Here is a 51,876-nt window from a genome sequence, read left to right on the forward strand (position 1 = left end):
GAAAATTGATGATATCTTGAACAACATTCTTAATAGTTTTTCTTTTCCTTCCTTCATTATCCTGATCGTGAACTTACTGACATGCTTTAGCGTCTAAGGCTTATATTTGGAGATGAATACAATTTGCGTTCGCCCTGTAATCCTATATGTTGAATGGGCACTCTACGGCACCAGCTGTCTAGCAGGGTTGGTTTTTACTTTATGAATAGCAGGAAGTGTACTGATTGAAGACGAAAGGTTTAAAAAGAATTCTAAAGAAATTGAAGATGAGAATGCTTTTGATTGGCTCATCCAAAGAAATGGAACTTGAAAAGTGGATAATTGCGGGACTAGAATTTTCATGCTCTGGATGGAATATTCTCTCATACATAAGTTTCATTTTTGCTTTGGGGGGTACATTGCTTACGTATACTGTCCTTGTTCTGAAATAACGAGAATGAAAATTATGCACGTTAACATTTAAAATTGACTTAGAAACACTTGGATGTGATGTTGTATAGTGCATGAAATGTCCATATGGAAGATATAACTATAGAATTACTTTTGATCATATGTCTTAATCCCTATTGCCTTTATGTTTTTGTCCCTCGCCTATACAGTCAAATTTTACAAATTATCCAAAGTCAATCAAGTTCACTAGAGGAATTATTGGTTGTTGTAACTTGAAATTTTAGGCTTTTCAGAAATTCTACTTATGTTATAAAGAAATAAATTCTGGTAGTAAATATTCATTTTTATTTAAAAACATTTAAACATGTCACAATATATATGTACAGAAGAAAAGAATGAAATATCTACAAAACAGTGATATAAATATACAAAATGAGGAAAACAGAATAAAAAAAGACTCGCAGTTGAAAACTCAAATGAATACAGATATTATGAATATTTACATATTTATGGTATAATATGTTGTCTTTATTTAAATGTCTGATTTTAGAAAATAAATATTTTCAGTTAAATTTCTTAAAATATTTCTTTAAAAAGTAAAAAACTATTGATTATTATTTTTTAAGTTGAGTTGCTAATTACTGATTATTCTTAAACAGATTTAAATAAAACTTGCTTTGTTTTTGTTTCGGTTTCTGCCAACATTTTAATACCTAAACAAGTATAGTTTGTTTTTTTGCTTGTTGCTGAACTAATGTTGCCTATGTAAAGTCCACCATCAAGGAATGCTTCCATATTTCTTTTCACAATCAGAGTTAGCAATAGAAGGCAGCTTCTCACTTTGTAGATAAGGAATGCTCAAAAGTTTATCTGAATAGGTACTCTGTGCCCAAGACTGCCTCTCTGCTGAGCCCCATATGGTGAATATAATGGCACCCAAAAGATAAAATCCGGATGAAATATAATACACTATACTCCATTGTTCAACACTGGCATGCTAAAAAATAAAAATGACAAATCTGTAATAGTATAATTCATTCAATCTAAAAAGCAATAATATGAATATTTCTTATTTTTTATGGTTTTGTTTATTCTGCATTCTTTCGTGGATCTATTGTCGAATGCATACGGATTATTAACTTTAATAGTAATTCATCAGCTAATTTTTTTAACAGTCAGAGATAGGTTTATACTTCAATAAGAAAATTCTTTAAATGACCAAAAAAATTATACACTGACGGAAAATATCCCAACACCAATAAAAAAATTCAGATTTCGCTTTCTCGATGTAAATATGCTTTCGAAACTTTGCTATGCAAATAATCGCAAATAAAGTGTTCTCTCATATCACATCCATAGTAATTATTGAAGATATTTTAAAATCATGATGACTTGAAAATATATTGCTTTATATTTATATAGAGAGAATTATAGTATTAAGAAGAGAATGTGAGAATTATAGTGGCAGAAATCTGACATTAATCATCTGGGAAAAATAAAGTTTTACATTCAGTGAGATATCCTTTCTACTCTTTTGCTTGTGAAAAGACCAAATTTAGAGGCTGTTAGGTGGTCTTAAATCGAAAAATCGATTTTTTTGCAGTCTCATTACTATGATTTTTAACAAGCTAAATGATACAAATATAAAAATTCATACATATTACGAATCAGTAAAGAGGCTGGCAATGGTTTAAAGTAATTTAAAAAATATTCTCGTGCAAAATTTACTTACTGCATTATCAAGTAAAAATCCAGCTGCCATAGGTGAAATTATACCTGCTACACAACCAACAGTGTTGACAAACCCAAAAATTGATGCTGAAAAAAAGAAGAAAAAGAAAGAGGGAATCAAAACAACATCTCTAAGCATCTATACATAACATAAAATGAAGTATCCTGAAACCGTCTGTATATTGAAACCCTAAAAGCTTGAGAAATACTTAACTAATTTTGGAGATATTTATACCATTTTGTAGGGCATTTATTAGGGAAGGTTTTAGTATATTGAAGTCATATAAAAATAAAAAAAAGGAGTTTTATAATTGCGATTTTAAATATTTTCCTGCTACGATTCGCGCATGCGTACAGCAGTAGTATATGTGCTTTGCACTTATCCGCTCATGAGCGGAAATCTCAAACTTCGCATGTGCAAATAGCAAGAGCTGTGGTAATCGTATGCAATACATTTCTTTGTTTACGTCTGATTTTAAACAGCGATTCAAATCTCATTATCCCCAAAAGAAAGAATTTCAACCTTGGCCGGAGGACATCAAATGCCAAAACGCATCGTTTGTTGCGCGATAATGAAAATATAGAGGAAAGAAACGTTCGTTTAGCCGAATATCAGAGAAAAAAATGTCCGCACTTTCTTCAAAGGAGAGTCTTCTTCTGAGCAAATTAACCATCTCTCTTTAAATCGCACTGCAATTGAATTACCGAGACAGAATGAATCTTGCCTGTCTGCTGACAGAGAAAGACATATAAATTTGACGCACAGGAGAAGAAATGAAAGAACAAACGTTCCTGATATTTGGTCCGAAAAGGAGTACACCGCTCTGAATTTCGATCCATTTGTGGATTACAGAAATGATACTTCGGTTTCAATAGAAATAATGTCTACAGTCTGTCCATTTTGTTCAGCTGGTACTTTTCCTTTAGCCGGGCGCAAATGTCGCCAATTGTGAACCAAATGCGAATTTGGAGTAGTAAAATTTGGCGGAATTCTACATTATTTGGCGATTTTTTGCTTGCCCCCGGTTAACGGAAAAGTACAGTTCATCTTAGGAACAGCACTGATATGCAGTCATTTTCGCCAAAAAATAATTTATCGCCAAATTTTAGCGAAATGGTCGAATGTGGCGAGAACGGCAGCAATAGGGTAATGGTAGCAAAAGTGACACCGAAATACTGCCAACCTCGCAAGGCGCAAAATGACTGTATATCAAAGCTTAGTCCAGCTTTAAAATGGAAAGAGGAATCAAAAGGCATGCGTTATTTACAAGGGAAAATTGAAACCATTTTAACAGTCTAAATATGGAACATGATTGATATACAGTCTTTTTCTACCAAAAAGTTTGGTAAAAGTGAATTTTAGTGTGCACCCAGCTGCGCCAACAATGCCAAGTCGCCAATAAAGATGGCGGACAAAATAACAAATACTTCCGAGGAACAGTTACGGTTACCATTTCTCGCCATCTAATTAGGACTTTTTACTGATAAGTATTGTTTTTTTTTTCATACTGCCTGGTCCTTCTACAGATGCCGAAGTCATCTGTAGAAGACACCGGGCAGAATTTTTTAACTTAAAAAAAACATCCTACGGCTACGCTAGCAGCGGGAGCGGGAGCCTAGTAGCTTCGCTAGCACATTGAACATAAAGACTGTGTGGAAACAGAAACAGAACATAACCAAATTAAAAGAAAAAACGGAGAAATAAGCAATCGGAACATTCTCCATACAAAATTTCAAACATACTTTTCCGAACTTCATCAATTCGTAAAAAAAGTATATTCCACTTACCCTTCATCCATTCTGCTGGTTCGATATTAAACCATTCCCAATACAAAATTTCAAACAAGCATCCTTTCCTAACTTCATCAACTCGTAAAATATATATATATGCATATTTAACTCACCCTTCATCCATTCTACAGGTTCGAAATACTCCCGACATAACAAATTATGAAGGGAACCAACCGTTATAACACCAAAAGAATTACGAGAACTGCGAAGAATTCCATTGCAGCTGTCTTTTAAAGTGAGAATGCAGACGATTTTTTTAAAGCGCATACTGACAATTAAAAATTGCAAAAGAATAAATATTTTCTGTCCGTATTCACCTTAAAAAAAAGAAAGAAAATAACTTTTAATTATAAGCTTAACTTTCTTTATTTAATAAATTTTTATTATAATAAAGAACAAAATTAAAATCTTTAATCGATATTTTTTTAATATTTTTAATTTAACATTTTTCATAATGTCATTGTAGTTTATGTACAACTCAACCATTGCAAAAAGTAGTAAACAAAACAGCAGTACGGTTGCTATAAAAGGGATCAGATGGGTTGCAATATTGGCGACAAACAGCTGGTGCACACTAATCTTCACTTAGGCCAAAAGTTTATTGCTAAATTTTAGCGAAATGGCTGAATGTGGCGCGAACGACAGCAATGGCATTTCCAATCTAAAGGTTCCGAGGAACGCTGCAGCAAATTAACGGAAATATAAAAAAAAGTTTAAAAAATGCAGTAAAATGAAATGCACTCAAAAAAATTTAATCGAAAATAATGAAAGTAAGCAGAAGAAGTATGTGCAGCAGGAAAAAAAATCAAGGGAAATGAATAGGAAAGATCGAAATACAGTAGCGTACAGTAACATAAAAAAAATGGTGGCCATGTAACCCCAAACAAAAAAATTGCCTACCTCGCAAGGCGCCAAATGACTGTGCATCAAAGTTTAGCCCTAAATATTTCTGAATATGTGCTATAAAAATTGTTTTGTAGTTATTTTTGATGATTTCTATAAATATCTTTTTGATCCCGCATGACATTCCCATGTCATATCGAGGGGAAGCTAGACTTAAGTCGAAAGCAAATTTTTCGTTTAAGATGTTATGCCACGGGCAACGCTGTGCGGTACTGCTAGTATTTTATAAATTACTAATTACTAGTTCAGAGTTATTACGATTACTTACCAATTCAATAGTTATTAGAATTACTTTAACTATTTATAGAATTATAAAATCAATTAATCGTCAATCATTACTTTAAAAATATTTTTGCTGCTACTTTTTTCTCAAAAAGCAAACATAATCTTTTCCTTTACTTATAACTAGGCACCTTTGGCGACGAGCTGGTTCTCCAAAAATATAGGTTATCTTTATTTTTAAATGAATTGTTTAGATAAAACTTCATGTACATTATTCTGCCAAATTGCCTGTCATTAGAGTTCTATTATTTTAATTATAATAAAGATGAATGTGTGTTTGTTTGAGTGTGATAGCTCTCTAAAGGCGAGGCTGTTCGATCTAGAGGTATCAAACTTGGCGCATATGTACTTTGGAGAATAGAAACGTGTATTTCGGTGCAATTTTTTTAAAAAAATTAATTATAATTTTAAATAATTAAAAATTAAGGGAATTTTCGGGGCTTTCAGAGATTATTTCCGAAAATATTACAATACAAAAATGATATTAACATCATCTTAAAATAAATTAAGGGTATTTTCACTGGTGCCAGTTGTTTAACGAATAAATTAAATTTTTATCTCTAATAATTTTTTAAAAAATAAGCATTTTCCTCACAATTTATCTCCTTAAAAAATAAAAATAAAATTGAACCTGCAATCACGCTGACAAAAGCTCAAATTGAGAGATTAAATCAACTCTTACTGCAAATTAGACATAGAAAAGAATTCTCAGCGCATGGCTGTAATAAATGAAATAAAATTGAAGCATATTTTCTAGAATGTTATGTGGAAGGAAAAGATTTCTGTGAACTTTTAAGGTATCTATATTATTAATTCAATAATTTTATATTATTTAGGGCAAGCATGGTTGATATACATAATACATAGGATATCTCCTGTATTCGGGTCCCAACACTTAATTTCTAAATAGTTATTAGATACATACACATGATAAAACAATTGTGTAATTGAAGTAATGAGCACTTTTTTATACAGTTTGAGCTATGGATGTTTTATAATTTTTATATTTTGTACAGACCCTCGGATCTATGAGTCATATTTAGTAAAATATTCTTAAGACACTAACGTTTAAAAGAAAGGTCTACTTAACTGTGACTAAAACTGAGTGGATTATGAAAATTATAATAATATTATATTATAAAAATGTGTGACTTTAGACCACTTTATTGTCCAGATACGTCAATCAGAGCCTAGAGTTTCCCCGAGATTCATTAACCTAAAATTACGAAATTGTCTTAAAATAGTTATATTCAAAATTTCATAACTCGTGGCAGATTTGATCGCATATTCATAATTTTCATAATTTTTCAAAAGTACATTTATTAATTGAAACAAAATAAAATATTATTATACGCCATTTATCTTTTTGAAATCCTTTGAAAGTAAAATCCTTTGAAATCCTTTTGAAAGCAACACTAATGATGATGAACCAGAGAAATTTTTGTAGAAAAACATTGCTGCATAAATTGTAAATAAAAAAAAGGCATGATAGATAAAAAAAATCAGTAGTTTAAATTTTTCAATACAAATAAGTAGACTAATTGCACTGTTCAATTAATAATCTATATAGGGAGCAATAAAAGTTCTGATTACCTGAATGATGCGGCGCCATATCGGCTACAATCGAAACATGGCCTCCTCCGGCGAAACCGAGGAATGCCATTGCTAGAGTCAAAAGTGCTATCACAGAAATTCTATCACATCTCGCAACAGGTATAAGGCCAGTACACACGGCTGGGCCCACCAGTGCTGAAAACAAGATGACGATCATCGGTTTATAAAAGGTAGAAAAACTTTAATTCAAAATGACGCATTGGTAAATGTTAAAAATTCAGTACATGTCATATATGCCATTTATTAATTTTAATCTTTGGATCATAATTTTTTAACCACAAACCGCAAACTGGCTATTCCACTACACCGGAAGGCACACGGGAAAACTTGAATGACAAGACAGCCGTATCAGCAACACTGGCGGGAACTGTCGTTGAATTCTAAGGTCCATCACCGGTCACGGTACAACCCTTCTCTGAGGAAGTACGTCCCGTCATCGATGAGAGGAGTCAGACCTCTACCTTTTCGTGTACCCACATGGGTGGCAAGAACCAACCACCATGTCGGAAGATCTCATCCACAATTACGAGGTGCATCCCCAACCCCCACCTTGTGGGACATCATAATTTCTTAAAACGGACATCTTGAAAAAAAAAAAAAATGAAAATTCTTTTCATCATTTCATGGTTTTAAAAAATTAGGTGTTGTGTTGTGTTCTTGTGTTTTATTTGATTGGCAATAGAGTTGATAATGTAATATTGTTATCCATAAACAACGATATATAGGATGTATTAAAACTTTTGATACATATTTAAATACGAGATAGAATTTACCTAGATGAACACAGATCGATGTATAATGCACAATTCTAACTCGAGCGGTAAAGCGCTAAAAGGTAGTCCAGTTGAAGGCATCAAAATAAATAAATCAAATAAAGAATTTCTTTTATGACGTCGATTTTATCAAGAATACCGTTGCAAGAATTTCTACATCTTCGATAACCTTATGAGCTACGACTGGCGTTTTCTTCAATCTCTATGTCGACAACGGGAAGCCCGTATATATGTTGGCAGTTACATTGTTAAGAAATTTCAGAACATTTTCGCATGAAACGTGTCTCTTAACTCTTTAACTACGAATTTTTAAAAATCGCTTTCTTCTCATTTTTTACATAAGTGAAGAAAACAAATTCTGAACGAGAGAAACTAGTTCGAATTTTTTAAAAATGATTTTTAATCCGGAGGATGGGACATGGTGCTTAATCCCCCCTCCCCCAACATTGCTTTTATTAAGAAATATTTAAACTAATTTTAAAAAATTAGTGAGATGTACATTAGTAATCAAAATGTTAAATTCATCAATCGTCTATCATTCTGTATCTCCCATTCTTCTATTTTATTATTATAGGAAACATATTATATAGTTTCCAACATGGAGTTTAATCCCGTAATTTATTATCAGATCTTGTTTGTATTTTATCGTTCTTTATACCAAACGTTTAATGGAAGATGACTATAACATTATATGCAAAATGATTTAACGGTCTTCTCTAGCTGTAATAATAAAGCAAGCAGAATCTAGGTGTGGTTTGGCATTTTGTGGGACAGACATCTAGATCTAGATCTACGAAATATACTTAGGAAAGCAGAAGTGTCAATTGGAAGTAGTTTGTTTCAAAATTTTAACCCCTGTTGATTAAAAATATTTCATTAAATGCTTCGCTTAAAACTAAAGAATGAAGATCCTACTTATTTTAATAAATCATAACCAATGCTACTATGATAATAAGTAATTCAGAATATTATAACCTCACAATTAAAATACTTTTTCAAAGGAGTTGTGAATAAATATTTATTTATATATAAGGAATTCCATTGAAATGAAACTCGATCACTATTACCGCGAACATGCTGGTCAAGAGAGGCCATTAGAAAAGAATAATTTCAGAACTTTATAACAAAGTATTTTATTATTATTTGATTTGATTTTTGAAGGGGTAGTGCATCTTCCCCGCGATCTGGGCGTTCCGGGTTCGAATCCCGGTTCGGGTATGGTTGTTTTTCATCTGTGATCTATCTGGGAGGTGTGTGAATGTTCCCCCTTGTAAAAAGGGGTTGTGCAAACGAATGTGTATGTGTGTGTCATCTTCATATGAGCTAGAAGTCAGACTTCTGCCCTCGGGTGCTCAGGAGTCTTTACCCTCAGAAGCTACTGCACCCCCTTTCCGTGGTAACGCGGACACGACATCATCATCATTTGATTTTTGAACAGGATTCTTATGGCACTTTATAATAGTTTTCTTCAAATTTCCATACAAATTTCTACAAAACGTCGGCCGGCGTCCTGGCATAGGGGTAGCGCGTCTTCCCCGTGATCTGGGCGTCCCGGGTTCGAGTCCCGGTTTGGGCATGGTTGTTCTTCTGTTGTTCTATCTGTGAGATGTGTGAATGTGCCCTCCTGTAAAAAGGGGTTGTGCAAGCGAATGAATGATGCGTGAGTGGCAAAGTCGTACTCTTGGCCCTAGTTGGAGCTGCTATAAAAAATAAGAGACGTCCCCCACAGGCTTAAATCACTGTCTTCGTAACAGCGGGCTTGTCAGTGGCAAGTGCCATAAGAAACAAACAAACAAAACGTCGCAAATGATTTGGATAACTACAAAAAACAGGGTATTATATTTCAACGTTCATTAAAACTTACCTATAAATTCAAAACCCTTCCTCACTTTAGTCGAATTCATATGCTTAATTGTTCGCAGGTAATCTGACAGGTAACTGGATAAGAAAAGTGTGATACATATGCTTGCATAAACAAGAGAGTTGACAAGCCCATTCTGAAAAAAGAATATTGTATTTTTAAGCTGATATGTAAAAAATATGGCAGGATCTATTTCAGTACAGACAGGAAGGATCCTATATGCTTTCAAATATCAATTAAATTTCGACATAGTTAATGTGCTTGAATTTTTTCAGTTATAGAAATCAGATTTCTTGGCATATTTTCTACAGATAAATTCACTACCGGGATAAAAATTAGACAGCCTGTGTCTTAGACAAGTGTGCATGCTTTGACTTCTTACGAACTAAAGGGCAACACAGATGGAATATCATGTTACACAATATTGTGTGATATTATGTTGTATTTATTATACTATATTATACAACATTCCGAATTTTGTTTAATATTTTACAATATTGTATATATGGGATACTAGGGATTATATATTGAAAGCAGAACTGAAGTGGGCAAAGCATTAAAGAAAGGCAGATAGTACAAGATTTTTTTCAAGATTTGGACATAATTGAGATTTGGAAAAACTAAGACAAGAAATAGACACTACACTTGACATAAATAATTTCCGAGCATCATCGATGGCAACTATTTTTTCATATCAATTTCTTCAATAGCTAAAAACTGTGTTCACCCATAACAAAACAGCCTTTGTAGCATCAGTGCAGTTGCTGCGTAAAGTTTCAAAGAGATTAATTATATGTCACAAAAATGCCGACTTAACAAATTTCATCTATGAAGTATGTGCTAAGCATTGCTTCAAAATCAGTCCAAAGGTGATAACAATAAAAATTATTATCATTGACAGATTATATTGTGCATGGAATTTTTTTCTCATTCAAATTTCTTCAGAGCGGAGACGACATACTTAATTTTTCCTTATTAAAATCGAATTTATTTGGACAAAAAAGAGAGAAATAGCTTAGTTTTTATATCTAACTAGGGTAGTGAAAAAAAACCCAAAACTACGAATAAATCCATTGTTTTTTTAATCATCGTTTCTTTAATGTTAAAATATTATACTGTTGTTAAATTTAAAGAAAGAGCGTGCAACAGTTTCCTATTATTTAAATTAAATGCAAACAAAAAATTTCATCGAGATCATTTTTCGTTGAACTTAAGACTCATAATTTGTAATTTGATACGCGATATAAAAGTTCAGAAGAGCACCTAGATCGTTGAAGATATTGAGCAATATATTGAGAGAAAAAAATAAGTTCATTATGTATTAATTCATAATGATGAATGTGCTAATATCTGCAAGCAAATTTCATAACTGAAGTAGTGAGAACCCATAATCTCTGCTGAATTAAGCCAGGCACCATAATTTATGAGCATGGAAGAGAACAATTTGACAAGAATTGCATTTCGCTGTGTGGTAGCTTAAATTCTTGTAACCCACCCCGGTATTATTAGAAAGTGTGTTTTTCGTTTCAATAGATGCGTAGCTCAATTTAGATAAAATTTGGAACTGGTGCACTCTTTTAATCAATACTCCAATTTATTTTAAAATTGAATGATTAAAGTCGAAAAATTTTTTGACGAACCTTTTGAATTGGTACATGAAGTACTACTTCTAAATATGTTGGTAGTTTTGTCAATAAAGTGATGAAACCCCACGTAGAACAAAACGAAACGATTGCCACCGTCCATACCGGCATACTGGTGAGAGCTTTCTTCCATGGGACTGGTAGCTAAAGTGAAAAGAAAAAAACGACATTAAAAAGTAAACAGAATTCGATTATTTCTGCGAAGTATCTACAAACAATAGTTGTAAGGATTTTAGTGCTTCAGCCATTTGATCTGATGCATCACCATAAGCTTTGCACCATATATAATAAAATGATTTCATATTGATTATCTGCAGCTATATTTACCTTTTGTTCCTCCGCAAATTGAATTTGTCCCTTCTGAATATAATCGATTTCTATCCTCGATATTCTTGGATGTTCGGATGGCCTGTTGTATGCAAGGAAGAACCAGAAGAAGAACCACACAAATCCAACTATACCTGTTACAATTGTACGTTAAGCTTTACTGGAGACAGATTTAAAAATAATTAAGAGAAACTCAATAACTTATTAAATTAAATGTAAAAATAATTCAAAAATTTAAAAAAGAAAGAGACGCAGATTTGTTGAGGTAAAACTAGTCTTTAAAAAAAACGGCTTTAATCAGAAGTCACTTGAAGTGAGATCAGATTAGCTTGCGAAATAATGGTTGATCATTCAATCTTCTATGAAGTTCATCGGAACAAATATTAGATAACTCGAATTAAGTGGAGAGATGCAACACTGAGTGAATATTGTATCCTGAACCGGTGATCAGCACATAATATTCTAGTATCATAAAAATTCTAATCTAAAAACATCCTATCATATCAGATGATTATTTTATTTTAAATAATAAAATTTTTTCTGGATGAGAGGATTTAAAGTTTTTTTCAATGATGTCAATTTATGCTTAAATGATAAACTTTCAAACCACTTCAAAATTTCGAATCTACTACTTATCGTATATGCAACAATGAATACAATTTTTCTACTGATTGAAAAAAAAAGGTGTATTTTTTCCCTTCATATTCTTTTGATGATATAATTCAAGTTTATACATTAGAATTGAAATGAAATCTTATATTATTTTTCTACATGTTCAATTTATTTAATATAATATTTCGCGTAAGACAGATTTATTCATTTTCGTAAAAAGTGGGTAAAGTATAACAGACTTATTATTAGAATAAGTCTGTTATATTTTACCCACTTTCTCTCTCTCTCTCTCTCACACACACACACACACACAAACACATACGCACACACACACACACACACACGCACACAAACACACACCGCTTTGTTGGTTTCCTTTTAATAGAGTTAATTGTACAAGAATATAGTCTATGAGAGCTAAAAAAACTTATTGGATTTTTTTTTTTCATATTTCATGATCTTAATAGCTCAGAATTATTAAGTGGAAATTTAAGATTCATTTTAAGGACACCAATGTGTTCCTTCTTCGCATCATAACACCCAAAATCCTAAAATCATACTATTTTTTTTACTCAATAAGATTGCGTTAAATATAAACAACGTATAAAATGTTTACACATTGACTGACGCATTATGAACCTGTGCATTACAGATAATACGTAATTGTATAAAAGCATCTATCTTATTAGATGACTCTTTTCTACTATAGTTAAGAGATAGCAAAGACGGAGTCATCTAACTAAATAGATGGCCTGAATATCAGGTTTGAGTCGTGGCAGCCAATGTATTAATGGCATATTAAACGCATGGATATTAAACGAACATTTGTCAAATTATGACTAGTATGAGGTCAAATGATGATTCAATCACAACGTCACATGAATGAATTGCAATGAGCTAATATAATGATACTTACCAAGTATGTAGTAGACAGACGGCCAACCTCCCGCAAATCCATACTGGCAGAGGTAACCCGTCAGAGGCATGGTGAGGATAGTTCCAATGTTATCTCCGACCACACAAAGAGCTATGAGAGTGCTCCTCTCTTCCACCGGTGCCCAGTGGCCGAACAAGGCGAATGCTGTGGGCATGCAAACACCCTAATGATTTGGAGTATTTAGCGTTAGTCGGATAGAGCTCAATGGTTCAGGTCGTTTGTCACAACAGCACTGGATTAAAAAAAAATCAAAGATGATCTGGGGGCATGTATTGGGCTTTGGGTGGGATTAATAGCGTTCAATCCGCATTGAAAAGTAGAATTTGTATTTGAAATTGCATTCACATTAAATATTCTGAATCTATTACGTGAATTTTTTATTTGATGCTTCTTTAAACAGGACTATAATTCAAATACCATATCATGATTGGAAGGAATACGACTTTTGGGATGGTATTCAAGTTTTCAATGTTTTGCAAAAGCTGAGTTTAAGGAATATTGATAAATATTCTAGAAAAATTTGTAATCATAATTCTTTAATCAAATTTAAAATTTCTTTGCTGTTCAAGAGTCTAACCATTTAATGCCTCTTCCTGCGCAATCTAGATCACATAGAAAATAAATATAATATTCCAAGTTCAATCATAACTGAGCTGTAAATGTATTGCACAAATTCTTTTAATCACAGGAAATAATATTTAAAAAAAATTGAAGCTGACGAGATGAATTTGAACTCTTTAAATCTTTAATTCTGGCCTTATATATCTTATTATAAACATGTTGTTCTCTTAACAGGTTTAAATCATAGACAATTATTAAAATTTGCATTGGAAATTTTTAGAATTGGTATACTTATCTATTGTTCTTGTGAATCTATATTCTAATATCTATTAGTCGCAGTGGAAATAACTGAAAACTACTTAATAGCCATGATAAGTTCCAACGCCTTTGCTATAAGGAAAACTAACCATGCATTTCTTTAAATTTTTTATCTCCAAACAGGATAGGAAAAGGGGAAGGAAAATATTAACCAAATGCAAAACCTATAGCGTAATTTTAACAATCCCAACACCATTGAGCAAAAATTGGTAAATTTAGTTCTTACATGAATCATTCCCATCATCGCACGGATAACAACCATTGCAGCGACACCTATATCGGCAGCAATAGGTGTGCCGAGTGTTAAGAATGACGCTATCAGAATGGAGAGTCCTAGCACCCATTTGCCACCAAAGACTTCTGCAAAACGGCCTCCAACCACTTGTGTGCACACATAGCCGTAAAAATATGCTCCAAGGATGATGCCTTGAGTGGATGGTGACCACACAAAATCACCCTAAAAGGAAATTAATTATAAAATTATAAAACAATAATTGAAGAAGTAATGCAATTTTACTACGTATTTCTTAATCCACTAAACATTAATTAACAGAAAACAATTCTTGGAGTCCATTTCTGTAGGCAAGCCAAAATTTATTTTTAAAGAATGGATTTAATAATATATGCAAGCAATTAAATATTATTGGCTATCCTACCTGAATATTTTTTTCGTTGCAGCATATTGATTTACTTTGAAAATCAGAAACTGCTCCAAGAAAATTAGATAAAAACAAATACTTAAACAAAATTTTCAAATTTTAAAAATATAAACTATAATAAATACCAGAGGTTTTGTTACATTTGGCTTAAAGTGCGAAATAAAAACACTACTATTTCGTGTTCAAGGCATTCCAAGGAATGGTTCATCAATAATTCCCTTTTCTCCCATCGTTACCCGTTGAATGGCACCATTTTGAAGTCTTTCAAATTTTTATTTATTCTGAGGAAGCGATGATACGTCTTAGATTTCAGAGAAATATCTGTTTTTAAAATTACATCATTAAGTATTTGGATGGACTAACAGGCCATATTACCTCAAATATATGGGAAATAAAACAAGTATGTATATGTTCATCAATCATATTAATTCATATACGAATTTCTCGATAGTATAATTAGCGATTTTTATATAAAAAAAACCCTGATTAAAATTAACAATGCTACTTCATTATTAAAAGTTTCATCTGAAGCATAATCTACAGTGAAAATACAGAATTAACGATTCATGAAAAGCACAATAAAACAGAAATAATAATAAATAGCATAATAAACATAATAAATAATTAATGGCATAATAAAGTAGAAATAACGACATAATAAAGCAACAATTGTATAATAAATCTCCAATAAAATTCTGCTTTAATGTATTCCTCATAAAACAGTTGCGCACGTTTAGTAGAGCTTCAGTTATAGAGATTAAATAAGATCAAACCCATTTCAGGTAATCCAATATCTCAATAATTAGACAACTGACGAATAAATATTGTTTATTTCTTTAACACTAGGTTTACCATGATTTGGCATATATCTATTTCTACCAAAGGAGTCAAAATGAGGCCTTTCGATATTTAATTATAAAAAATGTAAATTAACCTATCTATTATGAAGTTAAAGTAGAAAAAAACTTTTGTATTTTCAATATATTTGTTGAGGCATGGTATGAGGAAGAGGCAGTTTCTCTGTGTTTGTTTATTAAAAAAAAGTGATTGTTTTCTAATCTAGGTCTTCAAGACCATATATTTTTCTACCATCTTCTACCGAAACATTGACTCACACGCCTTCTTACTAACAAACTATAATAGCTTCTATCTGACTGATTTTTGGCTTCGTCTTCTTGCTTCTTATATACATACATTTTACTAACACAAGCTTATTTCTATATTTATACCTATATCCATGTGCGTCTCCCTATCAAGCCGTTACATATTTAAATATAAATGTACGTCTTCTCAACAATATTTATTCGAATGGTCAAAATGACCCCTTCGGTAAAAGTTGGTATACTATATGCATTCCTCCGAAACTAAAAAAAGAAAAAGTTAATATTTGCGATTATATATCTTATAAATGTAAATAAAAATTAATTAAAATATTCACATAAAATACAGCAGTAATTTTCTTGAAGAAAATTAAAGAAAATTTTTCTCATAGGGGTCAAAATGCCCCTTGGTATCAGGTCAAAATGACAACTTGGTAAACCTAGCATTAAAAAATAAAATTTGTTTATTATGCATTAATTTAATGAAGGCAAAAAAAAACTGTGTTGCTAAGATTTTATGCATTTATGTACATATAATATTAATACGTCACTGCTTGAAGATATCAAACTCAGTTGTTTTGTCATTTTTGTTTGGGAAGATTCAGTTTTCGGATCCCCCCCCCCTTCTCACCCACCCACCCGCTACAAAAAGTTTCAGATATCAGACGTTCAGATAAGGGATTCAATTGTAGTTTCAATTCTATTGTTATATTATAGCATAATTAAAATAAATTAATGGCAATTTCTACTATCTATTAAAACCAAAGATACTCTTGATGTCCATGGTGCATCCTTACAGTCAAATAAATAGATGAGTAAGTATAGAAAAATGATTTATAAATTTAACGCCAATAATCAATACTCTATGAAATAAAATATATTTAAAGCAGGATTTGTTTAATTTGGCAAAATTTGGCTACTAAAACGCAATGCATATGCATGCTATTCTTCAGTGATGCAACCACTCGGCACTCCTACGTGTCGCCAACTTGAGAAGTCTTTGGCTATAAAATTTTTTTCGATTTTAGAGCAGATGTTTTTACCTCCTCTTCTGGCGTTGTGACGTTGATTCCTTGGGGCACATCGCACGTATCATCTGCAGAAGTTGAGTCATTTGTGCCGGCGTCAAGGGCCGTGTGGTTGATCATCGCGACAATCGTCACGCTCAGGCACACCCTCTGAGCATATTCCAGACATTTTGCCCATATCAGAAGGAAAGAAAGGACATATCGAGCTGGAAGATAGCCTATAAAGACATTATAAAACATCACTACTTTCAGGGATTCTTAAACTTTCAGTTTAAAATAATTGATATAATAATAATAAATTGAAATAATGAATTTTATTAAGAACTCAAATAAATAATATAAATTTTGAAGTTAAAAACTTTTTTTATTATAATTTACTTCTGTCAGATGGCTAATAAGAGCAAAAGTAACTGATAAAATCGTCTGAATTTGTAACGTGTTATTATAATTTTTCACATGAAATAATTTAAACAAATTTCTTCTTATATGTTATTAATCATTGCATTAATGGTCTATTTTATATTAGTTAGACCATTTTATTTTATATTAGTTATTATAAAATGGTATATTTTATATTAGTTAGACCATTTTATTTTATATTAGTTATTATAAAATGGTATATTTTATATTAATCATTATTAAGGGTCTATTTGATATTCAGTTAACAGAAAATACCGAGTATAATTTTTTGGTCATAGTTGAGCTCATGATATTTTCTCAAACCTTTTTTTTCCCTAATACTTTTGTTAACGGTATAATAATAATTATAACTATGTACACATATTGGCTATTACATGAGTATTTCATACAATTTGATCTATGAACATTTTTCAGTCTCAAAAATATCGCGTCATCAAAAAAACACACTTTATTTTTCTTTCCAAAAGGAGTTTTTTTTATATCGTACTTTCAAGAAGCAAAAATAATAAGTACTAAAAAAGCCATTTACTTTTACAAAAAAGTATTATCGCATGATTGGATCACTTTAACAGACAGAACTTGGAAAGTCGTACTTGTTAAATTGTGTGGAATTTTGGCATAATTATAGACGATCTCTATTAAATAATCGAATGGCTTGAAGTTAAATTAGTAAAATATTTGGATGTATTCAGAAAATTTTATTCATCTACTTAAGTTCGAGAAAGAGTTTGCAAAATTGAGTAGATTTTTTGAGCTTATGAGCTGAAAGCTCTAAATCACACTCTAATAAACTTTAATTTCTAACTTTCATGTTCCTAGGATTTAGTACCGGTGGGTTATAGGGACGCGGTGAACAATCGTAAGAAATACACTATGCATAACACAATCACAAAGAATTAAAATAAAAAAGTTATAGAATTTTTTCCCCCAAGTTCGTGTGAAAAATTGAAAATTATGCAAGTTCGAAAACTTACCATGTAACTGTGAAACAATAATACAAAAAAAAAAGGGTTAAAATAATAAATACATTTTACGAGCACAGAATCTGGGGAAAGAATTTATTCATCTGATGAACATATTAGTTACAAATATTGAAATAATTCTGAAAATAGTTCCAGAAATGAAAGTGTATTCTGTTTTCATTTGAATTTAATTTTATAAAACTTAACCCCATGGAACAATTTCAAGGACTGCATTGGAATTGTCATCCGTTTAAAAATTTATTATTACAATGGGTAATTGTAAATTTAATTAAAAGTTATTAGAACGTACAATCGATACAATTTTAAAAATAGAAAAAAAATTCAAATCAAAATTAAATTCTACAAATATTATTAAACTAATTATAATCGTTTGATTCTTAATCAAAATCTAAGAAGTGAGCTAAATCACAGTAACAATACTTTGCATAAAGTAAAGTAAAAAAAAAAAAACACCTTGGTATTTTGAATAAAAAGAGAAGAAACTCTCATGCAAATACACTGAACAAAAAAGAGGGGTTAAAAATAACTGAGGAAAAAGGAAAACTTAGATCAAGGGTTTAGAACAAATCTAATTGTTATTAAAAACTTATTTAATCCAGAAGAATCGTTGGGGAGGGGAGGGTAAAAGCTATTTTACTATCCCCTCCCCCCAAAAAATAAAGAGATTAATTAAGGGATACAAGAGGAAATATATCTTGGATTACAGCTCTGAAATTGGCGAAGAGGGTATCAAGTCAAAAATTAACATGTGTGGTTAAAATATTATTATTTTATTGACGAACCTGTACAGAGCAATGAATATAATATTAATTGGTTTATGATGTAGATTTTGAATTATTTGTTAAATTGCGTTAGCTGTATTTTATTTAAAATTTCACTTTAGCACCGGAATTTTTAAAAAGCTAATGAGAGCAAATGAAACTAACCTTTTTAAATTTAATATAAAACATTTATTTAAATGTTAAAACCAGGCATTTTAATCTGCATTGAAGAATTGGCAATCGGAAATGTTCCAGCGTTTTCGCCATGTTTGGCTACTTTAATTTAGATACGTTGGTTTAGTGGAAGAAATATAAGCTATTTACAAACTGATCTTAAGAAGAGAGGAAAAATCCAATCTGTTGGAAGAGAAATCAAATTATACAAACACCAAGTAATACTCTTCAGAAACGTGACAAATAACTCATTTTTCATTATATAATACGATAAATAAATCAAACTACTTGCAAAACGTGATATATCTCTTAATGTTTATAAAATGATAAGCGAAGAGGAAAGCAAATGTAACTCATTGTATCTTTGTTTGATAAGAGGAACCTAGTATGCGAATGCACTTCGCTCTTATTCCAAAGATAAAGACGCATCGTTATTGGAATTGCGAAGAATATAAAATTTCAATTCCCAAATACTATTAACAATACAAAATCAGCTGCAAAAATATGAGGTTAAGTCAAAACAAATTTTATTCATTTGTACTTTATGTTAAAACAAAGTGCTTGTGATTTGGTTTAGTTATATTAACGTCCCGTTTTAAAGCAACACTAGGGCTATTTTGGGAAGGACCTCGTCATTCTCGCCCCCTTACACGACGGTCCTTCGGTGGAATCGGGTCACGAACCTGAAACCCTGCGGTTTCGAAGCCGAGACCTTACCACCAGGCCACTGCGGCCTCCAAGCTGCTTGTGATAGAATCAAAACAAGAGGTAAGTTTCATACATTTTTCTGTAATAAAAATGCAGCTTATGTAAAGTGAAATCAATTATTTTTCAATTTTTAAACTGAAATCAATTATTGATAATCATAATGATTGCATTATTATTAATATATTACACACTACTGTTTCACTTCCTTGTAATCGACTCAAAATAAAAATAAACAGAATAACGTCTGTTTGTGGACAAAATAACAAACTCAAACTGGATAGGTGAAATATTCATAACACAAGTATAAATTTTTATCTAATTTTAAACGAAATCCATCTAAAGAATGTACAGATATCTTTCCGCCCTCGTGCATGCGTAATTGAGATGAGCTAAATGGATGAAATTCGGCATAATTTTTTTGACACGGAGCTTTGTAAGGATATATCAAATTTTGGTCAAGTTCTAATATTGAGTTGCTCCCTTTCTGTTTTTCTGCCTGTGAGCACGTGAAAATTAAGCTCAGGGAGCCAAACAATTTGAAATGAAAAAAAAAAAAAAATGTTTAACCTTAAAGACAATAATATAAATATTTATGAAATTTTGGATCTAGTCAGTCAACAGGAAGAGTTATTGCTGATTGCGTGTTCATTACACAATAAATTAAGAAAAAAAAGTATGTTATAATGTGACAGTATACTGGAAGTCGAACACTTTAGCTTGTTAATTTATCCAAACACCATTGTTTGTTTGTTTATTTTTTTCAAATATTATATGACTCCATATGACATATTGTATATGATAATAACCTTCAAAACTCACAAGATTTTTTTATAACTCAAATATTTTTAAATATTTCTTACTTTCACAAAATAATAGAATCAAATAACAATCAATCAGTATTTCATAAACATTAAGTAACAGCCATTAAGATCAGTAATAACTTCAAAATGCATAAGTTTTGCACAATTAAAATCTTTTAACAATTCTTTCTTTCACAAAACGATAGGATGAAATAATAGTTAATCAGTAATTTACAAAACAATTATTAATATCAATACCACTAATAATTTACGAGTCTTGAAAGCTGTTAAATTTTGCATAATTGAAGTTTCCTTTAGTATTTCTTATTTTTTCAAAACGATAAAACTAAGTAATAGTCAGCAGATAACTAATAAGCATTAAGTAACAGTGATATTTATGATAATTTCAAAATATTTATGCATAGTTAGAAAGAGTTTTTGGACATTTCTTATTTTCAAAATAATAATAATAATAATCAATAAATAATTATAAAAAGTAAACAACATTGATATCAATAGTAAATCATTAACATCAATTATCTTTCAACGCTTCAAATTTATATAATTATTTTTAATATTTTTTTACTTTTTCAAAACAACAGATTTAAATAGTATTCAATCTGTGGTAAATGTTAATAATGATAATAATTTTTTTTTAAAATTTACTCATTAGAAATCTTGAATTGCTTTCTATAGAGATTTGAAAAATAAAGGACAAGTATACCTAAACAGAAGAGTGTTGGATTCCTTCTCAATAGATCCCTGGAATGCTTTCTGTTATAGAGTATAAAAAGAAAATACTACATTCTATATGGGATCGCTAACTTAATATTACAAAATTTAAACTATTCAAAAGACATGCGTTATAATTAATATCAATAAAATAATGTGATTCAGATCTCATTCGGATTGAAATATTTGATAAAAGACTGTTATATAATTTTGTTTAATTCATTCAGGATCTGTTATATTTTTCATAACGAAAAGATTGTAATATCTAGAATAAAATGAAAGAATGAATTACCCTTTTTTCATAATATATAGAATAAACTAAAAAAAAAAAGATATTTACATTCCCTTCTTTTGGTCGATGACATTTGACAATCAATTTTAAATATTGAAATTTCCTATTATGCATTCGACATATTACTATTTTACTTTTTTAATATTACAGAAAATATTTATTTATTTACAGGTCTATTTAATGAGTAAATAATAAGCTATTTAAATATAATCATCTTTCAATTTGAAATTTCAATAAGTAAAAAAAAAAAAGATTTAGCAGAAAAATGCCATGAAAAAAAAGACAAAATAAATTTATACACTCTGATTTTCAAGAATTTATTATTAAATTATTATATAAAACAATAATTTACTATACTATTTAGTTAAATATATATTTTTAAAGTAATTTTATTGTTGTACAGCTCTGAATTTATTAATTTATTTTAAAAGATAGTACTTATTTCTCGTACAATTCAAAACATTATGCTTGTGGTTAGCTTAAATGATTATAGAAATACAAAACAATCGTTATAAGTTAATTAAAAAAACTTTATTTTCTATAAACTAAATTTAAATGCAGATTTAACAACACATATAAATAAATAACCTTTACAGAAAATTAAATAAACTTATAAGCTTCTGATATTTACCCAGAAATCTCAATTGAATTTTTATTTCCGCTAAATAAACTTGAAGGCTTATTTTTTTGTGTATTTTTATCTCTGTAAATCAATGTCTTATATGTATTATATGTCTTGAGAATGAATGAAATTGTTTAGAAAATTATATTCAAAGTATTAAAAATATTAAAAAAAATACTTATTTTGCCCTTAGTTGTTACAAAAAATGATGAAACCGCAGCGTTATATTCAAACACATTGCACTAAAAACTATTACTAATATTTGTATTCTGAAAATAATTATCTGGTATACAGAATAGGTCCAAGAATAATTATATATACATAAACATATTAGTCGAACATATTAAAAAAATATGCAAAATAAAATATAGAAGGTAAGGAACAAAAGAATTTTAATTACATATTTACTTCAGAACTACTAAATTTAATAAATCTTGATATGAGATCTCTTGGTTAAACATAAAATGTCTAAGATTCGATTTCATGCAAGTCGTTTTTAATTATCTAACCGATCTGTAATATGCTGATCTAAACTAGTATTTATCAGATACCTAGTTCAAGGTATCTGATAAATACTATTTTTCATACATTAAAAAAATTCCAAGGAATTTGAAAATCTCACGATTTTACTACAACATGAAATTTTCTTATTAAATCATCATAAGGCCACATGTCACACTACCTATAGAATTCTGAAAATGTTATAAATAAAAACTTTAGGAGTCGTACTAGTGTATAAATGCTACTACTCTTAATTATGTTTTTACATAGTTTTGTAATATGTTCAAAATCGGAAATCATTATAATCAAATTATTAAAGAAATAGTTTATACTCAAAACTTTTTGGTTTCATGAATTTTTTTTGAACATCAAATATCAAAATTCATAAACATTTAAAAAATTGTATACAATTCCAAATTGCTTACAATGTAAAAATACACACATATATATTTCTTAGAAAATGTTTCAGTTATAATGATTATATTTTTCAGTAATAAAATTTTTGGAAACATATGCAAAAAATACAAAAAAAAAAAAAGACTTTTAAAATTTTAGGAAAATTTTATTTATTGTGAATAAAAAAGCAACACACATAGAATATTAATTAAAAGTAATAAAATCTCATGAATCACATAGAATAGATTATTGACATATGAAGAAAATTAAGAACTGGTTCATAATTTGGAACATATATACCAACTTTTCAATAATTCAATTATATAAAAAGTAATCCGAGAAAAGTATTGAGTTTTTAAAACACTCAAACTGAATTCAGATAACCATACGCTTTTAAACGAGGATAAATAACGTTCAATCCAAAACGAAACTACAACAAGTAATAATATTCACCTCTTTTCGGGTTCCCAATCAGGCAGCCACAGAAGAAATGGCATAACTCTTCGAAAGCATCGAGCATAGTCATTTTCACACAAACAATACTCTGATCAGAATCTTTTTATAGAAGTGGCTGAATCTCCGCCCCTTATCTCGTAGTGAGAGTAAAACGCTACTTCTAGAATGGAAGACGGGGGGCGGGGAAAGAAGCAAGGTTGCTCAATCCCGAAGTGAACACGGGAACGATAAAAAAGTATACATCTGCAGGTCGTTGTTATGATAGTAAGGTCAGCATATGAGGTTGAGATAAATTCATGCAGAGTGCAAATGCCTTCGGACTCCACATAGTTTGTGGACAGTGCCTCAATTAGAAGTTTGTGGTGTGCAAATGAATATTGCTATAAGTTCGTAAGTATACGTGATAGGGAGAATCAGAGATTAAAAATTTAGATATGTCAATGACCCGCTCATTTTTATATTTAGAAATTCTTTTTAAAAATTCAGTACTTTCAGGATTACCAGGTTGATTCATATCATTTACTAGAAGAAAATGCAATCCAAAAATTATTCCTGTATTTTTAAGAAGTTTTAAAATCCGACACGAAAAAAAACAAAAACATCATTTTGAAATTTCATATTCACAAGGAGAGTACAGCTATATTTATCAAACGATAAGATTTCGGCTTCGGCACTGGTGGATTTGAAATTTATTCATTCCACTAGGGATCGGTCGTATATGCTGGTCAATACAAATCATATTGTGTCGTCTGATGCAAGCATATTAAACATGAGAATGAGGATCAAATTCCTTCTTAATATTGTGGTTTGCAAGTTTCGGAAGGGCAAGTGCCCTTCTCATAATCTGGAACCCCCCGGGGGCACTTCGAAATGAGGATGAGATGCTTCCGGCATGGTGGTTGGATCTCGCCAACCTGGAGGGGTACACTAATAGGTGGGGGATCTGACTCCTCCCATCGATGACGGGATGTACTTCCTTCGGGGAGGGTTGTACCGTGGCCGGTGACGGCCCTTAGAACTCAACCACAGTTCCCATAAATATTGTTGTTGCGGCGGTCCGGTCATTCAGTTTTATGGTTTAAATCCGTGTGCCTTCGTGGTGTGTCGGAGAGTTAGATGGCTGACTTCTCATAATCTGGCCACGATTCAAAATCATGAGGTCCATAATCATACGATTGTTTCAACAATGGAGTCATATAACTAAATTAAAACATTAATAGAATGAGAAAATTTGAAAATTACTTTCCCTTTCAGAAGACTTTTTCGATTCTATAAAAAAGTAGCTTTTAAATTAACTTTCTAGAAAAAAAATATTAAAAAAGAAAAAACAGGTATAACATACCTTCTAAACCTTTTTTACAAATTATTTCGGTTACAGACACTTTAAAATTTATAAATTCATACGCCTTCTGTAAGAATGTGACCTGCAGAACTATTAAATTTAAGGATTTGTTGGTAATTTAAAATTTATAAATTCATACGCCTTCTGTATGAATGTGATCTGCAGAACTATTAAATTTAAGGATTTGCTGGTAAAACATTTTTTTTTTTAAATACAGAAGAATATCAATAATTTTCAACATTTGAGGTGTAAAATGTTTAAATTTTAAATAAAAAATATAATTGGGTAATAAAAATATCATGGAGTTCTATTTTTTTTATGAAGTTTATCTTGAAAACGTTCAGTTCACAAAATATTCACGAGCTGTCTCTTCTATAAATGCTTCTCTAATTATCTCCAGTAACTATGCAGGGACAGAATTTTAATCTGTGAAATTATGAAGGTTCTGTTTCAATAGCTATTTAGGCCAGGACAAATATTTCAAATGATTTCAATGGATATAAAATCTTGAAATTTCAATTTAACGATGATGGCGGCAAATACTGCAAGAATAAAAAGTTCTTCTTCACTTATTATATCCCAGATTTGAATGAGCATTTTGCTCTAACGAACGACAAGTACCTTGACACTATTTTGTAATGGCGCATATAAAGGATTACATAACAAAAAGATATCCTGTTTCAAAATCATTTCTTTAAAAAATCTTTTGAAGTACTAACGTTTGGAATCATAATGTCTTGCTGAACCCTGATAGAACATAACCAGCAATTTCTATCTGTCAGGAGCGATTCTAATAGCAAAAAAATCAAAAGACACGAGGTTGAAATTTAAAATGGGTATTTTATATGACTTCACCAAAAAAATATAACAAATTGAGTAGTTGCATAAAAACATCTACCCACATAAATAATCTTTTAAAGTAATTTTCTTAATTAATAATTAATATTATATATAATTATAATTTCTTTAAATAGCGATTTTCAAAATGAAATTTCAAGCTAAAGTAATCAATTCATAGTGAAAAAAAAGTAGCTATAGTTCAAAATGCAAAGGAATTGTAAAGATTTATTTTTCCAATGGAATACTGTCATTGCCCTTTTTTACGGAAAAATAAAGAGAGGTAGTAGTCTAAAGGATGTTTTGTGAAGACTCGATTTCCAATATAAGATCAGAACTCATAACGTAATATCATCTTTTACTTTTCTTAAAAGTATGGCCCCTTGTAATTTTTTACAAAATAACACTGTTTTCAAATTTATCAGAGAAGCCACTGAATGAGCGTTATTGGCCTTTTCCTAATTCAACTTGAAATAAATTTCATCTGCATATTTTTAGAAAAACTAAGTATGAAATTTTGTTATGGCTGATTAAAATTTATATATAATGGGATTTTTTAACAAAGAATGTTTTAAAGAAATAAAAAAAGACTACAAATAAATTCATAGAGTGCAATAATTCATAATTATTGCATTCTTTCGAAAGCTCTACTGATATGGCCGTGATAAATAGATTTTTTCCTTAAGAAATGTGTTGAATTAACGTAATAAATTATATACCGATAAAAGAAAGCAGTTTTCCAACAAAGAAAATAAGAATTTTCAACAATTTTATTATTCTAAAAAGACTATGTGTGAGGAAAAGAAAACATCCGTTTTTTTTAATAAAAAATTTATGCTGTTTTAGTTAAAAAATTATCATTACAATTAAAATAAGTTTGCAAGCAAAAAACAATTACAGAACACTTAATTTTATACCTCTGGTTTTACAAATTTGATATGTGAAAGATGTTTTTTACTTGCATCTTCACAATGGATTTATTTTAATTTTGCATAGTATAAATCAAATGAGCCATGCCGATTTCATTTTAGATTTTCCTATGCTTCTTAATATTAGATAAAAGAGCATGATGTCATTGCATAATGTAAAATGTTATACAGAGTTTCCTTTCCAGATATGGCTTCATTATTGCTTACTTGTACATATGTAAATATTCTTTCGGAATTTTAATATTATGAAATGTATACTTATTCAAATATTTATACGAAACATTTTACTCTGCAAACTGTTTGTAAACAATAAGCTATAGTTGTTTGTAAATAGATTTCACCTTGGAACTTTAAAAATAAAAATATTTCCCTTTTCTTTCTTTTGGACATAATGCTGACCATTCATTTCTGGGAACATATTAAACTGAAAAGGAACTACGTAGTTAATATCAGTCAATAACACTGCCCACTTTATTGTATTTTTTATCGATATCCATGTTTATATTTATCGATGAATAAACGAGGCTTCTTTAGATCTTCGAACTCGATTTCAATGCAAAGTCTGAATTCGGTTCGTTATCATCGATAAGGTCTCTGCGATGCTTTGTTTCTACACAGATCCTAAATGTTGCTTCATCCTTTGTTCAAGGTTTCGGAATTCATAATTATTCACAGATGTTGAAGCTGAAAGCAAGTTGTTCCTAAAAGGGATTTTATCTAAAGCTCATTATCTTATGAGTGTAAATATTTTCTGTGGATACAATCTGTTCTATCACATTGTCCTGAATTAATGAATTAACATACAATATACAGAAATTCACGAGTATAAAATAAAAGATTGTTTACCACTTCCATCATAGTTCTTGATTAAATTCAAAACTATGATCGTGCTTTAAGTATTAACGAACATCGAGCAGGTAATGTATATAGATATCGATAATATTATAAATAATATAAACCGATCTTTCTCTATAAACTTTGCTCCTTATTGATTTATATATATTAATTATAAAAAATAAGGAAATGTCTTACACGCTATAAAAAATAATTATTTTTAAAATAATAAAATAGTTAAAACTGTTTTCATAAATATAATAAATAGCCATCTATAAAAAATATTAAATATTTCTATAAATATCTAAAAATATTTCTATAATCTAAAAACTTCTAAAAATATTTCTATAATCTAAAAACTTCTAAAAATATTTCTATAATCTAAAAACTTCTAAAAATATTTCTATAATCTAAAAACTTCTAAAAATATTTCTATAAACTAATAAAATATTTTAAAAAATATAATAAATGGCCATCGGTATTTGACGCATCTCATTAAAATTTTCATATAATTGCATTTACCTAGTATTATTAGTTCTTGCGCCAGTAAATACCTAAATCCAAATCCTAATATTATTAATGGTACCATTAAATAAATCTACTTGTAGATGTGATACAATTTTATTCGGATAGCTTGAATCACGATATATGTTGCCATAAAGGTCTCTTAAGAAGAAAAAATTAAGACATTTAATAAAAAAAACAAAACATTAAACGTTAACGAAGGGCATAAACCTCTACAGCTTCGCTTAGAGTCAAGATAGAAAGAAAAAAAAAGTGAATCATTACGAATGCATTCCGTAGAAGCAGCTGTGTATTGCAAGATTTCAAAAGTTCTGGAAATAATTCTTGCAGAGAAAGTCAGTAGAAAATAGCCATTTTAATGTCTCAGTATGTTTTAGTTCTATAAATATTAAAAATATATAATTCTAACAGAGTTATAATTATCAGTTATGAAACAGGAAAAAAAGATATTTATTTTATAAGGAATTAACTCTTGAAAATTTTGAAAAGAAACAGTTTGGATTACCATGATGTGTTAAAAAATGAAATATTTAATACAGTAGACTCCCGATTATCCGCGGGCGAGTTATCCGCGGAGCGGATTATCCGCGCGTGCCACACTAAGTTTTTTTTTTTTTTTTTTTTTTTTTTTGCTTCCAAGCAAAGAGAAAATGCTTCCAAAGCAAGAAGCAAACACAAATGACTGATTTTTTCAAAAAGGTGTAGTTTTACAGTTATGCTTTTGAAATTACATAATACATTACAGTATTAAAACAGTACATATGTATTCATTTTTTTGTGTATCCTTGACGCCTCTCGTAAGTACAAAGCACTTTTCTGTTTTCACTAAGAAAATGCATTTTAGGCTAGTTTTGAGTGATATACTAAAATATTAAGCGTTAGTTAAACATTTCCTGCTGTTTATTTTACGTTTTATTGTACATAAAACAATTTTTCAAAGTTGGAATGACTGTTTTCTCTTTTACTATACCCGTTTTTAGCTTTTTATCCGGGATTTTTGTTATCCGCGGCGGCCGCGCCACCCAATTCCGCGGATAATCGTGAGTGTACTGTATTAAAAATAAAGAAAAATATTACAATTCATTAATAATCATTTTACCATCTTTTATTAGATAATTAGCATAAAGTAAGTATAGTGTGAGAACAATAAAGCTTTGAATAAATTGCTTGTTAAATATAAAGAAAGAAAATATTGCAATTGATTAATAATAATGTTCTTTTATTTAATAATTGGCATCATATCAATATATTGAGAGAGCGAGAAGACTGAATAAATAGCTTGAAGATCGAAATCTTGAAAATTACCATTTTTCATTTCTGAATGTGTTGCACAATAGTTTAGTATTCCTTCATTATTTTGCAAAAATCTTTTGTTAAGTGACTATATTGATATTCAAATAACTATTATTATTATTTGAATATCAATACAGTCAGGATATATATAGCTATTTGAATAAAAGAAATTCAATATATATCACATTTTTAAAACTACAAAATATTTATCCACTTGCTGATGCTACAATGTACCAAAGGTTAAAGAGTATAAAATAATTTCTTCTAGCCCCATACAGATTTTCCTGAAAATTTGTGATTGTGCATTTTGAAAATTCGAGTCACAAATTTTCAGGACGATCTAGTTAGAATTATATATCTATATGAGGCTAGAATGAATTGTTTTATACTTTTTGGATCGTTTTAAAAACCCGACATATTAAAATCTCTTTTATTTAAAAAAAATATATCTACCTTTTAGTTTTGTATGTGTAAAATTTTGCAACCGATTTCAAACTAATTTCCCAATGAGCTAACGACCTGACATGGCGCCATCCGTCGATAATAAAAGTCTTTAATCAATTGCAAAATTTGTATCACACAAAGAGATAAGAAAGTGATTTAATATTGCATTGTCATCCAGTTCTGAGCTATTTTTTAAGTTTCAAGTTTTCTAGCTTTTCAGAAAGTTAGTCCGAAAGCGATTGCAAAATTTGTTGTCCAACAGTTTAAATTTTTTTAGGTCTGTCCGAGGTGTTATTTAATAAAGGGCTTGTCATTATAAATAAATTTAATATAACTATGAAGAGACAGCTTGTAGAAACTGTGCCCTTTTAAGATAAGTTGCTTAAGTTCCATTTTTTTATTAACTATATATACGATCAATAATTAAATGATAAATAACTATATTAAAAATTTTATTTAGTAGATATGCTCTAGAAATTCACAAACATCAAGTGTTTCGAAAATAATATATGTTAATATATTTTACGGTGTCTTTTTTTCAGGATATCATGTGAATACTTCAGCTTTTTTTAAAAAATAGTGTAGCTCTATGTTACAAAGATTTTTCCAGATGACAATTGTTTGAATAAGTTCACACATATATTGACAGAAATGATTATTGGCATGATGTTTTATCAAAGTCAATAGTCATTTTGACGATTTTAACACTGATAAAGGAAGTGTTTGCACAATATTTTTTTGTGCAAATAGTTAACGTTCATATACTATTGCTTAAACTATTTATTGATTTTTTTTATATAAGGGCGGAAAAAAAAATTGGTGAAGGTAGCTCATATTTCTGAATGCGCTTGAAATTCAAGCATATTGAAGAATTATTTATAGCGTTACTGCAATTTAGCAATCAGAGGTCAAACTAGATACCTTGAACTCAAGGTCTATCAGTACATCGACATCTAAACTGAAACATTGCTTACGGAAAGGACATGGGATGAGATTATAAAAATGATAAAAAGAATCCTCTTTTAGAAATATACAAAATATATGCTTTAAGATGTAAAACATTTGAGGTGAAAAAGCTAAAAAGTATTAAATTTTTTCAATTTATCTGAAAGAAAAAGCTGCTTTGGGAACTGGACAATACAAGCTTTGAAATGAAACAGCCAAACGATAATTAATTTGCTCACAATTAATCTGTAAAAGGTCTAAGAATGAAATTCTAGCAAACGATATCACGCTCCATGCAGTAATGGAAATTATACAGTAATGTAAAATATACTCCATATAGTAATGGAGTAATGGAAAAGAAGTCCGCATACACTTCGTGTTGCAAAATTATTTATTCTGTTAAATAGTCTAATAGATTTTTCAATAAGTTCTAATCGTTCATCGATATTTCCCAGGAAAACTTATTATGATTTTATAATTAAATTTTTTCAAACAGGCCGATCTACAAGTCTGTATTTATAGATGATTAGTAATAAATTGGATCTTATTCTAGTTACCCGTACTAAAATCATTTTTACAGTTAAATTTAATAATATGATTATTAATATTATTTACAAAAATAAAGATAAGATTTTTTTTTTTTCATCTTCGACGGAAAGTCAATTTTTAAAAAAAAGTTTAATGAAAAGAAATCCAGAAATAAACAAAACAAACCCGATTAACACTAAAAAATTATCAAATTTAACGAATAACTTTAGTAAACATCAGACGATCTTCCTGAGGAAGTTAAAGTCGGCATTTTATTTCTGTTTATGATGTTGGAAACGAAATTGATAAATTAAATATAAATTTGAAATATCTCTTTGAAACCATTTTTGTTAACAAGTGAAGCGTCTGGTTTTCAAATAAATCATTTAAGTATTTTTCATAGAACAGAGTAGATACATTTGCTAATAAATCATTTGATTTCTATAACTACTCACCATCTAATTAAAGACGAATCATCTTATTCATGAGGAAATGATTGTTTATAATGAAATGATTTATTCATTCAAAAAATAATTGTTCATAAAAATTCATCTATTTTTATTTCTTATTCTTGTTTTACCAAAAAAATTCTCATAATTTTTATTTAGATCAATTGCAGGCATCTGTTAATGAACGAAACTGTAAGCAAAATGCAAATTCACCAAAATGGCAAGAGATATTTCATTAACTGTTATTTTAGCCTATTTTTGCATCATCATACATTTTATGTGATTAAGAAAACAACGAGATATTTCAATTTTTTTTTTTAGTTTTTATAAAATATTACTATTTATAATTTCTTTGCAATATAATAACAGATTTTTAGCAGTTGTTTGCAGTATTTTCTGGGAAACTCAGCATAGATTGAAATCTATTTAATAAAAATTACACGATATTTACTTCATATTAAGGCAGTATTTCACATCTTCGTTAAATTGCTTTATTTGTACGAATTCCCCTTTTGATGTTATATAAAAAAAATATGATCATTCTGTCTGCAATGCAAGAAATATTGGAATCTGTGTCTGGTCAGGCGTTTTTGCATCATTCGAAAACGTGATGCACTCGCACACAAAATTTCTGCTGTTTGTATAACCGCTATCAGTTGCAAAAGAAAATGTAAACAATAGATTACTTGTTGAGAGCTTTTATCTGTCTCAAGACGACAGGAGACGTAGATCAGGTATGTTAATTAACTTGTAATAAGGAACTTATTCGAGTGTAAATATTGATATTTGTATGATATTTATGTAATCATCTTAGGGTGCCAGAGGACAAATGAACCTATATATTTGTACTTCTGATGATATGGAAGCATTTTGCTTGAATAAACGTTTAGATAACAATATTAGAGACTGATTCAAAAATTCATTCTTTATAAAAAATGCAATTTCATAAGTTAGGGAGATTTCTCAATTCAGTGATATCGTAAGAAATAGAATTTCTCAATGTTTGACCAATTTTTATTTTCTTTTCAGTTTTTATTTTAAGCTTAACTTTTTTCTTTTTTAATCTGCATTATATATATATATATGAATAGATAGTGCTTCCCCTTCCTTAAGGTATTCGACTAGGTTGTAAAATGCCTTTGCCAGATTATTTTTTTTAACTTTGTAGATTCTAAAACAGACTTTGCTTTTAATATATGTAAGATAGAACTATATATACAGTAGTTTCAATAATATAAACAAATAAAAATGAAATCGGAAACAATGGTGCTTTTAATCGAAAATGTGTGATTTATTTTGTTTTTACTAAAATAATATTTGATAAATAAATAATATTTGAAAATAAAATTCTCCAAAATAGTATTTGATACATTTATATTAACTCTGCACCTACTCAGCCGTAGTTTGTTTATTTTTAGAATTTCTGTTAAAAAAGAGTGAATATTAAATTTGTTTCCAGTACATATGAATGAACTAATATATAAGCAGAATATTTAAACGCATTTTCTGAAGAATGAATATTTCAGTGTGGTTGATTCATGGAAAACATGATATCTTATAATTAATTCAATAAAATTTCATGAAATTTGATATGCATGTATCCAAATCTTTTGAGGAACCGCGAATTTTAAGATAGCTTCATTTAGGCATGTTTTACAGACACTTTAAATTCAAAACATAGACAAATTTTCACAAAAAAAATCATTAACGGCAACTTCAAATGCTCATAAAATTTTTATTTATTAAAATAATTTTTATCTTGAGGTCTGTTACATTTTATGTATTTTGAGCTGTATATAATTGAAAAAAAATTAAATATTCCCATTATTTTTTAATTTACTTTGTTTTTCCAACATAGAAAATTTTGCTAAATTTTCATTTTATTTAATGAAAATTTTTTTTGCAATTTTTTTTTCTTTAAAAATGGGTGTATTTTTTTTCTTTTAATAGTGACTTTTCAAGTCTATTTTAGCTATTTGGTACAATAAAAAATATTTATGTATCATTTTTTTTAAAATTCGTCTCCGAACATATTTGGATACTTTAAATTGTATGCCAGTTCTTCCATGCTAAATTGCATTTCAGAGTCTCTTTCTTGTAGAAATTTTTGTGCGCACCTATTGTTCTTCGTGTCTGTAAGACAAGGTTGCAAATGTTTAAAATCATTATCTATTATTGGCATTTATTATCATATATGTTTATAATATATCTGTATGATATATTCATATTATGCAATACTATCCCTACTTTTTTATATTTATTACATTCTATCCAAGATGGGTGTAATATGCATTATTCGAAATTTTCCTTTCCATCAATTGGTATCAAACTTTACACTCTTTAGTCGATCTGCGTCAGCGCAGAAAAAAAAACAGCCTTAAATAAACTGTTCTTCCCATTTGAATTATTTTATTATTTAAAATTTGAAGTGAAGGGAAGTAAACAAACCTGAACTCGCAACTATGATTATATCTGATGTTTATTTTTAGTTGAAAGTGTATCAATGTATTAAAAATTCCTAATTTGTATCATGAAGCAATTTTTGTAAAATATTTATCCTTCGGATACTAATAATTAAGTAACCAAAATATATTATGAATATTTTCAACCTGTGATCCATTCAAGAGATATTGAAAAGAAAAAAAAAAGAAAGAAGAGACAGCTACAGTATATGTTCAAATAGAAAAAATGAAATGAAGAAAATAAAAAAAAATGTCGAATCATAAATTGAAATAATACTTTCTATATATTATATAAAAAAAATTAAACCTCACATTTAAAAATAAAAAAGGTATATATATAAAAGCAAGTATTATTATTAAATTAATTATTTGAACTTCCAAAATTCATTTAAAGAGAAGGAAAAAAAATAAGATACTCAATAAAAGGAGAAAGAATGAGAAGAGAAACGAAATACAGGAAATAAAGATGCAAATATGACAACTTTTGTCATAATGAATTAAAAATAATAAGCAGTATCTGTATAAAAAATCAATCTAAATAGCAAATTATTTTATTGAAAACTTTTTACTATAATTGAAATATAAGAAAGTGACATATTTTTGATGAAAAGAGAAAGTTGTTTTTTTTTTTGTGAAATACAAATAGTCACAAATAGTACAATAGTCACAAAAAGTTAAACTTAATCAAAAATTTTAGCGTTTTACAATAGTAATGTTACATAGTAACATTATTATTACATTATTAATGTTACATAGTAACATTATTATTACATTATTAATGTTACATCGTAACCTTATTATAGTAACATTATTAACAACATAACATATTATTACACAAAAATAATTTCTACATCTACAAGTCCTAAAATAAACTTTTCAGTGACCTCAGTATTATTTCGATGCATTTTTAAATGTAATTTTGATAGATTTATAAAAATATCTTTAAATCTTTCTTAAAATTGCACTTTTTAATTAGTACGATTACATACATGAGCCATTGTGACAGCATTAAATACAATTTTTGTGACTATACTATAGATGCATATGTAAATATAAATATAGCTAATGCTTTATAAAACACAACTTCTTGGAAAAATCGTACAGCATTATCCAAATTAATAATAATCTGAAAATTATTGAAACCTTTCCTGTAATAAATCACTATAAAGCTTAAAGGATATATTTGTCAGATTAATTTGTCCTTGAGAATTTCAGTTTTGAGAATTTAAAGGATCTACAGCAACTCTGAGAGAAACAAAAGCGTTCCTAAATAAATTCCCAGGTCTCACTAAGGAAAAATAAAGTTCTTGATGATCAATGCTCTTATTCCAGGTTTTAAATAATCTTATAATAAACATTTTCAATAAGTAATTACACCCGCCCATATTCCTTTAATAATCAATAAAAATTAATAGAAAATAATTTTTAAAAATTTCTTACTATTAACTACTATTTCTGGATGAAAAAAATTATTTTTTTTTCTAAATGCACCGAGATTTCTTGAGTATCAAGTTTCAAGAACAAGAAATTTTTTTCGCCGTATGATAGTGTAAACTGAAATTTCATTTTAAATTGGCGAAAAATAATTAACTTATCTGGCGAAAATTCATTTTAATTTGCTTCACCATCTATTTTCTCATTACAAAATATAACAAATCTGTGTATTTTCAGCTTTGCATTAATTGCGAAAAAAAAAGATATATATATATATATATATATATATATATATATATATATATATATATATATATAGAGAGAGAGAGAGAGAGAGAGAGAGAGAGAGAGAGAGAATGCATTTTGAATTCACTTTAGTTGATAAACTGAATCTGAAATTTGCTACGGATTTGCAATCTTGGTAGAAGACGGCCTATCAAATTTCAATTAATTAGATTGCTGCGTTTCAAAGTCATTGCGTTTACATGCGCATAATTAAACAAATCAGAATGCAATCATTTTTCTGAAGGATTGGATCAAAATTTGTTATACAGAAGTACAAATAAAGTCGCACGCTCAGTTTATCTATCGAACATTTTTACGTTTTTAAATTAACGTATTCATAGTCTGTGACCACATAAGTTCAAAGATTGTTGAGTTTTGAATGAACGTTTTCATATCCTGCGACTCTATACATTCAAAGATTTTCCTGTTTTGAATTAATGTGCTCATAATCTATGACTCTATATGTTTAAAGATTTTCTATTAGCTAATTTCATTCCTTACATTCAAAACTTACATTTTTGGTGTAATGTCCGCAAACCAAATTGTCTGATTTTTTTGTCATTGTACTATCGTTTTCACACAGATAAATCAACAGTTTAACAAACAAACGCAGGAAAAAAAACAATAAAATCAGAAGGAAGGATCTACCCAAAACATTCTCATTTACTCTTCAAAAAAAAAATCTTACTTCCCACCCCTCCGTATAAGATTGTGGACTTTGTTTAAGGCCACGAATTCCTTGTATGGCATTGGCGAACTATAGCTATGAAATACAAATCTTTAAAGTGAATTTTGTATTTTTACTGATCTGTCTTGTGAAACCTTGGCGACTTTATTTTGGCCATGCGGTTAATGATACCCGAAAATCAAATTTTTTTTTTGTTTAAGATGAGTTTTTTTCAAGCGACTGAACCTAAAATTTGTCACAGAAATACAAATAAAGCCAAACATCATATTCCAAATTTTATGTATTTATTATGTTTTTGAATGATCGCATTTACCTGCTTGTGAAACTATATAACGATAAAAAGTCAATTCCTTGACGGATTTGGTTCCAAATTTGAGAGTTATCTACACTTTAGACGTTAAACTGTGTATCAAATTTTATCTATCTACATCTCTTCGTTTTGTAGTAAAAGAGTTAACTTATATTTAGACAACTGGACTGACAAACTTACATTAAATCGATTTCGTTGTGACTTTGATGGAAATTTACAAATTTGGTTTAAAGATCATATACCAAATTTCATCCATATAACTCAAAGCGTTTGTCACAGACAGTCAGAGAGACATAATGCGAAAAATGTGGTTTTCGAATTCATGGAATATGAAATGTGAAGATTCGTCAAATTCTCGAGTTCTAAATTTTTGACGATTACTTACTTCATTTATAATAAAGTATGAAATGTGTTTTATTGTTTAGGAAAAAATCAAAAACTAGAGGCCTCTTTCTTTTGCAGATTGCATTACTTCCTCTCGGTATGCTTTGTACACAAGAATGTAATAAACTAAAGATTTTGATTCTTCAATATTTACTCAGATGATAAAAATTGTAACAATAACACTTTCATCTAGACTCTCTTATCAGTTGAGTAACTTTTCAGCTGTGCATTTGTAGCGTTCAAGCACTTTAAAGATTTAAGGAGCAAATTTAGTTCAGTAAAACGATCTTAATTTCTTGTTCAATCATCTAGATGATAGAACTTGAGTTTTTCTGTTGCCTTACTTACCAAATTTTGTTGCTTTTAATGTAAATTATTGAGTTTGCACTATTATCAGTATTATATGATTTTCCATGTTATAAGTCATAATTAAAAATAATGAATTAATTAATTTTTAATCATATTTATTTACGTATAACGAATGTATTAAGCGTCTCTGAAAACGATAAAGTCTTATTACAAGAATAATAAAACCATGTTAAAATTAAGTTTAGAATAAACTTTATTTTTAAAATAGCCCAACAATTCAGCCAACTTCAACATCATCCACTTTCATTTATTATTTGACTAGTTCTTCGTTATATATTTATTAAAAAATTTCGAGTTATCTTAAAATGCTAGTCATAAAAAATTATTTTGTATTAAAATTATTTTTTTACATTCTCATATATGAAGTGTACGAAGAGAAAATAATTTTATGGTTAAAAAAAGAAAAAATTCGAATTCTCTATTTTGTGGAAATCACGTTTCAAACATTCTCTAACCCAAAAAATATATCTATGGAATTATGATTATCTGTCTGTAAACACGTAAACTCAAAAACACTTTGAGTTAAACGGATGAATTTTGATACGCGGTTACTACACAGAATTTGTAGACTTCTGTAAAATGGATGAAATTTGGCAAGTGGACACAGCGGTAAATTTGCAGACTGCACGGAATCCTGCTTGTGTGTCTGTTCGGGAATGCGATGATTACAAAGTATAAATACAAAGATAGATAAAATGCAGAACACTGATTTAGCATCTAAAGAATAGATCCGTACTTAATCTGTATTAAATTTTGAACCAAATCTATCAAGGAGTTACCATTTGCCTGTCTGTACTTTCACAAGCATGTAAAAGTGATAACTGAAAAACACAATATCAAATTTTGAATTAAATTTTACGTCAAAGGGCTGATTGTCTGTTAATCCTATACTTTTGTATGCATATAAAAGCGATAAGTCAAAAAAGAAAGTGGTTTAAATAAAGGAAATTGGTCTGTGATCATGAGACTAATATTGTAATTCTGTATCAAATTATCGTTCAGTCGATCGAAAAAAATATCCAAAATGCATAGCCGATTATTTTTTACAAGACTATGAAACACAAACTCTCATGTCAAAATAAAATTCTGAATATACAGTACACTCTCGATTATCCGCGGAATTAGGTGGCGCGACCGCCGCGGATAACAAAAATCGCGGATAATCCGAAAAAAGCTAAAAACGGGTATAGCAAAAGAGAAAACAGTCATTCCAACTTTGAAAAATCGTTTTATGTACAATAAAACGTAAAATAAACTGCAGGAAATGTTTAACTAATGTTAACTTAACGCTTAATATTTTAGTATATCACTCAAAACTAACCTAAAATGCATTTTGTTAATGGAAACAGAAAAATCCTTTGTACTTATGAAAGGCGTCAAGGATACAGAGAAAAATTAATACAAATATACTTTTTTAATACTGTAATGTATTATGTAATTACAAAAGCATAACTGTAAAACTACACCTTTTTGAAGAAATCAGTCATTTGTGTTTGCTTCTTGCTTTGGAAGCATTTTCTCTTTGCTTGGAAGAAAAAAAAAAAAAAAAAAAAACTTAGTGCGGCAGGCGAGGATAACTCCCGCGGATAATCGGGAATCTACTGTATTCCGTTCATAGTCTTGCCAAGATCCACGATTTTGTTGAGGAAGGAAGGAACTTATTTATTACAAGTATGCTAGAAAAATTCGGAGATACAACTCTTGCTGATTTCTTCTTGTATCATAATTCAGCAAAATATTTTAGATTTTATTTGATAATAATTGATCGCATTTACTTAACTTCTCTTCATCAAGTCATAAATCTTTAAATAGAAAATGAATGAGTAAAATATGTATTGCATATTTTTTGAAACGAAATTGCTATTAAGTGAATTGTGAAAATCAAAATGAATTGCTAAGGAAAGAGGAGAGAATGTAAAACGTGATAGAGAGTAGGACTAGCGCAGGATATCCATTTCCGTGCAGTTGTCATAACGAGGAATTTAAAAGAGTAGGAGTTCGAGTTGCTGATATTATTAATGCATAGCACGATCAAACTGTATTTGCGTCTGTGTTTCTTAAATGCACGTCTTGATTTCAGTTTTCATGCACCTTTGAAGTAATTTAAACAAGATTAGAAAATTAAGAATACTGAAAACATAAATTTAAAACAAATTATCGTATAAGACAACGATCGTTTTCAGAAAATATTTCCAAATTGTTGCCACATATTTTTTTATGACACTTCATTATTAAATTTACGAATAATAATTGGATATAAAAATCTCTAAGTTATTTACTATCTAATCTCTAACTTTATTATTTCAAAAATATCTTTTAAATATTCTTTTTTAACTTCTTTTATTCCTTTTAACTTAAAATTCCCTAAAAATAAATTAATTAATATAAAAAAAAGTGTCAAAGTGTTAGTTATCTAAGTACGTCGATAAAAGAACGATAAAAAATTTAAATTCAAAAGTGCCTTTACAAAGTGAGGAATACATTGCGTTCTATTTGATTTAAAGTTTCAAAATTAAATTTCTATCCCACTTTATCTCAAGAGAAATTTTAACACTCACTGATATTTCTGAAACAACTCTTCCGATCAAAAAGAAAAGGAAAACCTTAACAATAAGAGAGCCAGCCATGGTAACTCATCCCTTAATCATTTAAGGTGCTAAAATTATGAAATAAAATTTGATATTCAAATGAATTCTTCATTTATCGAAGTCCTTTCAAATACACCGATTACAGATAACTGCTTGAACACTAAAAGTTCCGAACAAAAAGAATGAGGAAGCTGTCATTGAGAGATAGGAAAAATCCAAAGTTTACAAACAGACGTCATTAATTGATTAGATATATTTGTCGCTATTAGCTAATAAAGTTCAAAATTGTTACGAAAGCATTTATCATGGGATTTGTCATTGTTTTAATCATTTTTTTGGGACAGATGCTTTAGATACTTTCAGTTGAGATTTGCATCTTTTTAATTATTGTTTATTCTAATTATAGTTTAGCTAGTCATAGCATAGATTTGCACTTAACGTTATTAATAAATTGTTTAATGATCAGTGCGAATGTAAAAGTTTAAGAGGAAAACATTTTTATCATATTTAGTAATGTCTTTATAATATAATTACAGTAAAATCTTGATTTATATGGCAGGTTTGTCACTAGAAAATATCGTGTAAATTTAGAGTTTTAAAAACGTTTTTTAAAAGATTTCTGCGTTGTAAAATTCACACACATATGTTGATTTTTAGAAATAGATTTTATTTGGAGCAATAGATTTAATTAAAATATTTTTCATTTTTTTATATTTCTATATAATGTAATAATTTTTTATAATGTATTCTATATAATGTAAATTTATAACTGGAATCATTCCCTTCAAATTCCATACAAATCTGGAAAATTGAAAAAAAAAAAAAAAATTGTGGAAGATTTTTTTTTTTTGTAATTGCACAGTATTTTAAATGTATACATATTATATATAAAATACTAAATGCTTATTGAATATCTGGCGAAAATGTAGTTTCTTAAAATATTGCAATTTAAATAATTTTTTTTTTTTAAATTTCTAAGGGAAATAAAGATTTAAAATGATATTTTATTAGGTTGGAATATATTAATTACAAAATATACCAATTATTAAAGATATCAGTTCATTTAAAGTAAAATACAAATATATGGATTTTTAGAGATATTATATTTGAGCGAATTAAACACAATTGAATAAATCTTAGCCAATCAGACATTTCAGAATTAGCTAAAACAATCCCTATTTTGATTGTCTGCCCCATATTGATTAATTGTCCCGAATTTATTCCAAATTTTAATCAAATATTTTTTTTCCCATACGCAAATTTATTTTTGTTTATCAATAAATGATTAATATTAAAAGAGTTATCAATATGAAATTGATTATCAATATGAATTCAACTTGGATTAAAATGCATGTAAAATTAGTTTATACAGAATACAATTATATTTTTTCCTCCCTAGTTAGGCAAAAGAAATAAAATCAATTAAATATTGCCACATAATTTTTTTTCTTTAATCGAAAACAAAATTATTTCAATGTTGACGAGCAACGATTGGAAAATCATGCAAGAGGGTATAAATAATAATATCATTACTGGGTTAATTTTCTAAATTTCAGTTGCTTTCAAAACATTTTCCATGCTGAGTGTTGCTTTAATCTTTGTATAATGGCATCAATATTGAGCAAATACTTTTTCAAATTCTTTTCTATATGTATGAAAAATGATGATCTAGATAATTGCATTAGTTTTTTAAGTGGTTATACCTCGAAGTACTGTTCAAGGAATTAAATGTATGTGCGGAATTAAAGATTATTCCTTAGATTAATTGAGGAATAATTTTTAATTATGGTCAAGAGGAGGAATAAGTTTATGGCCAAATATAACTATGTGGTCATAACGTTTGCTGAATATTTTGGATGGCCTCATTTTTTTCTTAGAAGTGAATTGAAAGGTTAACTTAGTTTACCTTTAAAATTTTTAAATTCTGAAACATTTAATTTTACTATTGAAATGCACATAAAATGCGGTCAATCTATCATGATTATGAAGTTGGTCAAATATAAAAAATAATAGTGACATATTATTTATTGTTTTACTACTGGATATTTCTTTGAAATTTTCTAATAATCATCTTCCTCTATATATTTGAATTTATTATTATTATTTACTTATTCTTTTAGTTCGGGTAATTCGTCCTCCCCAATGCAAGCAGTCTTCCATGTTGATTTGCTTTTAAAGTAAACTCTTCCAAACTCTCTAATCATACACATTTATTGTAGTCAGCGAAACCTCAAGCTAACATATGCAGAAAACTGCAAAAGATATTGCAGAACGATGATAATACTGATGAATGACGCATAGAGTTTCTACTCATTATTCAAAGAAACTATACGAGTACGAGAGAGACTTTCGTTTAAAATCTAGCTTAATAAGATTATTACATAGCTAGGTGCCGACGTCCTGGCATAGGGGTAGCGCATCTTCCCCGTGGTCTGGGCTTCCCGGGTTCGAGTCCCGGTTTGGGCATGGTTGTTCTCGTTCTATCGGTGAGATGTGTGAATGTGTCCTCCTGTAAAAAGGGGTTGTGCAAGCGAATGAGTGATGCGTGTGTAGTCAAGCCGTACTCTTGGCCCTAGTTGGCTCTACGATAAAAACAAGAGGCGCCTCCCCTTAGGCTTAAATCGGGTGTCTTTGAACAGAGGGCTTGTCCGTGGCAAGTGCCATAAGAAACAACAACATCAACATAATGAAGTTTATACTTAAGTTTATTGAAGCATATCAAATATTTATTAATTTGTTAGATTTAATAAATAATAATTAAAACTTTAGATTGTATTAGTGAGATATATAATTAGTAATACATTACATTGTATTAAATAATTAGATAAATAATACATTAATTCATACGATTAAATGTAATAATAAGCGTGTATCTTTTAGAGTATTACTAATTTGAATTTACCATAATTTCTATTAATTTTCCTTGAGATTAAGAAAAAAAATAATGTCTCTGAATTTTATTTAATGTTCAACAATAAGGAAATAATTTTCATTATGTTTAGTAAAAATTCATCGAGGAAGTGATATTGTTACATAATTTCAAGATACAGATGATGTTTTCGTGATGTAAGAAATGACCGAGAAATTAAAGAGCACAATCATTAAATCTTTCAGTTTGCATAAACAAAAGTAACATCTAGAAAATAATAAATCAATGTAATTTTTGATGAGTACATCCTTTCACATTTCCTTATTCAGTTTTACTTAATGAAATGAAGATCTTATCAGGGAAAAGAGAATTGCTTTTATCAGATCAAATGGACTGAGAGTCATTCAACTTTTGGCCCGAAAGGCTGTCAAGTTCAGATTAAAAACATTTTGAAGTACACGCGAGATATCTTAGAGTGACTCGGAACTTATTTTTGAACATATATAAAATATCGCTTACTTTAATTATTGAAAACTTCTGCTAAATTATTAGATAATTATGATTTTTTCTAAATGTTTCTGGGCTATCTAATAAATTGCTAAAAATAACGAACTCCAGAAATGAGTTTAAGAATCCGCAATTTTTAAAAAAGTTTCCTTAAAGTATAAATCACATTTGTGACATAATTTGCTTTGTAATGCTGACTAATATATCTAGGAAATATATCTGACTTATCTAGGAAATATAATATAAAAGTTCTTTCATAAAAGGATAGATTTGGAGAATTATACTAAAACTGCAATACCATTCTAAACTATGAAACCACCACTATATGCGTACAATTCTTGGATACTGATGACTTGATACTGATTTCCATGAGTCCTTCAGGTCGATAATAGTCAATAATTTACTTGTAAACTGAATAGGAATTTATTTATAAATAGCATAGCACTTCATTATGGTTAAGTCCAGTTTTATACGATGTCTAGTCCATTTTTACTACAGAACAGTACAACCGCCAACAGCCTCTCCTGTTTAAATTATGAAACTCCTTCTTATATGTATAACTCATAGTTGAACTGATCTGGTATAGAAATAGAATTCTCTAATAACAGTCGGAAATATGTCTGTAGACTTAATAGAACACAACAAGGACACTATTCTTGTCTTCCGCGATCTCGAATTCAGTCCCATTGATGTCCACATCCTTCCTAGAGGTTGATAGTTGGGATATATAAAATGTTCGCTTATTTCTTGTTGTAGATTCGAATTTTAATCTTAAATTCACAGAACTCGCAATATCAACCAAATGCTCAGAATTTGAAACACTACTTCGTATGAAATGGCTGTGTCAATCACGCCACTTAATTTCCATTGAAAATCCATGGAACATGTAAAATGTGTGTTCTGATACACTTTCTGAATGTAATCGGAGCATATGATCGCATTACTTGGGTATAGTTAACCGAAACCATCACAAATGATAGTATTTCTGAATTGACAAGCAATCCATATTGAACATTTTTTGCAAACGAAAAGTGCTACTTTTGCATTATTCTGCAATATTTATTTATTTAATGAGCATTTTTGTATATTTCTACACTAGTGTTTCTATTCTGCCTCATAATACAGATTAAGCTAATTTCATAATAAGCTTTTTTTTAAAAAAAAAAAAATGTTTTTTTTTAAACGTCAGTGTATCTGTGAGATCTTTTGAAAGTAAGATATTAAGCTTAATATTATTTATTAAATTATAATTGAAATTACTTTTAAATGGTCTAAGAAATTCTAATGTTCCAGAATATAAAAACGTGTATTGCCATTTAATCACAAAATTTTGTGCAGATCTTCTTAAAATCAGATGTCTAACTGGCTCAATAATATTAATATTTCAACAACTCATTAACAATATTTGAATATAAATAGACTCATTCTATTGTGTTGGACAGTATTTGGTGCTTCTAAATCTAAATTTAAATTAAAGCAATCATTATATTTTAATGAAAAGATCTCGAAAATTTTTAAGGACTACCTCTCTGATTATCTAAACACTTATAATTCATCGAATAATGTGGTAGCATAAAGCACATATTATCGAGTGTAAAAAGAAATGGAATATTTGATTGATATTCATGGGATATTTTCTAAAAAAGACTTATTTTTAGGAACCAAATGAATATCATTTCATTACAATTCATTTACATGAAAGACTGTAGTAAAATAAATATAAAAATTTTCGGCTTTAAGCTAGAAACTCTAGATTTTCGCACAAACAAAAAAAATCTCTAAAAGGACTTAGATTTCTCACGATTTTTTAAATTATAAATGGGATTATCATAAATGTTCAGTAAATTCGTTGATTAGAAATATATATATATATATATATATATATAAACAAACTTCTTTTTTGTTTTTAAAATTCACCAAGTTTTCAGATCTACTGTTATAAGCTGCAACACACTAAATAGAAACATTTAAATTTTCGCACATATAATTTTTTATAGAGAGATACTTTAAAGGAAAGAAAAGCATATTTTTTTTACAAAAATTATCCACTTTCTAAATTGGACAAAAAGTATATTTTTTTGATATTCATTAAAAAAAAACGCCTAAATAGCGGTCTTATGTTATTAACCAACTGATTTTAGCGAATTGTGTAATGGGCATACAAACAAAAATATTTAAATGCTACTGAGATTAAACCATTGTTCTAAGCGATATAAATTCTCGAAAATAATAATTCAGTTATTAATTTTTCATTACGCAATAATATAAAAAGACATCTTTAATATATTTAATGGAACTAATAATATGAAATTGGACGTATCTACCACAGTCCTACCTCAAGATTAAATATGTTCTACAAATAAAATTAACTTCAATATGTAATTTAAAACAACTTTAAGTTGAGGTCAAAATAAAAAAAACAGGAATACTTATTCATAATCGCTATGATGTGCAATTTTGTCATCTTTCAAAAAATGATGACATATTCGAGTTTCTAAGTATCTTGAGGTACTAGATTCAGCTTAATGAAATCTCTTTTCAAATATAGTTTGATTATTCAGAATAAAGATTAAGTTTTTAAAACTAAATTATTTTTGTACACATCAATAAACTTTCAACATGTTAAGATCGTATTTAGTACTGTTTAACTCTTTGAGACAGCCGATTTCAAAGAAAATAAAAACCCTAGATGTAGATATTTTTTATTATTATAAAAAATGAAAAAAAAAATATTCATTTCGATTATTTTACATAAAACATCACTCAAAATAAAAAAAGAAGTAATAACATTTCAATAAATCCAATTTTTTACAAAGTGGAACATATAGAATCCCACAACTTCATAACTTCCTATTTAGTATAAAACATCAAATAACATATTTTTTCATTATAAAACAATTTATTCACTCATAATAGAACAACACATAGCATTATCAACGAAAAAAAAAATACATTGCTTCACACAGTGCGCCAGATAGAATCTCAGGAGCACACACAACTTACTGATATGTCTTGATTTGCATAAATAGTTTTCATATATATATTTACTCATTTACCATTGGTCATAGTATTGTCAACTGAATGAAAAACTTTAAATAAAATATTAAACTCTATATGACTATGAATAATGGTTTTCAATATATTCCACCATGCATAAAAAGCTAAGCAAAAAAAAGTGGGTCAGTTATTGACCCATATAGCCCCAAAGAATTAACTGTACGTAATAATACAAAATATAGATTTAAATCTACAACTCATCAAGAGTTTGATTTTACTAGCGGATATTATTTTTATCAATAAGGATGAATTATCTGCTGTTTTTGCTGCTTTAAATTTAATTATATATAAATTTAAATTTCAGAAAAGAAGAAAGAAAAATGTACTTACATCCTTTCTTTTGCAGTTTTATGCTGTCCACATCGTTGTTGATCATCTTGATGGATTAGAAACCTCTTGTGGCTCGTTTTTCTAACAGTCTGGATTTCTAAAATTATTGCACCAATTTAAAATAAAATTTATAATTTTTTTTTTGTTTGGTAGGTTTTGAAACAAAAATTATCTGGAGGGTAAATGATATATATATATATAATATCAATGTCATGATATGAGTTGGTATTGTTTCAACAGATATTAATTTGATTAAAAACAAACAAATTGATAAGTGCCTAACATGATAAGAGAGCACGTTTAGGACAAGCTAATTGCGTTATTTCTTCTTAACAGATACTAGATATTCTTGCGTTATTTCTTCTTAACAGATACTGGATATTCTTGCGTTATTTCTTCTTAACAGATAAGTTAACAGATATTGAAGGAGAATCTTTGTATTGAAAAAGAAACTGCGGATTAATATGACTTGGCACTTTTGTTTCACTGCAAATGCCTTAGAGACTAATTAGACAAGAGACAAGAGAATATTCGATAATAGTTCTTTTACCTCTTTTAGCTATAAAAAGAGAGTAGCAATAACAAATAGATAAAGAAAGCTTAACAATGCTGAACTTAAAATCTTTATCTTAAAATTTTTGGTAATTTTAATGCAAAATTTCATCTTAATCTCAAAATTGGCTCATAACTTTCTAAACGTAAATAGTTAACATTATTGAAGCTACAATTGAAAACTTTGTACTTACACAATAAAAAAACAGTAATAGCTAAAATTGGATACTCATATTACTAAATTATATAAGCAAATGAAGAAATTTCCTAATTTTAAGACGATATTTGATAATTCAAAAATGATTACATTTTATTGTACGCATAAATTAAAACTTCCTTTGTTTAAGAAAAACACTGAAAACTTTAATTACATTCAGAATATAACTTTCAGAATATCGTTTTATTTAATCGGAAGTTGAGAAAATTATTAGTAATCTGATGCTTGATACCGAAAATGATTTTTCTATGCCTCGTGAACTCTTTTATGCTTCCTTCCACTTCTTAAAAATTTAAAAACGTGATATTCATCAATCTTTGTTTACATTAGATTATTTTACATAAGTAAAGAATGTAAAAAATAATCTTAAAAAAAACTTTTATAAATGTATTAAAGTATATTTTCATTTATTTCTTAATTTTTGATAATTACTTTAATTTATTATAATGATCTTGATATTAATTTTTTAATATCTTTTACCTGTATGGCCCGATGGTGCTTCTCATAAATAATAAAAAATTATTTTAATTAATTTATTAAATGATAATTAACAATAAAATGAAAACAATAAAATAGTGCATTGCCACCCCGAATATAGTAGTGCATTAAATTTTAATAATTTGGCACTGCATAAAGCAGGTAAAATACCTGATTAAAAAATTCCAATCTTAAAAACATGAAACAAATGTTTAAAAAGGAAACTTCTATGATTTAGTTTAAAATTTAATTTTGTTAATTATACATTGACTTTACATAATTTAAATTCAGTTCAAAATTTTGAAACTATTATATTCTAATGAAATATCTACTTTTTTAAAAAAACTCCATCATTACAAATACGAAACAATTCCAGTTAAATAAAAGTATTTAAAAGAAGAAGTTTTAATAAGTTTTCTATTCATTTTTCTGTTGCATCAAGATTTATTTTCATTCGTATGATTTTAGTAATACATGAATATTTTTTTTTTTGTAAATTATCTATTTTAAAATACTAATTTAAGAAAAAACATATGCAAGAAAATTATTCATCACTATGAAGGAAGGTCAAATTAATTCAAAATAGTGAATTTCAGCTATTCTCTTATTCAAAAGTAAACGTTCTAACAACTGAGGTCTCGAAAGCATAGATATATAAAATACATATAACCAAGATTATTAAGTGCACATAAGATATACTATTATTTAAGAAATTTCTAAATGATATTTACGTACCTTTTGAAAATCTATTATTCAATATAAATTTTGAGTTAATCAAACAAAGTTTCAGTTTCCATATGAAATGCTGTTAGTTATAAATTAACAATTTCTATCTGCCTACATTTGGGAACGGGAATAAGAGCATAAAAGTCTTTTCAGCAATAAAACCTTGTTGAGAATGCTTTAATAGTGGTTACTTGCTTTAATGCATCCAGCATCAAGGTCTTAAACAACAAACCGCTATTCGTTAAACTTTCAAAAAAATTTATAACTCCTCCCATTCGTCTGCGTAATGACTCAGATGTACGTTCACTCTATTTCCTAAATCCATCAGTTAATGAATAATAAAAGCTACGAAAGATTTCCATTTTCTAATATACAAAAATAAATTAAAATTGTCATAAGATGTTTCAATGTATCTGAGAAAACGTATTTGTTTGAGCATAAGCATATTGAATTATATGTAATAATTTTAATGTGCAGTTTTATCTCTAAAAATGTTATTTGATTCATTGAAAAATAAATTCTTTTCATGAGATCTTATTATTGCCACAATCTATTTAGTAAAATGGTACATTTAAATAATAATCTGAAAGGGAAATTCAGATTGTAGCATCAAAATGAAAAACAAACATGATAATCATTTTCAATAAAAAACTATTTGCATTTACTCACATGACATAATTTTCATTAACATTGCGCTAGAATTTTTAAAATGTATTTTTCCAAAAGCCATGAGGTCTGTCTTTAGTTCTAATTCTGCAAAGATTCGATTATATGTGAACAATGTATTTTATATTACCGCCATGTTAGGCTTAATCTTTGTTTTTGTTTACAATTATCAAGGTTTTTTTTATACGTGCTTTATTTAAATTTTAGAGCTTCTCAGTATTTATAAAACTTATTATTTTACATTGCGTACTACTTCCGGGACGTTAATAGAAAGTTAATCAGGATGCCAAGGTTAAAAAATCAGCTGCTAGCTCTTAAAGAAATATTTAAAAATTCTAAGCATATCACACATCTGCAAAAGGAAGTACCTCTGGAATATTTATTTTACATTAACAACTCAGTTTCAACACTTTTTTTACTTACTTTGAATGAATATTTAATCAAATATTATAATTTCTGGAAATGTTAACCTCCATGACCAACAAAAACAATGCAGGCACATCATTTCCTTTTATTATATTGGCTACCTAATTTGATCTCGTAAAAATTGCATTTTAAATCGTGCTGAATACTTCAAGATGAAAAATTGAAGATAATTATATTCAATCCCTTTGAATACATATCTAATGAAGTTCAATAAGAAATAAATAATTTTCCTCCTTATTTTCAAAATGCCGATTTAAAAAATAAATAATTAAAAAAAACTCTGAAATTTTCCTTCATTATTAAAGATTTATAAAATAGAGCATATTCATTGTTTCGAAATATACGGATAACTAATCATTGATAGAAAATTAGTTCTTGAAATATTCTATATGATTATTTATAACAAATTTTTACCTTACAAATGAATTTGACCTTTAAATAAGGTAAAGTTAAATTACCTTACAAATAAATTTTGCCTTACAATAAAATTTTACCTTTTAAATAAATACCTTACTATATAATAAGGCATTTTAGTCATTTGAATTTTTAACTCATTAACATTCGTTACAAATTTCGAATATATCATCCGAATCAGTAAAGAAAATTATTTTTAGCAATTTATACTTAATTTCAATTTCTTAGTTTCTGTAATATTTATGCTTTTAAACCTGTGAATTAAAAAAACTGCATAGCATGTACAGCACTTTTGAGATAAAAATAATAAATAAATAGTTAGAAATTTATACAATTATATCAATATTCTTCTTTTTAAATAATAAACTCACATTCTTCAAAAAAAAAAAAACTAATTTTATTATTAGCAAAAATTTTTTATTAGCATTTTTATTAATTTTATTATTAGCAACAGCAAAATATATGTATATAGAAGTAACAATAATTCTTTGTTTAAATTTTTTTAGTAACGTTAGGACTCTTAATTTAAATCTTTAGATGAGATAAAGTAGCAAAAAAGTATAAGCCATTTTTATAAAAATAGATATTAATGAGATAAAATATTTTCTTAACAGCCGTAGTAGATAAAGATTAAACTGATGTTAAACTGAAAAAATATATTTCCAATAAATTTTCCCTAAATAATAATTTTTAAAAAAAAATTTCTGTAACGAAATCACATTTAATGAATAGAAACTTATTAAAGAACAGAGATCGAAGCCAAAATCAATAGACATGCAGTTAAACTATTCTATTAAAGAATAATTGTCGATTCTGTTAGAAAACAACAATTCTAAAATTGTTAACAGAACAATTTGAAAAAAAAAAAAAACTATTAGAGTCCAATTTAAAAGCAAACAAACCTACAACTATTGAATAAATCAAAGTTGCAGTTCTCAGACAATGGTGTGATTCTATTAGATTAAGAAACTAATATGCACATACATAAAAAAATTAGATTTCAATTCTAATTAGAACTGATACATTATGTTAACAGGAAAATAAAATGTTAATATTAAGAATAGAGCCATATATATTATTATTACATTAAGCATTCTGGTGTAAATTACTTTAAATTACAAAACGCGCTGGATTAACGAATCGTATGAAAATTAAATTCTATAAATTAAATAGTTGGAATTATTGCTTTCAGTGTAATTCAAAGATTTTAATATTCAAATTATAAGAAAAAAATACCTTGAATAAAGAAGCCCTTCCTTGGGTACAAAATGGCATACATGCGTGCAATGTTGAGTTAAAGTTTTTTTCTTGAGTTCAGAGGATACTGTATTTCGATTATAAAAGCAAACATCTGCTCGACAACATTTTTTGATCCATCTCTTTTTTTATTGCCGTAGAAAAGAACAAAACATACATTACTAACAAGATTCGTTAAATTTAATAGAAAAGATAATAATGAAAAAAGATTTTGCACCTGCTGCCTGTTTAATCATGCATGCGTGATTCACAGAGCACTACCACAAGATGTATTTACATTTGCATTATTCGTCCATGCCTGTATTTGTTTCAGTCTCTCTAGAAATTTCGTTTAGTATGAATCAACTATTGCTCATA

At 28.5% G+C, this 51,876-nt stretch overlaps 1 protein-coding gene across 6 annotated transcripts; it reads right to left on the reverse strand.

The window, feature by feature from the left end:
- Positions 1-712: 712 nt before the first annotated feature.
- Positions 713-51,659, reverse strand: LOC129972126 (sialin-like). Of its 6 annotated transcripts, XM_056086123.1 has the most exons (12): positions 51,499-51,659; positions 46,785-46,881; positions 21,101-21,150; positions 16,546-16,748; positions 13,970-14,200; positions 12,844-13,027; positions 11,316-11,449; positions 10,986-11,132; positions 9,349-9,481; positions 6,691-6,846; positions 2,123-2,208; positions 713-1,387 (listed from the first exon to the last, which is right to left on the reverse strand). In XM_056086123.1, exons 1-12 carry the CDS (start codon positions 51,539-51,541, stop codon positions 1,169-1,171), a joined length of 1,683 nt encoding a protein of 560 aa, XP_055942098.1. In that variant the 5' UTR covers positions 51,542-51,659; the 3' UTR covers positions 713-1,168. The 6 variants fall into 6 exon arrangements, with proteins under 6 accessions (XP_055942098.1, XP_055942102.1, XP_055942104.1 ...); XM_056086127.1 differs by lacking the exon at positions 21,101-21,150 and having other exon boundaries at positions 51,499-51,651; XM_056086129.1 differs by lacking the exons at positions 21,101-21,150; positions 51,499-51,659 and adding an exon at positions 48,766-48,901.
- Between the last annotated feature and the right edge of the window lie 217 nt (positions 51,660-51,876).

This window comes from Argiope bruennichi, chromosome 6 (genome assembly GCF_947563725.1).
Source record: "Argiope bruennichi chromosome 6, qqArgBrue1.1, whole genome shotgun sequence".
Lineage (NCBI taxonomy): Eukaryota > Metazoa > Arthropoda > Arachnida > Araneae > Araneidae > Argiope > Argiope bruennichi.

What these genes read in the sequence shown, in the direction of transcription:
- LOC129972126 (XM_056086123.1), bottom strand. Translation starts at nt 51,541, where the DNA reads ATGTATGCCATTTTGTACCCAAGGAAGGGCTTCTTTATTCAAG. An exon ending in TCCAACACTCTTCTGTTTAG is followed by an intron (nt 16,749 to 21,100) that starts GTATACTTGTCC and finishes ATGTCTTTATAG; the next exon opens with GCTATCTTCCAGCTCGATAT. An exon ending in GTCTGTCTACTACATACTTG is followed by an intron (nt 11,450 to 12,843) that starts GTAAGTATCATT and finishes CAATTGTAACAG; the next exon opens with GTATAGTTGGATTTGTGTGG.